General features: G+C 45.5%; 2 protein-coding genes across 2 annotated transcripts; one reads left to right on the forward strand and one right to left on the reverse strand.

The window, feature by feature from the left end:
- Positions 1-26,614: 26,614 nt before the first annotated feature.
- On the forward strand, positions 26,615-31,611 carry LOC124682915 (U3 small nucleolar ribonucleoprotein protein IMP4-like). The gene is made up of 8 exons (XM_047217519.1): positions 26,615-26,904; positions 26,987-27,096; positions 27,191-27,241; positions 27,395-27,538; positions 27,636-27,725; positions 30,669-30,775; positions 30,986-31,070; positions 31,167-31,611. Exons 1-8 carry the CDS (start codon positions 26,709-26,711, stop codon positions 31,263-31,265), a joined length of 882 nt encoding a protein of 293 aa, XP_047073475.1. The 5' UTR covers positions 26,615-26,708; the 3' UTR covers positions 31,266-31,611.
- Positions 31,612-41,003: 9,392 nt separating this feature from the next.
- LOC124654091 (DNA-directed RNA polymerase II subunit RPB1-like) lies at positions 41,004-48,755 on the reverse strand. Its single transcript, XM_047193123.1, has 12 exons — positions 48,675-48,755; positions 47,397-47,639; positions 46,491-46,781; positions 46,240-46,398; positions 45,967-46,128; positions 45,667-45,887; positions 45,442-45,583; positions 45,014-45,349; positions 44,628-44,914; positions 44,233-44,491; positions 41,582-44,147; positions 41,004-41,539 (listed from the first exon to the last, which is right to left on the reverse strand). Exons 2-12 carry the CDS (start codon positions 47,631-47,633, stop codon positions 41,004-41,006), a joined length of 5,196 nt encoding a protein of 1,731 aa, XP_047049079.1. The 5' UTR covers positions 47,634-47,639; positions 48,675-48,755.
- Between the last annotated feature and the right edge of the window lie 23,334 nt (positions 48,756-72,089).

Raw genomic sequence — 72,089 nt, forward strand, 5'->3', positions numbered from 1 at the left:
CAGTAGCTTTATGCAATGTCCAGAAGTGTTAAGAATGATTGTGTCACCTCTGAACATGTGAATTTTTATTATGCACTAACCCTCTAATGAGTTGTTTCGAGTTTGGTGTGGAGGAAGTTTTCAAGGATCAAGAGAGGAGTATGATGCAATATGATCAAGGAGAGTGAAAGCTCTAAGCTTGGGGATGCCCCGGTGGTTCACCCCTGCATATTCTAAGAAGACTCAAGCGTCTAATCTTGGGGATGCCCAAGGCATCCCCTTCTTCATCGACAACATTATCGGGTTCCTCCCCTGAAACTATATTTTTATTCCGTCACATCTTATGTACTTTGCTTGGAGCGTCGGTTTGTTTTTGTTTTTTGTTTTGTTTGAATAAAATGGATCCTAGCATTCACTTTATGGGAGAGAGACACGCTCCGCTGTAGCATATGGACAAGTATGTCCTTAGGCTCTACTCATAGTATTCATGGCGAAGTTTCTTCTTCGTTAAATTGTTATATGGTTGGAATTGGAAAATGCTACATGTAGTAACTCTAAAATGTCTTGGATAATTTGATACTTGGCAATTGTTGTGCTCATGTTTAAGCTCTTGCATCATATACTTTGCACCCATTAATGAAGAAATACTTAGAGCTTGCTAATTTGGTTTGCATATTTGGTTTCTCTAGAGTCTAGATAATATCTAGTATTGAGTTTTGAACAACAAGGAAGACGGTATGGAGTCTTATAATGTTTACAATATGTATTTTATGTGAGTTTTGCTGTACCGTTCATCCTTGTGTTTGTTTCAAATAACCTTGCTAGCCTAAACCTTGTATCGAGAGGGAATACTTCTCATGCATCCAAAATACTTGAGCCAACCACTATGCCAATTGTGTCCACCATACCTACCTACTACATGGTATTTTTCCGCCATTCCAAAGTAAATTGCTTGAGTGCTACCTTTAAAATTCCATCATTCACCTTTGCAATATATAGCTCATGGGACAAATAGCTTAAAAACTATTGTGGTATTGAATATGTACTTATGCACTTTATCTCTTATTAAGTTGCTTGTTGTGCGATAACCATGTTTACGGGGACGCCATCAACTATTCTTTGTTGAATATCATGTGAGTTGCTATGCATGTCCGTCTTGTCCGAAGTAAGAGAGATCTACCACCTTTATGGTTGGAGCATGCATATTGTTAGAGAAGAGCATTGGGCCGCTAACTAAAGCCATGATTCATGGTGGAAGTTTCGATCTTGGACATATATCCTCAATCTCATATGAGAATAATAATTGTTGCCACATGCTTATGCATTTAAGAGGAGTCCATTATATGTTGTCCATGTTGTCCCGGTATGGATGTCTAAGTTGAGAATAATCAAAAGCGAGAAATCCAAAATGCGAGCTTTCTCCTTAGACCTTTGTACAGGCGGCATGGAGGTACCCCATTGTGACACTTGGTTAAAACATGTGCATTGCAAAGATCCGGTAGTCCAAGCTAATTAGGACAAGGTGCGGGCACTATTAGTATACTATGCATGGGACTTGCAACTTGTAAGATATAACTTTCATAACTCATATGCTTTATTACTACCGTTGACAAAATTGTTTCATGTTTTCAAAATAAAAGCTCTAGCACAAATATAGCAATCGATGCTTTCCTCTTTGAAAGACCATTCTTTTACTTTTATGTTGAGTCAGTTCACCTATCTCTCTCCACCTCAAGAAGCAAACACTTGTGTGAACTGTGCATTGATTCCTACATACTTGCATATTGCACTTGTTATATTACTCTATGTTGACAATTATCCATGAGATATACATGTTACAAGTTGAAAGCAACCGCTGAAACTTAATCTTCCTTTGTGTTGCTTCAATACCCTTACTTTGATTTATTGCTTTATGAGTTAACTCTTATGCAAGACTTATTGATGCTTGTCTTGAAGTACTATTCATGAAAAGTCTTTGCTTTATGATTCACTTGTTTACTCATGTCATTACCATTGTTTTGATCGCTGCATTCACTACATATGTTTACAAATAGTATGATCAAGGTTATGATGGCATATCACTTCAGAAATTATCTTTGTTATCGTTTTACCTGCTCGGGACGAGCGAGAACTAAGCTTGGGGATGCTTGATACGTCTCCGACGTATCGATAATTTCTTATGTTCTATGCCATATTATTGATGATACCTACATGTTTTATGCACACTTTATGTCATATTCGTGCATTTTCCGGAACTAACCTATTAACAAGATGCTTGAAGTGCCGATTCTGTGTTTCTCGCTGTTTTTGGTTTCGAAATCCTAGTAACGAAATATTCTCGGAATTGGACGAAACGAAGACCCGGGGGCCTACTTCGCCACGAACCTTCCGGAAGACCAAAGAGCATACGAAGTGGGGCCACGAGGTGGCCAAACCACAAGGCGGCGCGGCCAAGGGGGCCCGCGCCGCCTGTTGTGTGGGCCCCTCGTCGGCCCCCGACTCGCCCTTCCGCCTACTTAAGGCCTCCGTCGCGAAACCCACGAGGCGAAAAACCACGATACGGAAAACCTTACGAGACGCCGCCGCCGATCCCATCTCGGGGATTCTGGAGATCTCCTCCGGCACCCTACCGGAGAGGGGATTCATCTCCCGGAGGACTCTACACCGCCATGGTCGCCTCCGGAGTGATGAGTGAGTAGTTCACCCCTGGACTATGGGTCCATAGCGGTAGCTAGATGGTTGTCTTCTCCTCATTGTGCTTCATTGTTGGATCTTGTGAGCTGCCTAACATGATCAAGATCATCTATCTGTAATACTCTATGTTGTGTTTGTCGGGATCCGATGGATAGAGAATACCATGTTATGTTAATTATCAAGTTATTGCATATGTGTTGTTTATGATCTTGCATGCTCTCCGTTACTAGTAGAGGCTCGGCCAAGTTTTTGCTCTTAACTCCAAGAGGGAGTATTTATGCTCGATAGTGGGTTCATGCCCGCATTGACACCTGGGACGATGATGAGAAAGTTCTAAGGTTGTGCTGTGTCTGTTGCCACTAGGGATAAACCATTGGCGCTATGTCCGAGCATGTAGTTGTCGATTACATTACGCACCATACTTAATGCAATTGTCCGTTGCTTTGCAACTTAATACTGGAAGGGGTTCGGACGATAACCCGAAGGTGGACTTTTTAGGCATAGATGCGGTTGGATGGCGGTCTATGTACTTTGTCGTAATGCCCAATTAAATCTCACTATACTTATCATGCCATGTATGTGCATTGTTATGCCCTCTCTATTTGTCAATTGCCCGACTGTAATTTGTTCACCCAACATGCTTTTATCTTATGGGAGAGACACCTCTAGTGAACTCGTGGACCCCGGTCCATTCTTTTAATACTGAAATACAAATCTGTCTGCAATACTTGTTTTTACTTGTTTTCTCTGCAAACAATCATCTTCCACACAATTCGGTTAATCCTTTGTTACGACAAGCCGGTGAGATTGACAACCTCACTGTTTCGTTGGGGCAAAGTACTTTGGTTGTGTTGTGCGGGTTCCACGTTGGCGCCGGAATCCCTGGTGTTGCGCCGCACTACATCCCGCCGCCATCAACCTTCAACGTGCTTCTTGGCTCCTCCTGGTTCGATAAACCTTGGTTTCTTTCTGAGGGAAAACTTGCTGCTGTGCGCATCATACCTTCCTCTTGGGGTTGCCCAACGAACATGTGAAATACACGCCATCAAGCTACCAATGGAGTTGAAGAAGGAAATAAGCCAAGCACAGATTCAACTTTGGGAGAAAGAAGCTCACGAGGGACTATCAGCACTACAAGTTGCGGAAGAGTTGAACATGAACTTGAAAAATGAGATCATAATGGGTCAGTTGGAAGATCCATTCATCATGGACGAAATAAGAAGGATTAATGCATGAATACCATCAGAGTTTAACCTAGGCGAGTCTGGATCCCTATGGTTTCAAAAGAGGATTTGTGTTCCGGACATCGCTAGAATCAAGGAGGTAAACCTAAAAGAAGCTAATGAAACACCATATTCAATTCATACTAGAAGTACGAAGATGTACATGGACTTAAAAGAGTTGTTTTGGTGGAATAACATGAAGCGGGAAATTGCTCAGTATGTGGCGGAATGTCATACTTGTTAGAGAGTAAAAGTTGAACATCAAAGTCCCGTAGGACCACTACAACCTTTACCAATTCCGCAGTGGAAGTGGGAAGAGATAGGTATGGATTTCATTACCGGACTACCCAGACTATGTGACGGAGAAACAACAGATTATTGATGTGATTAGGGATAGACTCAAGATAGCTCAAAGCCGACAGAAAAGCTACGCTGATCAGAAGAGAAGGACATGGGAACCAAAATTCGGAGACATGGTATACTTAAAGATTAGTCCGATGAAAGGTCTTCAGAGATTCAGAGTAAAGGGGAAACTCAGCCCAAGATACATCGGACCTTTCAAGATATTGAGTCAAAACCGAGGGTTAGCTTTTGAACTGGAATTACCAGGGAAGTTAGCCCAAGTACACAATGCATTTCATGTGACACAACTTCAGAGATGTTTAAAGACACCAGATGAACCAGTATCACATGAAGACCTAGATCTTCAACCAGATTTGACTTACATTGAGAAGCCAGCCAAGATTCTGGAAGAGAACTGGAAGAAACTTCGAAATAGAGCAATCAAGTACTGCAAAATATAGTGGAAACACCATCCCGAGAGGAAGCCAACTCGGAGAATGAGGAGGATTTAAGGAAGGCCTATCCGGAGCTATTCAGGTATTACCAACCACAACTTCGGGACGAAGTTTTCTTTAAGGGGGAAAGGTTGTAATATCCCACGATTCGAGACGATTGCGGGGCAGATTTTAGAAAGTGATGTGCATTGCATCGTAAAATCTGGGGAAATTTCGCGCTTTATTGCAAACTACATCTTAAGGGGGGACAAGTTTCTCTCTCGACACCAGATAGGGTTAGGGTTTCGAGAGTGCGATAAACTTGGACCTTATCTTTTCTTAACTTAGGTTTTCGAGAAGAGAGGGGAACATTTCACATCTTAACTTAAGTTGCATGATTGAATTGAAACAAGTGAGTTTGAAATTCAAATTCAAACCTCATTAAGTCAAATTATAATTCAAATAAAGAATAATTTATAAAATAATATTATATAGTTAGAAATTATGAATATAAAAGAATACAAGTATATAAGAAAATCTCATTAGGGAAATTTGAGCTTTATTGATCATCACACACAAATTTACATTGTCTTTACAATATTCATATGATATTACAACATACATTTCTGAAACTGGATAAATGGAAAAGGAAAGGAAAAAATTACGAATAATAGAGACTAGCTGAACTACACTACTTTATCTTCAAGAACTTCTTGATCAACATGAGATTGAGACATTCTTGATCAACATTGATCCCTGCATTCACAAACACAAAACAGAAATCACCATTAGCCACTTGGCAAGTTAGTCAAGAAAATGTGAATTGGAAGGATAACACCAAGCCAGCCGAGCTGATCCACTCACACACACAAGTTCCAACATGGAACAAACAGGCAGCTCACAAGGCTGTGTGCATGCACACCAGCACACACAGTCAGGGAGTCACCATTTAGCACCAGGCCTTGCCTGTCGACCAAGGAGGCAAGGGAAAAGTTCATATAAAACCTTTTCAGCAGCAAAACCCTAGCTGCTCATCGACAACATCTCCACAAGAGTAAGAACAACAAGAACACAAAGAACACGAAGAACACCACAGTAGCCAAAGCTACCAGAAACAGTTCCACCAAGAACTGCTTGCCGTTGAGCAAGGATTGATGGAGTAAACCATCACCAACAAACCAGGAGGAGCAGGGCAAGCATAAGCAATCATCCATAAGCAAAACCCCTACACCAACACCATTTTTAGGAGCTGGAGTGAGGTATAACCAAGAAATCCATGAGCAAGCATCTGTTTTGCTCATAAATAAGCATGTGCATCACACACACACAAGCCAGGGGTTGGGATTACCCAGTTCATATCATTATATGGTGTAAACCACTTGATGCTGGCAAAATAGAGATCTAGCCAAAAGAAATAAATCCTAGTGAAGTATTAGTCAAGCCAAGTGTATCACCACTACAACCAACTAAAGTATTTGATACGTCTCCGACGTATCGATAATTTCTTATGTTCTATGCCATATTATTGATGATACCTACATGTTTTATGCACACTTTATGTCATATTCGTGCATTTTCTGGAACTAACCTATTAACAAGATGCCGAAGTGCCGATTCTTGTTTTCTGCTGTTTTTGGTTTCGAAATCCTAGTAACAAAATATTCTCGGAATTGGACGAAACGAAGACCCGGGGGCCTATTTCGCCACGAACCTTCCGGAAGACCGAAGAGCATACGAAGTGGGGCCACGAGGTGGCCGGACCACATGGCGGCGCGGCCAAGGGGGCCCGCGCCGCCCGTGGTGTGGGCCCCTCGTCGGGCCCCGACTTGCCCTTCCGCCTACTTAAAGCCTCCGTCGCGAAACCCCTGATGCGAAAAACCACGATACGGAAAACCTTAGTGAGACGCCGCCGCCGCCGATCCCATCTCGGGGGATTCTGGAGATCTCCTCCGGCACCCTGCCGGAGAGGGGATTCATCTCCCGGAGGACTCTACACCGCCATGGTCGCCTCCGGAGTGATGAGTGAGTAGTTCACCCCTGGACTATGGGTCCATAGCAGTAGCTAGATGGTTGTCTTCTCCTCATTGTGCTTCATTGTTGGATCTTGTGAGCTGCCTAACATGATCAAGATCATCTATCCGTAATACTCTATGTTGTGTTTGTCGGGATCCGATGGATAGAGAATACCATGTCATGTTAATTATCAAGTTATTACATATGTGTTGTTTATGATCTTGCATGCTCTCCGTTACTAGTAGAGGCTCGGCCAAGTTTTTGCTTTTAACTCCAAGAGGGAGTATTTATGCTCGATAGTGGGTTCATGCCCGCATTGACACTCGGGACAGTGGATGAAAGTTCTAAGGTTGTGCTGTGTCTTGTTGCCACTAGGGATAAAACATTGGCGCTATGTCCGAGGATGTAGTTGTTGATTACATTACGCACCATACTTAATGCAATTGTCCGTTGCTTTGCAACTTAATACTCGGAAGGGGTTCGGACGATAACTCGAAGGTGGACTTTTTAGGCATAGATGCGGTTGGATGGCGGTCTATGTACTTTGTCGTAATGCCCAATTAAATCTCACTATACTTATCATGTCATGTATGTGCATTGTTATGCCCTCTCTATTTGTCAATTGCCCGACCGTAATTTGTTCACCCAACATGCTTTTATCTTATGGGAGAGACACCTCTAGTGAACTGTGGACCCCGGTCCATTCTTTTAATACTCGAAATACAAATCTGCTTGCAATACTTGTTTTACTTGTTTTATCCGCAAACAATCATCTTCCACACAATACGGTTAATCCTTTGTTACAGCAAGCCGGTGAGATTGACAACCTCACTGTTTCGTTGGGGCAAAGTACTTTGGTTGTGTTGTGCCGGTTCCACGTTGGCGCCGGAATCTCTGGTGTTGCGCCGCACTACATCCCGCCGTCATCAACCTTCAACGTGCTTCTTGACTCCTACTGGTTCGATTAAACCTTGGTTTCTTACTGAGGGAAACTTGCCGCTGTGCGCATCACACCTTCCTCTTGGGGTTCCCAACGGACGTGTCAACTACACGCATCAGTATTAAGCAAGGATTTGATTCACAGCCAGCTAGCCCAACTCACCTAGCACCTAATGGTTTAGTTAACCATCAGACAGAGAGACAAATGGTTGTCTATTTAATTTTTAGACATCAAAGGCTACTGGAAATCCAAAGGAGGATCAACCAGTAAGTATTCACAAAGCCACAGCAAGCTATAGAAAGGGGAGCTACTCTAGAACAACAAAGAGCTACTGCTAGAGTGACCTCAACCACAAAAACAATAAGCCAAGTATGTATATCATTACCCAGAAGGGTTCAAAGTGAGATAGGGTCCCCAACAAATGGTTGGCATCCCTCTAGCTCAAGCAAATCAATTAAAAGAATCATTACTGCATAACAGTTCATCTCATTTATCCATGGAATCAAACCAAAATGTACAGATAAATGAGTTACACAAGCCACCAGTGACATAGACACTTTCAAATGATCCAGAGGGTCAATGCAAGGAGCAGTAGATGCTTTATCAAGCAAAAGCATGCACCAGCACCAGATATGGAGCCACACATGCACAGAGATAAGCAACAGTCAGGCATAGACATTAGGTTAGCAAGCAACCAACAAGCATTTGATGATCACATGATCATCAGAGCTTGCTGGAGCATGTTAGGGCATGCTAGAGTCAAGCCTAGCATCAATACATCAAACAGTTACTGAAATAGCCATAGATAATTAAAAATTGCATCACAGAAATTGTGTAAACAATTTTATAATTGTATCCAGAAGCACATCATCAAGGAATTGATGCATATAGACAATAGCTAAGCCAAGTAGAGCCCTACCATGAGCCAGAGCTCAATAAATATTACACACATACATCACTGACCCTTGCTAAAGCAAGGATTACTCACAGTAATCAAGCCAGGGGCAAGAATTATGACTACACATGATCATCCCGTAACAGCAGCAGCAGCTGGAGCAACACGGCAAGCCATGAGCATCACAGCATGCTCATGAGCAAGTGTGGGAGTGCCACAACAGAAGCAATCGCATGAGCATAAGCATAGGAATAGCAGCACAAGCAGAGCAGCAGCACATGCATGACCACAGAAGCAAGAACATAGCAAGCTAGGGCACGCAGTAGTAGCTAGCACATACAGCAGCAGCAGCACAGGGCCATGGATGCCAAGGCATCCAGGGGAAGGAGAGGAGGTTGAACAGGCAAGAGAGAGAAGGGAGAAGCACATAAATGGGGAGGCAGATGGCCGACACGGCCATGGCAGCCACGGCGGCAAACGCCGAGCACACGGCGGCGCCAGGCTAGGCCAAGCCAAGCCACGGCAACCACCACGGCACCCCAACGTAGCACCTCATGCCCAGAAGAACACCGGGAAGGGTCCACGACATCTCCGACGTGCAGCGGCGGTGGAAGCCAAAACCCTAGGCACACGGGAGGGTCTAGGACGAGCGGACGAGGATGAATCCGCCAGATCGCCGCGAACCATCGGGTTCGCCGTCGAAAGGCGAGGCAGATGCGACCAATCTGGTCGCCGGGATGGCCGGAGACGGACGGATTTAATCGGCGACGGCGCGAGCGACCTTGGCGTCGCGAGAGAGAGGAGAGGTTAGGGTTAGGACGAGGCGAGGACGACGAGCGCGAGCGACCAACCGACCCAACGGGCTGGTCCAACCTAACCAGCTCGGGCAGCTGCCAGGTGGGCCCGAGGGGTATTTTGGGTATTTCCCAAATGTTTAAAAAACAGAAAATTTGCATTAATACAAAAATTGAATATAGCTCTAAAAAATAAAGAAAAATATGCAAACCACTTAAATTTTATTCTCTATCCTAATAAAATATGAGATAGAACTTTTGAGAAAAAATGTGAACCATTATTTAATTCAAAGAAAAAAAGGAATTAATAAAATATCACTAAAAATAAGACCATATTTTTAATCATAAAATAAGTCCATAAATTATAGAGGACTTAAACAAAAATTGGTAACATTCGAAGTTAATATTTTCACTCTTAAGGAGTATTCATAAATTTTTCCTATTCGCCACCTCCGACATTAAATAACAAAGCATCGGGAAGGGGGAACCAAATCCTAAAAGTTGAAAGCATGCATATTTGAATCTTTAACCATTGCCCTTATCGAACAATGACGCTACTTTTCAGAAACAGAGGACTAGGGTTAGTCCAAACAATCCAACTGCATTACATCGCAGTCGCCATGCAAGTTCATCGCTTGCTCATGTTACTTTGAGTATTTTTACCAAATTACTTGCAAAGTATTATGCTTATCACTCTTGCATAAAAAGCAAATATGCTAATTCCATAACTATGAATATGACTATGTGGTGGGCAATGGGACCATGGCATGAGTATGGTGGAGGTTCCATTGCAAGGGTTTGTATCCATCTAGGATTAACAACCAATGTAGTCCAGTGATTTTTGTGTCGTAAGACTCGTGTTAACCATAAGATCTGGAGTGGGACAGAGTAGTCAATTGTACTTCTTCCTCTCGTATATCAACGGATGCACTTACCTTAGCAGTTGTGTCTTGCGATAGCAACTTGAGGGTGGGGATCCCATTCTAATTCCCCACGGTAATGTGGTCTATGAGGGGTTGCAACGACCGGCAAAAGTATCAGGTCGAGAACCTGATAGTTGTCGAGGTCGGAAGGTATCCAAAGGGGTACGCTGACCGGTGAGGACCCAAGGTCAGAATTGCAACAAAGGGTGGGTGTACGAGGTCGCAAAGGAATACAATTTGACTAGGACCTTATATAAGGCCTCACACCACGGAAGTGTGGACGGGTGATGACCCACAAGTATAGGGGATCGCAACAGTCTTCACGGGAAGTAAAACCCAATTTATTGATTCGACACAAGGGGAGACAAAGAATACTTGTAAGCCTTAACAGCGGAGTTGTCAATTCAGCTGCACTGGAAACGGACTTGCTCGCAAGAGTTTATCGGTAGTAACGGCTTTATAGCGATAGCGAGTGGTGAAATAACGACGAGCAGTGTAACAAAGACAAGCAGTAGTGATTATAGTAAACAGCAGGATTAAAATACCGTAGGCACGGGGATGGATGAACGGGCGTTGCATGGATGAGAGAAACTCATGTAACAATCAAGGTAGGGCATTTGCGAGATAATAATAAAACGGTATCCAAGTACTAATCAATCAATAGGCATGTGTTCCATATTTAGTCGTACGTGCTCGCAATGAGAAACTTGCACGAGCATCTTTTGTCCTACCAGATCGGTGGCAGCCAGGGCCTCTAGGGAATCTACTAGAAATTAAGGTACTCCTTTTAATAGAGCACCGGAGCAAAGCATTAACACTCCGTGAACACATGTGATCCTCATATCATTGCCTTCCCCTTCGGTTGTCCCAATTTCTGTCACTTTGGGGCCTCGGGTTCCGGACAACAATACGTGTATACAACTTGCAGGTAAGATCATAAAGCAATGAATATCATCATGAATTGATAACATGTTCAGATCTGAGATCATGGCACTCGGGCCCTAGTGACAAGCATTAAGCATAACAAGTTGCAACAATATCATAAAAGTACCAATTACGGACACTAGGCACTATGCCCTAACAATCTTATGCTATTACATGACCAATCTCATCCAATCCCTACCATCCCCTTCAGCCTACAGCGGGGAATTACTCACACATGGATGGGGGAAACATGGCTGGTCGATGGAGAGGCGTCGGTGGTGATGATGGCGATGATCTCCTCCAATTCCCCGTCCCGGCGGAGTGCCAGAACGGAGTTTCTGGTCCCGAGACGGAGTTTCGCGACGGTGGCGGCGTACTGGATGTCTTCTCGTGATTTCTTCTAACCCCTGTGCGTTTTTAGGTCGAAGGCGTTAAGTAGTCCAGAGGAGGGCGTCGGAGGCCGGCCGAGGGGGCCACACAGTTGGGCGGCGCGCCCCCCTCCTGGGCCGCGCCGGCCTAGTGTGTGGGGGCCTCGGGCCTCCACCTAGCTTGCCCTTCTGGCTCCGTCAATCTTCTGGAAAAATAAGACCTTTGTCATAAATTCCGAGGATTTTCCTGAAAGTTGGATTTCTGCACAAAAACGAGACACCAGAGCAGTTCTGCTGAAAACGTCGTTAGTCCGTGTTAGTTGTATCCAAAATACACAAATTAGAGGTAAAACAATAGCAAAAGTGTTCGGGAAATTAGATACGTTTTGGACGTATCAACGGGAAAGCTTCCCGGTTGGCACCAAGGTTAAGATCTCTTATGGGTAAAGCAACACACCTCTGCAGAGTATAATGAATCGTGACCAGTCACTCCTTGTTGCGGGATTTGGAACTGCGAACGCTGCTAGAACGGAACTCCATGAAGTTCTAGTAAACCGGTGAAAGCTGACGGACATAGTTCTTCTGAATAAAAGCAACCTTTTGAAGAAATGATTATGAAAACCTGCATTGGTATTAGACTTTCTGGTCTAATGTCGTAGCTAGTGCATTAAACACCTCTTTCCTATAATGAACTTGTTGAGTATGCTCGTACTCATACCTCTTATAATCTCCTGCTTAGATTGTCTGAATCACCTTGAGGAGGCCGACGAAGGACCAGACGGAGCAGATGGGATCTGCTACGAAGAACTAGACCTCTCTAGAGGAATAGAGGGGGTCGACTACCTGATTGTCTACGGAACCGGGGAGGTTCCAGAAGGAGAACAAGTTTAAGCACCAGTAGTACTTGTAGTAGTCGAGCAACACGAACGTTATAGTAATTAGCTGCACGAATTGAATAATGTTTAATCTGCTAAGACCTATATTGTATAAGTTGAGTAAGGTTCACCTAGAACCTAGGAGTAAACCTCTATGGTCCTAGGGGGAGCTCATGTATGATGTAATTATGTGGCTTGTAGTATTATGTGAATGAGTTAAAGACCAGCTATGTTTCTATTGTACTACTCCGAGGGATGTAATATTTGCGGATTGGTACTTCGCACATATTATGTCAACGACTGGCATACTACAACATGCAGTGGTATGCAGGGTCACCATAGTTGGTATCAGAGCAAAAGCTTTGACCTTAGGTTGGAACCTAGTTAATGGGACAGACCTGTAGGAGTCAAAAAGGAGTAGTAAAGGATTTTCTAAAAATATGATGACTATTCACTTGAGAATAACACATTCGTATCTTTTAGTGCGATAATTCTTTATTATAACTATTATGATGCATTATTACTAATATTCTACTCATTCTTATCTACAACCAACTATGATCAGTTCACGTTCCGGACGCAATGTTAAGGTGAAGGAATCCACGCTGAACGACTATGACGGAGGACTTGCAGATATACTCCATGCTATGTTACTCTAATTTGGGTGTGATCCCCAGATCCGGGTAATGAAGTACATGTACTATGACGGTACTGTACTAGCAAAGTGTAGAGTAGGACTCCAGTTACCCGAAGCCTTAGGGATGAGTGCAGTTACGCCTGCTGGAGAGGCGAGAACATTCAGGACAACCTATCACATAGCCATAATGAAAGTTATCACTAATATTCGCGAGCACAAGACTAAGGAACTTATTGGCTCCAAATTTGCACACATTCCACATATGGAGGAGCACGATGATCCTACTCTGAACCATTTTAAGTTAGCCAAGAGAAAGCCAGCAAAAGTCGCAAAATACATGGACAACTGTAGAAACCTTTTGACTTTGTTCTTTCAGTTGAACCGACACTTGTCGGGAGCAATTGATACAATGTTAGATGACTTCAGTGAGCCTAAGGAGGAGTCAAAGGGTAAGGAGTTGATGGAGAGTGAGGTACATACACCAGTTTACTCAACTGGTGATTACATAGACATAGATGCTCCTGAACCAAAACCCACACCACAAACACCTAGGTACTTCCCTAGTAGCTCACAAGGAGGATATGAGGGAGGAGAGGAATCCGGGAACCACCAACGTTCGGAGACCCCTATTGAGAATTCCACTGGATGGCGTTTTGGGTCATTCATGGGCACCTATGGAGATCCAGTGAGATGTGATCCGGAGATAGATCAAGACGTTGTAGATCAGTACCAAAACTATCATTATGGTACGGGAGATTACGAGGAGTACCCTATAGTGATCGAATCAAACTCCGAAGGAGGGAATGCGAATAATGGAGCCACGGGGGAGTATACCCCAGGGAAGGACTATGCATCGCTAAATAATCATTTCTGATGACAAATTTCTCCCTGGGATCATCCTCAGACTCGGATTACCAGCCTACTGGGAAGCCATATGTTCCATACACTATCAGGAGGACGACACGTTCGACCGGATAGGTGACTGGAAGGTAACAGGAGTGAAACTACGAGTAGTGACCACCAAAGGAGGCGAGGCTGCAATACTATTGTACCATATGTATTGTAGTGTGTACTAGTTTTATAAGTTGTAATTTACATGCAATAAGTGAGTTTGCATACTCACACTACTTATGGGTATTGTAATAAACCGCTTATGTATGTTTATACATGGTATATGTTTTGTATGATTTGGATTTGCTTCTTGATTTCCATTGCGTGACTAGTTCTGTGCACAGAGTTGAGCTCATAAAACTTGCGCATGGAGTAACTATGAGTACCACTTTGTGTTACAGAGCTAGGGGGTGATGTCGGGACTGACGGGAGAGGAGAGCGAAGCGCAACGCCTCGACCGCGAGGCCAAGCAGAAGGAGGAGGTAGATGAAGCCGCAAGAAATCAGTTTCCACCACCACCACCTCCGATGACGCAACAGAACTTTCTCCAGTACATGCAAATGCTCGAGGAAAAGCAACGTGCAACCATGGAGCAGCAGAACAAATTTTTCCAAGAGTTGTTGCAGCAGCACAGGGTTGAAAGACCAGAGAACCAAGGAGTTACTCTGTCAGACTTCCAGAATACCAAGCCTATATCCTTTGCCTATGCACCAGAGCCAATGGACGTTGAGGATTGGCTGATGGACACTGAGCGCAAGCTCAAGACCGTTGGATGCACAGACCAAGAAAAATTGAGATACGCAACACACCTGTTGTGTGCACCCGCCGCATCGTGGTGGGATAACATCATAGCAGCACACCCAGCTGAGAAGGTATTCACCTGGGAGGAGTTCAAGCATAAGTTCAGGGAATCCAATGTTCCTGAAAGTATAATGGAGTTGAAGTGCAGAGAGTTTGAGAGTCTCGAACAGAAAGACAAAGCAATCCTAACCTATGTTAGAGAGTTCTTAGGGATATCCAGATACGCCGTTGAGGAACTAAATACCGAGGATAAGAGAAAGAACAGATTTATGAGAGGATTGAATCCTAATTTCATAGTGTAGCTCAGGATGTTGAGAGCAACGGATGTCCAGGAGTTGGTTGATGCCGCAATCACCCTGGAGGATGACTTTAAACATGTACAAGAGGAGAAGCACAAGAAGGCCAAGTTTTAGCCAAAGAAGTTTGTTAGCAACAAACCCAATACCAGTTTGAGTTTCAAGCCCAGATACAACCCCAATAACAATAGGAGGACCCCAGCATCCCAGTATATGGCAAACATTATCTGCCGTACCTATGGATTCAAAGGACATTACTCAATGGACTGCCGGAAGCCAAAGGTGATTTGCTTTGGTTGTCGCCAGGAAGGGCATATGCTGAAATATTGCCCTAACAAGAACAATGGAGGAGGAAAGTCAGGAGGAGGAGGGAGTCGGAATGGAAATTCTGGAGGAAACTGGAAGAACAAGAAGCCCTTCGGAAAGCTGAACTGTACCAGCCTGGAGGAGGTGATAAACTCAGAGAAGGCGGTTATAGGTACGCTTCAGATACTCACTCATCCTGGCAAAGTACTTTTTGATACTGGTGCAACCACATCGTTTATTTCTCAGCAATTCATCATCAAACATGGGATTAATTGCACTAAGTTAGAAACACCCATTACCATACTATATGCTGGGGGAACGATATTAGTTACCCACGTTAAGCAAGAGCAGGTCATCATGATCCGTAAATGTGCGTTTGACGCAGACCTGTTTGTTCTACCTATGAAGGACATAGATGTCATTCTTGGTATGAACTGGTTAGAGGAGAATGGAGCCTTGATAGATTGTGCAAACAAGACAGTGTCTCTGAAAAGTCCAGATGGAGGAAGGATGATTTATCAAGGATATAAGCATACCCAGATCGAGGTTGAGCTACAACTTAACAACATGAAGGAGGTGAAACTTGAGGATATACCCATAGTTAATGAACTCCAAGATGGTTTCACGAAGGAGTTGCCGGGAATGCCACTAGACAGAGAAATAGAGTTTACAATAGATTTAATCCGAGGAATAGCCCCAATTGCCAAAGCACCATACAAGATGGGACCAAAGGAGCTTAAGGAACTCAAAGAGCAATTGGATGACTTGGAACAGAAAGGATTCATGCAGGAAAGTATATCACCTTGGGGATCACCGGTCATATTTGTGGACAAAAGAGATGGAGGCCGTAGAATGTGTGGAGATTATGGAAATCTTAACAATGTTACTATCGAGAACAAGTATCCATTACGCAGGATCCAAGATTTGTTTGATCAAGTCAGAGGAGCAGGAGTCTTCTCTAAAATAGATCTGAGATCGGGTTATTATCAGATAAAGATCAAGAAGGAAGATGTTCCGAAAACTGCCTTTGTTTCAAGGTATGGGCATCATGAGTACTTAGTAGTACATTTTGGGTTGACAAATGCCCCAGCAATATTCATGAACCTTATGAACAAGATATTCATGCCCTATCTTGACAAGTTCGTCATCGTGTTCATCGATGGTATCTTGATATATTCCAAGGATAAGGCTGAACATGCTTAACATCTCAGGATAGTGTTACAAACACTAAGACAACATCAGCTCTATGCCAAATTCAGCAAGTGCGAATTTTGGCCTGATCAAGTAGAATTTCTTGGACATGTGATTAACAAGGATGGAATCGCAGTAAGCCCGAGCAAAGTAGCAGCAGTTTTGGTGTGGGAAGCACCTAAGAATGTCAAGGAAATAAGAGGATTCTTAGGAGTGGCAGGATACTACCGGAGATTCATTGAAGGATTCTCCATTTGTGTGGTCAGATGAGTGTGAGCAGAGTTTTCAGACTCTAAAAGAGAAATTGACAACAACACCGGTGTTAGTAGTTCCAGAAACTGGTAAGGATTACACAGTGTATTGTGACGCATCTAATCATGGATTAGGATGTGTACTCATGCAAGATCGGAAAGTGATATCTTATGGATCAAGGCAACTGAGACCTCATGAAGTCAACTATCCTACACATGATTTAGAGTTAGCAGCAGTTGTATTTGCACTGAAGAGTTGGAGGCATTTTCTTTATGGAGCCAAGTGTGAGCTCTACACAGATCACAAGAGTCTCAAATACTTCTTCACTCATAAGGAACTGAACATGAGACAGAAAAGATGGCTCGAACTGATCAAAGATTATGACTTGACCATCAACTATACACCAGGGAAGGCTAATGTTGTAGCCGATGCCTTAAGTCGGAAGAGTACCAGAGGAGTTGATCAAGAGCTACCAATGGAGTTGAAGAAGGAAATAAACCAAGAATAGATACAAATTTGGGAGAAAGAAGCTCACGAGGGACTATCAGCACTACAAGTTGCGGAAGAGTTGAACATGAACTTGAAAAATGAGATCATAATGGGTCAGCTGGAAGATCCATTCATCATGGAAGAAATAAGAAGGATTAATGCATGAAGACCATCCGAGTTTAACCTAGGCGAGTTTGGATCCCTATGGTTTCAAAAGAGGATTTGTGTTCCGGACATCGCTAGAATCAAGGAGGTAAACCAGAAAGAAGCTCATGAAACACCATATTCAATTCATCCTGGAAGTACGAAGATGTACATGGACTTAAAAGAGTTGTTTTGGTGGAATAACATGAAGAGGGAAATTGCTCAGTATGTGGCGTAATGTCATACTTGTCAGAGAGTAAAAGCTGAACATCAAAGTCCCGCAGGACCACTACAACCTTTACCAATTCCGGAGTGGAAGTGGGAAGAGATAGGTATGGATTTCATTACCGGACTATCCATGACGGATAAAAAGAAGGATATGATATGGGTAATCGTGGACCGGTTGACCAAAAGTGCGCATTTTCTAGCCGTGAATCAGAAGGATACATATGAAAAGCTTATAGATCTCTATATCAAAGAGATTGTGAGCAAACATGGTGTTCCAAAGAAGATAGTGTCAGATCGAGGATCTGTGTTCACATCTGCTTTCTGGAAACAACTACATGAAGCTTTAGGATCCAAGTTGGACTACAACACTGCTTATCATCCTCAAACGTGACGACATATCGAGAGAACAAACCAGATACTAGAGGACATGCTTAGGGCTTGTGCCTTAGATTTTGGAGGATTGTGGGAAGAACACTTGCCTTTAGCTGAGTTTTCATACAATAATAGCTATCAAAGCAGCATCAAGATGACACCATTTGAAGCTTTGTACGGAAGGAAGTGTAGATCACCTATATGTTGGTATGAGGCAGGATCAAGCAAAGAGTTTAACCCAGACTATGTGACGGAGAAACGGCAGATTATTGATGTGATTAGGGATAGACTCAAGATAGCTCAAAGCCGACAGAAAAGCTACGCTTATCAGAAGAGAAGGACATGGGAACCAAAATTCGGAGACATGGTATACTTAAAGATTAGTCCGATGAAAGGTCTTCAGAGATTCTGAGTAAAGGGGAAACTCAGCCCAAGATACATCGGACCTTTCAAGATATTGAGTAAAAACCGAGGGTTAGCTTTTGAACTGGAATTACCAGGGAAGTTAGCCCAAGTACACAATGTATTTCATGTGTCACAACTTCGGAGATGTTTAAAGACACCAGATGAACCAGTATCACATGAAGACCTAGATCTTCAGCCAGATTTGACTTACATTGAGAAGCCAACCAAGATTATGGAAGAGAACTGGAAGCAACTTCGAAACAGAGCAATCAAGTACTGCAAAATACAGTGGAAACACCATCCCGAGAGGGAAGCCACCTGGGAGAAAGAGGAGGATTTAAGGAAGGCCTATCCGGAGATATTCAGGTATTACCAACCACAACTTCGGGACGAAGTTTTCTTTAAGGGAGAAAGACTGTAATATCCCAGGATTCGAGACGATTGCGGGGTCGATTTTAGAAAGGGATGTTCATTGCATCGTAAAATCTGGGGAAATTTCGCGCTTTATTGCAAACTATATCTTAAGGGGGGACAAGTTTCTCTCTCGACACCAGATAGGGTTAGGGTTTCGACAGTGCGATAAACCTAGACCTTATCTTTTCTTAACTTAGGTTTTCGAGAAGAGAGGGGAACATTTCACATCTTAACTTAAGTTGCATGATTGAATTTAAACAAGTGAGTTTGAAATTCAAATTCAAACCTCATTAAATAAAATTATAATTCAAATAAGGAATAATTTATAAAATAATATTATATAATTAGAAAATTATGAATATAAAAGAATACAAGTATATAAGTGATAACCCACAAGTATAGGGGATCGCAACAGTCTTCGGGGGAAGTAAAACCCAATTTATTGATTCGACACAAGGGGAGCCAAAGAATATTTGTAAGCCTTAACAGCGGAGTTGTCAATTCAGCCGCACTGAAACAGACTTGCTCGCAAGAGTTTATCGATAGTAACGCTTTATAGCGAGTAGCAGTAGTGAAATATCGACAGCAGCAGTAACAAAGACAAGCAATAGTGATTATAGTAAACAGCAGGATTAAAATACCGTAGGCACAGGGATGGATGAACGGCGTTGCATGGATGAGAGAAACTCATGTAACAATCAAGGTAGGGCATTTGCGGATAGTAATAAAACGGTATCCAAGTACTAATCAATCAATAGGCATGTGTTCCATATTTAGTCGTACGTGCTCGCAATGAGAAACTTGCACAACATCTTTTGTCCTACCAGCCTAGTGGCAGCCGGCCTCTAGGGAATCTATTGGAAATTAAGGTTCTCCTTTTAATAGAGCACCGGAGCAAAGCATTAACACTCCGTGAACACATGTGATCCTCATATCACCGCCTTCCCTCCGGTTGTCCCAATTTCCGTCACTTTGGGGCCTCGGGTTCCGGATAGCAATATGTGTATACAACTTGCGAGTAAGATCATAAAACAATGCATATCATCATGAAACAATAACATGTTCGGATCCGAGATCATGGCACTCGGCCCTAGTGACAAGCATTAAGCATAACAAGTTGCAACAATATCATAAAAGTACCAATTACGGACACTAGGCACTATGCCCTAACAATCTTATGCTATTACATGACCAATCTCATCCAATCCCTACCATCCCCTTCAGCCTACTGCAGGGGAATTACTCACACATGGATGGGGGAAACATGGCTGGTCGATGGAGAGGCGTCGGTGGTGATGATGGCGATGATCTCCTCCAATTCCCCGTCCCGGCGGAGTGCCAGAACGGAGTTTCTGGTCCCGAGACGGAGTTTCGCGATGGCGGCGGTGTTCTGGATGTCTTCTGGCGATTTCGTCTAATCCCCCGTGCGTTTTTAGGTCGAAGGCGTTAAGTAGTCGAAAAGGGGGCGTCGGAGGCTGGCCGAGGGGGCCTCACCATAGGGCGGCGCGCCCTCCTCCTAGGCCGTGGGCCCCCCTGGCCTGCCCTTCTGGCTCCGTGAATCTTCTGGAAAAATAAGCCCTTGGGCATTAATTCCGGGGATTTTCCTGAAAGTTGGATTTCTGCACAAAAACGAGACACCAGAGCAATTCTGCTGAAAACAACGTTAGTCCGTGTTAGTTGTATCCAAAATACACAAATTAGAGGCAAAACAATAGCAAAAGTGTTCGGGAAAGTAGATACGTTTTGGACGTATCAATAAGAAAAGCTCATTAGGGAAATTTGAGCTTTATTGATCATCACACACAAATTTACATTGTCTTTACAATATTCATATGAATATTACAACATACATTTCTGAAATTGGATAAATGGAAAAGGAAAGGAAAAATTACAAATAATAGAGACTAGCTGAACTACACTACTTTATCTTCAAGAACTTCTTGATCAACATGAGACTGAGACATTCTTGATCAACATTGATCCCTGCATTCACAAACACAAAACAGAAATCACCATTAGGCCAAGTGGCAAAGCCACTTGGCAAGTTAGTCAAGAAAATGTGAATTGGAAGGATAACACCAAGCCAGCCGAGCTGATCCACTCACACACACAAGTTCCAACATGGAACACACATGCAGCTCACAAAGCTATGTGCATGCACAATAGCACACAGTCAGGGAGTCACCATTTAGCACCAGGCCTTGCTGTCGACCAAGGAGGCAAGGGAAAGGTTCATATAAAAACTTTTCAGCAGCCAAACCCTAAATGCTCATCGATAGCATCTCCACAAGGGTAAGAACAGCAAGAACACAAAGAACAGGAAGAACACCACAATAGCCAAAGCTACCAGAAACAGTTCCACCAAGAACTGCTTGCTGTTGAGCAAGGATTGATGCAGTAAACCATCACCAGCAAACCAAGATGAGCAGGGCAAGCATAAGCAATCATCCAAAAGCAAAACCCTTACACCAACACCATTTCTAGGAGCTGGAGTGAGGTATAACCAAGAATTCCATGAGCAAGCATCTGTTTTGCTCATAAATAAGCATGTGCATCACACACACACAAGCCAGGGGATGGGATTACCCAGTTTATATCATCATATGGTGTAAACCACTTGATGCTGGAAAAATAGAGATCTAGCCAAAAGAAATAAATCCTAGTGAAGTATTAGTCAGGCCAAGTGTATCACCACTACAGCCAACTAAAGTATTAAGCAAGGATTTGATTCACAGCCAGCTAGCCCAACTCACCCAGCACCTAATGGTTTAGTTAACCATCAGACAGATAGACAAATGGTTGTATATTTAATTTTTCAACATCAAAGGCTACTAGAAATCCAAAATAGGATCAACCAGTAAGTTTTCACCAAGCCACAGAAAGGGGAGCTACTCTAGAAGGGTTCAAATTAAGCCAAGTAAGTATATCATTACCCAGAAGGGTTCAAATTGAGCTAGGGTCCCCAACAAATGGTTGGCATCCCTCTAGCTCAAGCAAATCAATTAAAAGAATCATTACTGCATAACAGTTCATCTCATTTATCCATGGAATCAAACCAAAATGTACAGATAAATAAATTACACAAGCAACCAGTGACATAGACACTTGCAAATATCTAGAGGATCACTTCAAGCAGCAGTAGATGCTTTATCAAGCAAAAGCATGCACCAGCACCAGATATGGAGGCACACATGCACAGAGATAAGAAACAGTAGGTTAGCAATCAACCAACAAGCAGCTGATGATCACATGATCATCAGAGCTTGCTAGAGCATGCTAGGGCATGCTAGAGTCAAGCCTAGCATCGATACATCAAACAGTTACTGAAATAACCATAGATAATTAACAATTGCATCACAAAAATTGTGTAAACAATTTTATAATTGTATCCAGAAGCACATCATCAAGGAATTGATGCATATAGACAATAGCTAAGCCAAGCAGAGCCCTACCATGAGCCAGAGCTCAATAAATATTACACACAAACAACACTGGCCCTTGCTAAAGCAAGGATTACTCACAATAATCAAGCTAGGGGCAAGAATTATGACTACACATGATCATCCAGTAACAACAGCAGTAGCTGGAGCAACATGGCAAGCCATGAGCATCACATCATGCTCGTGAGCAAGTGTAGGAGTGCCACAACAGAAGCAATCACATGAGCATGAGCATAGGAATAGAAGCACAAGCAGGGCAACATCACATGCATGACCACAGAAGCAACAACATAGCAAGCTAGGGCACGTACCAGCAGCCAGCACATACAACAGCAACAACACAGGGCCATGGATGCCAAGGCATCCAGGGGAAGGAGAGGAGGTTGAACAAGCAAGAGAGAGAAGGGAGAAGCACATACCTGGGGAGGCAGATGGCCGACACGGCCATGGCGGCCACGACGGCACACGCCGAGCACACGGCCGTGCCAGGCTAGGCCAAGCCAAGGCGACCACCACGGCACCCCAGCGCAGCACCTCACGCCCAGAAGAACACCAGGAGGGGTCCACGGCATCTCCGACGTGCAACAACGGCGGAAGCCGAAACCCTAGGCACACGGGAGGGTCGAGGACGAGCGGACGAGGACGAATCCGCCAGATCGCCGTGGACCATCGGGTTCGCCGTCGAAAGGCGAGGCAGATGCGACCAATCTGGTCGCCGGGGATGGCCGGAGACGGCCGGATTTAATCGGCGACGGCGCGGGCGACCTCGGCGTCGCGCGAGAGAGGAGAGGTTAGGGTTATGACGAGGCGAGGACGACGAGCGTGTTTGGGTCGGTTGGACCGAGCCCAACGGGCTGGTCCAACCTAACCAGCTCGGGCGACTGACAGGTGGGCCCGAGGGGTATTTTGGGTATTTCCCAAATGTTTAAAAAACAGAAGCTTTGCATTAATAGAAAAATGAATATAGCTCTAAAAAAATAAAGAAAATATGGAAACCACTTAAAATTTTATTCCTATCCTAATAAAATATGAGATAGAACCGTTGAGACAAAAAATGTGAACCATTATTTAATTCAAAGAAAAAGGATAATAAAAGATCACTAAAATAAGACCATATTTTTAATGATAAAATAAGTCCATAAATTATAAAGGACTTAAACAAAACTTGGAAACATTCCAAGTTAATATTTTCACTCTTAAGGAGTATTCGTAAATTGTTCTTATTCGCCACCTCCGACATTAAATAACAAAGCATCGGGAAGGGGGGAACCAAACCCTAAAAGTCGAAAGCATGCATATTTGAATCTTTAACCATTGCCCTTATCGGACAATGATGCTACTTTTCAGAAACAGAGGACCATGGTCAGTCCAAACAATCCAACTGCATTACATCGCAGTCACCAGGCAAGTTCATCGCTTGCTCATGTTACTTTGAGTATTTTTACCAAATTACTTGCAAAGTACTATGCTTATCACTCTTGCATAAATAACAAAGATGCTAATTTCATAACTATGAATATGACTATGTGGTGGGCAATGGAAGCATGGTATGAGTATGGTGGAGGTTCCATTGCAAGGGTTTGTATCCATCTAGGATTAACAACCAATGTCGTCCAGTGATTCTTGTGCTGTAAGACTCGTGTTAACCATAAGATCTGGAGTGGGACGAAGTAGTCAATTGTACTTCTTCCTCTCGTACATCAACGGATGCACTTACCGTAGCAGTTGTGTCTTGCGAGAGCAACTTGAGCGTGGGGATCCCATTCTAATTCCCCACGGTAATGTGGTCTATGAGGGGTTGCAACGACCGGCGAAGGTATCAGGTCGAGAACCTGATAGTTGTCGAGGTCGAAAGTTATCCAAAGGGGTACGCTGATCGGCGAGGACCCAAGGTCGGAATTGCAACAAAGGGTGGGTGTGCGAGGTCGGGAAGGAATACAATTTAACTAGGACCTTATACCGGGCCTCACACCACGGAAGTGTGGACGGGAAAGCTGCCCGGTTGGCACCAAGGTTAAGATCTCTTATGGGTAAAGCAACACACCTCTGCAGAGTATAATGAATCGTGACCAGTCACTCCTTGTTCCAGGATCTGGAACTGCAAACGCTGCCGGAAAGGAACTTCATGAAGTTCTAGTAAACCGGTGAAGGCTGACGGACATAGTTCTTCTGAATAAAAGCAACCTTTTGAAGAAATGATTATGAAAACCTGCATTGATATTCGACTTTCTGGTCTAATGCCATAGCTAGTACATTAAACACCTCTTTCCTATAATGAACTTGTTGAGTACGCTCGTACTCATACCTCTTATAATCTCCTGCTTAGATTGTCTGAATCACCTTGAGGAGGCCGATGAAGGACCAGCCGGAGCAGATGGGATATGCTACGAAGAACCAGATCTCTCTGGAGGAATAGAGGGGGTCGACTACCTGATTGTCTACGGAACCGGGGAGGTTCCAGAAGGAGAACAAGTTTAAGCACCAGTAGTACTTGTAGTAGTCGAGCAGCACAAACACTATAGTAATTAGCTGCTCGAATGGAATAATGTTTAATCTGCTAAGACCTATATTGTATAAGTTGAGTAAGGTTCACCTAGAACCTAGGAGTAAACCTCTATGGACCCAGGAGGAGCTCCAATATGATGTAATTATATGGCTTGTAATATTATGTGAATGAGTTAAAGACCAGCTATGTTTCTGTTGTACTACTCTGAGGGTTGTAATATTTGCGGATTGGTACTTCGCACATATGATGTCAACGACTGGCATACTACAACATGCAGTGGTATGCAGGGTCACCACAGATGCATCGTCAGAAGTGGGCTTAGGTGGTCAAGTATTAACTCTTCTCTGTCTCCGACTTCCTCTTGCTGATCCGGAGCATTGTTGTCTCCGGCAACCTCTTGCTGATCCGGAGTATCGCTGTTTCCGACAGCCTCAACCTGCATGGGTCCGGCTCCCTCCTGAGGAGGGGGGTTCCTGCGGTATGTGCGAGGAAGTGTACAAAGTGGCACCTTTGTTTCTCTAACACCTGGGAGACCGAGGCGGATCTGCATTGGTCTTCCACCGTTATTTCCTGCTCAGGGGGGATCGGGTGGGTTTTAAAATTTCCAGATTTAAGGCGAAATCTTCTTTAGGAAGTTCCAGCATCTCAGATCGGATCTTCGCGACTGCGTCCTGCTCGGTGGCGGTCGCGTCAGCGTGACTTACCAGGGCGTTTCCATCGAAATCGACGGTCTCGCCAATGAAGATGTGAATGCCACCGATTGGGATGATGGAGAGCTTGACGGGGTCAGTCTTAGCCGGAATCCAGCACTCGTCATGGGGGACGATCGGAAAGTTCCCGACGTAAAGGACACGCCCCACAGCGATGGAGTTGTCAAAACTTCCCATGGCGAAACCTCCCGGTTCCGACCTCCAGACGCCGCTGGCCCACGGTGGGCGCCAACTGTCATTGCCTATTCGACAGTACCTCAGAGGAGGGATCCTCACGAGTGGGAGAAGAAGTAGGGGCCATCGGCGGAGAGTCCTCGGGATGGTGGTACGCAATTTGCCCAGCTTCGGAACACCTGCACGTTGATAGGGCCTAATGTTGCTTGTCAGAAATTATCTGGGCGCTTTCGCGTTGTTACAATGAGTTGTGGTTGTGCCTCTAGGGCTCTCGGGATCCGGCTTATAAAGGCGTCATGATCTAGGGTTTACACGGAGAGTCCTAGCCGGAATACAAGTCGTCTAACTACGGAATATTATATTGCCGTGCACGTTAAGGATCCGCCTTCCCTTATATGCCGTACTGGATCCGGCTACCCCTGATGGGCCAGGCCGGGTCCGACTTCCAGAGTTGGTCGGTGGATCCGGCTCCTCGTTCCTGGGCTGGACTTCATCCATCTTGATCTACAGTAGCTGGGCTTTCCAATGGGCCATACGCCACCATCACCATCGTGGGTCACCCGAACTTATCAAATCTAGACACTATCGATGGCACATCCATGAAGTATACCCACAACAGCCACATCTGGTGGAAGAAGGGGAACACGTGGAAGAACGGGGAGCGTCCATCTAAGCTCGATCAGACGGCGCGGACCACAACCGATCGCTGCACGCGATCGGTCGGCCGAACTAAAGCCTAGAAAAAAGATGGCAACGATGGACCGGCCCAACACCTAACCTAGGGTGTGCGCCTAGAAAAAAGGTCTAACCGGTCACGGCCTAGGTTTACGCTCGCGATCCGTGGCACCTGCCCGTTCGGGCAGGCCCATACAGGCCCACACGAGTTGCTATTAAAACAAGCCATTCTCCCACAACTCAGCTCCGTGTCCCTAACCTCGCGCCGCGCCGCCAAAGCTCCGAAGCCGCTATCTAGGGTTTATCGCAATCCACCCGCGGATCAAGCGCCTAGCTAGGGTTCTGCGTGCTCCGGTCGAGAGACGGCGGCGAGATGCTGCGGCGGAACACGCGGCTGCGCAAGGAGTACCTCTACCGGAAGAGCCTCGAGGGGAAGGAGCGGCAGCACTACGAGAAGAAGCGCCTAGTCCGGCAGGCGCTCGATGAGGGCAAGCCCATCCCCACCGAGCTCCGCAACGAGGAGCTCGCCCTCCGCCGCGAGATCGACCTCGATGACCAGGACCGGGCAGGTTCAGTCTCACCCCTCGCCGCGTTCACCCATTTCCTTTTTTGTTTTGTTGCGCTTCTCATGTATGGTTTTGTCGGTTGCAGTTCCGAGCAGCATCATAGATGACGAGTACGCCGGTTCCACGCTCCGCGAGCCCAAGATCCTCTTGACCACGTCGCGCAACCCGAGCGCGCCCCTTACTCAATTTGTAAAGGTATGTGTTTATGCCGTTAATTCCAACATGTTTCGGCTATTTAAAAAATTCTGCATTACATGGGCTTGACTTGCTGATACTGTTCATTTGCCAGGAGCTGAAAGTCGTGTTTCCGAACTCGCAGAGGATGAACCGTGGTGGTCAGGTATAGTACAAATAGTACAAAAATCATTCCATGTTTATGTGTACTTTCGTTCCCAATATCAGATTCATATCACATAAGATTTGGATGACTAAACAAGTGAGCAAAACATCCGGTTCTGCACTTCTTGCTGATCCTTTTTTTTTCTCCCTGCAGGTGATATCAGAAATCGTTGAGTCCTGCCGATCACACGAGATCACTGATCTTATTTTGGTGCATGAACATCGTGGTCAGCCCGATGGTTTGATTGTCTGCCATCTCCCGTTAGGTCCAACTGCATATTTTGGGTTACTCAACGTGGTAAGTGTGCATGCCTGTTTAATTTATGACGACCTGAGGCGTTGTACCGCACGGGGCGCAATGTTTGGTGTTAAGTTCTGGTTCCTTTTTCGGGCAGGTAACACGGCATGATATCAAAGATAGGAAGGCGATGGGCAAAATGTCGGAAGCTTACCCTCATTTGATACTGGACAACTTCACAACCAAGGTATCAAATACTAGCCTCTTTTGAGCCACTTTTTTTTTTTTCTATCTAACGCATCTGTGAAAGTTCATCAGTTCATCTCATGCAAACAGAAAACAGTTAGCATGATTTATTTATGTTTATTCTAATTGTTCCACCATATGTACCTGGAAAGTAATCTTGTCTTAGCATCCATGCTAAATACTCCCTCCGGTCCAATTAAATTGACGCTGACCATGTAGAGGGAGCAGCTTACGTACTATACATACCTGCGTCGATTAAAAACGACCAGAGGTAGTAGTTAGGATGAACATATTGCAGCACTTGTTTGTTTTTGTTTGTTTGATTTCTCCCAACCTACCATGTAACAGTAACCATTCATACATTCATATGGGCTCAACGCTTGAACTTGAGGCTGCTGTGATGGTTCAAGGATTGCCCTTCCATTCTATCAAGAAAAGTTGAAAAGTATCCGCGATAACAACTTGTTACACATATATTGTTGTTTATGATGAATTGCTGATGATTTCATGATTGCTCATCAAATTCTGAGCATCTCCGGTTCCACTGACTCTTGTGCTGCTGTTTCTGTTGGAGTATTTGGTATTATTGTCTTCTCCGTGGTATGCTTTTCTTCATTGGCTCTTTTTTTTAATCTTCGTAGTAGTTTGCTTCTTCATTGGCTGCAATGATGGTTTTCTCGTTAACCTGAGACCTTCTATGAGGACAATATATCCATTCAAAACTATGTAACTGAGCAGCTTTGATATCAGTTGTGCTTGTTGAAAACTTGCACACTACAATTAGTAGTTTGTTTACTTGTCTTTGCTTAGAAAATGTTTGTTGGTTTGCTTGCTGCAATGGACTTTAATCTGGGACCTAGTATTAGGATAATGTATCCCAGTTTTTCTGTTGAGACACTCCCCATTACGAATACTCGTTTGCTGCAATGATGGTCACCTCGTTAACCTGAGACCTACTACGAGGATAATATCTATCCATTCAAAACTACATACCTGATAACTCTGGTTATTGTGGTAGGATGTAACAGGGTGTGAGTGTACCAGTTTTTCTATTAATATTTTTTTCTCAATTTTTTGGTCCGTTCATCACAGCATGTGTGTACCTTTGCTACAGAGTTCTTTCTGTTTGATATTTAAGTTTGTTCTGAAATCTGGAGGCTGCAGTGATGTTTGTCTCGTTAACCTGAGAAGTGCTTACTAATATGAAGACGAACTCAAACCATTCAAAACTATCAAACTGAGCGCCTTATCTTCTACTCTTGCTTGGGAAAAGAAAACCTTGTTGTTCTGTTCCTTTTTCTGTTTCTGGTTTAAGCATGTTACGGACTTTGGAGGCTGTGCTGATGGTTTTCTCATTAACCCGAGAAGTGCTTACTAGTGTGAAGGCAAACTTGAACCATTCAAAAGTATTAAACTGAACATGTCCACTGCTACTCTTACGTAGGGAAAAAAACCATTCTTGTTTTTATTTTTCTTAACAAAACATGGGAGGTTGCAGTGATGTTTTTCTCGTTAACCTGAGAAGTGTTCACTAATATGAAGACAAACTCAAACCATTCAAAACTATTAAACTGAGCGCCTCCACTTCTATTCTTGCTTAGAATAAAAATCCTCTTCTGTTCAGTTCCTTTTCTGTTTCCGCTTTCAGTTTTTGATGAAATATTGAGGCTGCGGTAATGTGTTCTTCTCGTTAACCTGAGAAGTGCTTACTAATATGAAGACAAACTCAAACCATTCAAAACTATGAAACTGAGCACCTCATCTCCTGCTCTTGCTTGCAAACAGAAAACCTTTTTGTTCTGTTCATTCTCTGTTTCTTGTTTAAGTCTTATGAAATTTGGAGGCTGTGGTGCTGTTTTTCTCGTTAACTTGAGAAGTGCTTACTAACGTGAAGAGAAACTCAAACCATTCAAAGCTTTTAAACTGAGTGCTTCCATGGCTACTCTTGCTTAGGAAAAAATCATTCTTGTTGTGTTCCTGTCTGCTTCTGCTTTAAGTTTCTTACTAAATTGGAGGCTGCGGTGATGTTTTTCTCGTTAACCTGAGAAGTGCTTACTGGCATGAAGACAAACTCAAACCATTCAAAACTATTAAACTGAGCACCTCCATATTATTCCTCAGAAAGAAAAATCTTTTTTTTTGTTCAATTCCTTCTCTGTTTCTGATTTCAGTTTTTGATGAAATTTTGAGGCTGCAGTGATGTTTTTCTCGTTAACCTGAAAAGTGCATACTAATATGGAGACAAACTGAAACCATTCAAAACTATCAAACTGAGCGCCTCATCTTTTACTCTTGTTTAGAAAAGGAAATCTTTTTTGTTCTGTTCCTTTTCTGTTTCTGGTTTAAGAATGTTACAAATTTTGGAGGCTGTGTTGATGCTCTTCTCGTTAACCTAAGAAGTGCTTCCACTACATTATACTGAGTGCTTCCACTACATTACTCTTGCTTAGGAAAGATACTTCTGTTCCTTTTCTGTTTCTGCATGATTCTTTTTTCTTATGAAATTTGGAGGTTGCCCTGATGTTTTTCTCGTTGACCTTGAGAAGTGCGTAGATACGATATTTGGAGGTTTCTGTCACATTTTCTCGTTATCCTGGGATGTGCTTATTAATCTGAAAGCAAACTCACACCATTCAATATCTATTAAACTGAGCTCATCCACTAATAATCTTGCGTACTTGGCTTGTGGACTATATTTAGTTAATCCGAGAAGTTACTCTTTGGTATCTGTTTTGACACTTTTAGTTTTGTCAAGATTATTTCAACTTGGCCTCTGGCATTATTGGATATTGTATCAGTCTGTCTTACTATTCTATATTCAATTAGATAAGAGTTAACTGGAATAGCTTGCTTTTTAACACATAGATTTGTTTGTTATCTTTCAATTTGTGCCTTTTTTCGGCAATCCAAGTTGTCTGTGTTTGACTAGTTTCGATAATTGCAGCCTGGTGAAAGGACGGCTAACATATTGAAGCATCTCTTTCCTGTGCCAAAGCCAGACTCAAAGCGTCTAATCACTTTTGCCAATAGGGACGACTACATCTCTTTCAGGTTAACATCATACTCTGTCGTCATCCTTGTTGGTATTTCGGTGATGTCACTAGTTGCTTCAGTGGGTGCATGGCTTGAACATACAAAGCTGAGTCTCTGTAGTCAAGAAATATCGACTTTCCGTGTATCTGAATTTTCCTTCAATGAAACATGCCAATGACGCTATGATCTGACACTCATGGTTCTTTTATGATCTTTTGGTCATGGCAGGCATCATATCTTTGAGAAACAAGGTGGCCCCAAATCCATCGACCTGAAGGAGGTTGGCCCCCGCTTCGAGTTGCGACTCTACCAGGTGAAGAAATGCCTCCACCCCTGCCATCATTGTAGTATTAGGATCATTTTATATGTCTCATGCTAACTATCTACATCTTGCTGTTTGTCGGAACAGATCAAACGAGGAACTGTGGACCAAAGTGAAGCACAAAATGAGTTTGTGCTACGGCCATACATCAATACTGCTAAGAAGCAGAAAACTCTTGGGGTCTGAATTGATTTTGGCATGCACAGCAATTTTGAGTTATGTTTTGCATATGCCCACCGTGCTTTTGATGCAATCACAAAATCTTCCTTTTAAGAGGGTGCTGAGTTGTGGTGTTACTCCGAGAGAATGTAGAGCATTTGCCCTTTTGGTATTTTATGGTCCAGCAGAACAGGTTGTATTCTTTGATTTTCTCTATGGAATGCGTAGTAGGCTGCCCCAGTATTCCAGCGTTTCAACGATAGGGCATCTTGTATCTATGTGAACTTTAGTTATAAAAAATGTACGTTCGCTGGAACTTGTACAAAAAGTTGGTTCGTTGTTTCGACTGCTTCAAATATTTGCCCTTTATCTACTTGTGGGCAACCAAAACCTTTGTCAACCAGACTGAACAAGCTGACATGAGATTTTTTTTATCATTTTAACAGTATAGCAATTATTTTGTTCTGATAAATGAATGATGTCAGCTTTATGCTGAAACCTTTTCTGAATCCTCTTGCGATGGAGGCAGCGGCGACCTCCCTCTCTCCAATCTCCTCTGGCAGGGCGGTAGGAGGGGGATCTTGTTCCTCCATTTTGTCGGTAGGGTTAGGGCTTGTCTACTATGGTGTGTTGTTGGGTGGTGGGAACGGCGCCTGAGCAAATAAATGAGACTTTGGCATCGTGTTCTTGTCGATCTTTAAAATCAGCAGCGTGGTCTTGTTTCTACTTCTTTAGATCTGTCAAGATATGTTTCTTGATGTGTTGTTGGTGTTTGTCGCGGTGCTGAGCGTCGGGACCGTTGCTTGCAATAGGTCTTTTCATCGACTCACAAAACCTTGTTGGCAATGATGTTTTTTTGGATTGGTAATGGTGGAGGCTCGGCGTATCTTCCAGCGCATGTTTAGGCGGCGTTGGAGTTTGACAGCGGCCGCTAACTTCAGCGAGTGCAGAAAACCCTAGGAATAATTTAATTTTATATTTTTCTGTCCTTTAGATTTTTTTCTGCAAAGTTTTCGGGACAAATATTTTCTCTTGGTGTGTCCGTTAGTTTCCACGTTTGTTTACTTAATTTTCTATTAATAAAGAAAAAAGTCCATTTTTTGTCCTTCAACTTTCACACAAGTTCACTTTTGATCCCAAATGTTTCATTTGGTCCAAAAGAGACCCTAAAATTTACCAACTTGTTCAAACGAGGTCTGGTTCTGCTAATTTTTTTTTGAAAAAAGATACGAAACATAACCAAGCAGTACGAAAACCACGGTGAAAATACCCAACCTTTCGCCAAAGTAGATCGTACCGAGCCAGTTTCAGCCAAAATAAATCCCCAATCCTCTGGCTTGAGTAGGTCGCCGCAATTTATCTATATGCTCGATATCGGCATCCGTCGCTCGTCTGATATCCCGATTGTGCACTGCGATGTCCGCCACTACATCAAGCTGGATGTAATGACACCCACAACAATCTTCTAACTACTTTTGCGGTTGAACATGGAGAGGTGGTTCCTACCGGTCAACCTCTCCCTCCCTTTCTGCCCTCACATACACCAGTGGGTGCGTCCAGCCGGGCGATATGCAGAGGTTGATGAGTTGCGGCGCTACTAGGGCCGCTGCTGCCCTTTACGTGAGAATCGCTGGAGCGACGGAAAGACGAGGCTGCCAGGGCTGGTTATTTACCATCCTCTTTTTCTTGCTCGCGGTCGTGAGTGGGATTCAAGATTCTAGTCTAAGACTACTTCTTATTGAGGTATGTTCGGATCTGATTTTATTTTTTTGAACCTTGGTTATCATCTACCGAAGAAAATCATAAAAACAAGACATGTGAACGGGTTGGCAAAGTTTAGGGTCCAGTTTGTACCAAATAAAACATTTAGGACGAAAAGTGAACTCTGCACAAAGTTGAAGGATGAAAAATGGACTTTTTTCATTAATAAAATACGTGGTTGCTTAAAAAAAAAACTTTTCCAAAGCGCAGAGTACAACACTTAAATCTGATTGGATTATTTTATGGTTGTTTGTACTGTACGCCCATGAGTTTCAGCCTCTGCCTCTTTGTACCGAAGAAGCCCCTCTAGGGATAAGGCCCAGAAAGGCCCCGCCTAGTAGAAAATAGGCTGACCGGTTGTTCGATGGACTTTCGTGTTATGTTTAGTGAGGTTTTTAATAGGGTAGTGCTGAGCCAACGGCCGATGACGTCTCATCCCCCCAACCAGCTCTCCTCGCTCTACAGTAATTGGTAGCGCTCCTTCCTCGACCGGGCCGATCCGAAGCCTCTCCGCCGGAGTAGCCGGCCGGAGACGGTGGAGGTGGTGCGCCGGAGTAGTCTAGGTGTAGTCTAGGTCTTCTTCCCTCCTTGTTCCTTTGTTTACCCCTGTGGATCTTGGCGTGATGCCAGTAGGGAGATGGGGGCTCGATCTGTTCGGCCAGATCGAGCTCAGGCTAGGGTTCCTCTTCTCTGGTTGGTTCTTCCAGTGGCTGGAGGTGCTGGCGAGGAGGAGGATCACCATCTTCGTCAATAAAGCCGGTGGTCCTGCTGGGGCCGTGCTGAGAAGGAGGAGCTCCTTTCCTTCTCTGCCTCTGTCCTGCCGTGGTGGCGATGGGAGGTGTGGGGATGAGGCGTTTCTTGTTCTCCGGCGGTTCCTTTTACGGTGGCGACGACGATTCATCATCGACTCGAGCTACACAGCCAGGGGCAGCTCTGCCTATGCTTTCTTTGGCCGGAATGGCGGCCATCAATCGACAACCTCCGGGAAGGAGGCTCTTCTTCATCCTCGCGGCTAGAGCTCGGCATCTTGTCACCATCTAGTGGTGCGTCCCCGGTGGTGGCCAGGTGTCCGGCGGCGATGGATCTACGCCGGAAAGGGGTGTTCGGGCATCTGCGCCCAATTCCTCGGCGGCGACGCCTTGAGGACGCCGGCGTCTGGTGGCAGAGGCTCCCAGGAACTTGATCGCTTTTCTATTTTTAGTCCTAAAGTGTTTTTTGCACTATGTCAGACCTTATCTTCAAATTTAGGTTTCTTCTGTGCAAGTGATGTAAAGGGACCGGCCTGCAAATATGTAACCTGCCACGTTTATTGAATGAATGTTCCTGGACCCTTCGAGGTCTATCTCTTGTTCAAAAAAAAAAAAAGGGTAGTGCTGAGCGTCCTTTGCAGCATCGTATCCGCCTAGCAGCATCGTTGCCGTGCCCTGGTAGCATGAACCCCATCTCCTCCAAGCACCTCGTCTCAGGTTGGTAGCACCGCGTCGGGCGGAAGAGATCTTGGGACGTGCAACTGGGGTTGAAAAAATAGGCGCACACCAAAAGCTTTTTTAGAGAAAGTTTTAGAGGACACGACTAAAGATGCTCCAAAGAAATGAAACAAATTTGGTAACTATGGACGCCGTTTGGTTACCTGGGTTGAATTCCTGCATCACTGGCGCAGTGAGATGAGAGCCTCATCTCGTTTCGAACGGGCCACAGTGCAATTTTGGGCTGTTGTTTGATAGGTTGTGCAGAATTTTTTGGCAGCAGAAACGAATGGTCCAGTCTGTTTGGTTTCATACGACTCTAGTAATAGCCCCACCACTTATCCACATGGTGACCTTAGCTCTCACCTCCTCACCTATCACAAAGCCTCACGCCGCCGGTCACAAGCTTCGACACGTCGGCGATCACGAAGGCAGACACCACCATGACACCGTCGATCACGTCGGTCAAAACCGTCACCACGTCACGGTCACGAAGACGAAGAGCACCATGACACCGTCGGTCACGCCGGTCAGAAGCATGGGCAAGTCGCCGACCACGAAGATGAAGACCACCATAGCACCGTCGTTCACGCCGGTCACAAGCATCATCATGTCGTCGACCACGAAGATGAACACCACCAGGACACCGCCGGTCACAAGCATGGGCACATCACCGACCACGAAGACGAACACCACCATGACACCATCGACGACGCCGGTCACAAGCATCACCATGTCGCCGACCACGAAGACGAACACCACCAGGACACTGCCGGTCACGCCGGTCACAAGTATGGGCACATCGCCGACCACGAGCACGAACATCACCATGACACCGTCGGTCAAAGCACATCACCGACCACAAAGACGAACACCACCATGACTCCACCACCTTGGATTATCACCTCTCACTTCTCACCTATCATCACCACATCGCCGTCCATGAAGATGGCGAGCCAGAAGTTGAGCAAAAGTACTCTAAACCTTAGTCACACATACATACAAAATTACATACTTGTGAGTCATCTATCAACGTATGTACACAAAAACAAAAACCTGTCAACATGAAAGTCATGCAGAATGGTGAGGTGAACCTACTCTTGAAACGAAATCTCAAACGGTTGAGCGTGTGCGATGAATTTGACAAAATTCGCTTAAAACTTCATACACAAAATTGATGATTTACCACCGATGAAACTCGAAACAGATTGTGGAAATCGGTATCATCCACGCATCTTTTTCGTGTACATCTTATTTCGATTTGGACTATGTTTGTGTTGATTTGAGAGAGGGTGTGTGGAGTAGTGTCAGGAAGAGTGAGCCTAAGCAACACCTCGGCAACGGTTGCATCGCTGGAGCTGGAGCCAAAGTGGCGCGAGAACGGGTCTGTCCCTGGAGAAACTGCCATTTCGGACGTTCTTTCAGAGCCTCGACGCTGATTTAAGAATCGGTTCCTGCAAGAACACGGCTCGACCCAGGCAAACAGGCCGAAAATTGCTGGCCCGATGCGAGCCAAGAGCCAGCCTATCAAACGCACCCTATACGTTTGGTCCGCTTCCGCTCAGTCTTCATGCATGCTTTTGGAGGCTTACTGATATCACATGCTTTCCTTTTTATTTAATTGTGCGCAAGTGGTACTTTGTATTCTTGGTTTCAAAATTACAAAATGAACTTTGATATTTTCTTACTCGCAAAAAAAAAACTTTGATATTTTCTTTATTGATGTGATCAAACCCCTACAAAAAATTATCTCTCCAAAAACTTTGATATTATCCTTCCTATAAAGTTTGTCTAAGATTTGTTAAGATGTATCCAGACACTAAATAACATTTAGATACATTTAAATATTTACAAATCTCAGACAACTTTTATGAGATAGAGGAAGTATAAATTACCAGAAAATCTTCAATGAGTCGGGATCACGTTTGTTGTACCCGAGCCCAATCTCAGGTTTAACACCTACGTGTTTTATAAAGATGTAATATTCTTTCAGCAAAAGATGATGTTCGCACCGATAGCGATGCACATGTGGCGACTTTATCGATCTCGAGACCCAACCCGCTGGCTCAGTCTTACGAAGGTGCTCATACGTGTATATTGTGCGTGTATGCATTTATAGAAGTGAGTTTATGTTTTGTACTGTTTCTAAAAAAAAAAAAACGCAGTATCATGTCATGAACAAAAGTCTAGTATCCCTCGTCGTTTATCGTCGTATGGAGCGTTCTGAAAGTTCCCTCGGAACAAAACATCTGTAGAAATTTGCACGTTTCGTTCGAGAGTGCTCCAGTAACATGTTTGGAATTTGATCGCGGGGAAGTGTAGCTTATACGTATAGAAGGTACCATCCATGGGGACACTCATAACTCAATCAAAAAAGCGTTCAAGATATACTGCTAATTTCAGCGGAAGTGATATATGCTCTCCGGCCTAAGGCTTGTGCCAATGCACCACTTCACTCTAGCCTGCCACGTCAGCTTTTTCCCTCACTCTCACCCCACTCTCACCCCACTCTCATCCCACGGTGCCAATGCACAGACTATAGTGCCAGCTTTACTTCTCTTTCCTCCACGTCAGCTTTTCTCTCTCCTCGATATCAGCATTTCATTTTCAGATTACAACAATATAAATAATGCAAGGAAATTATTTTATTGAACTAAAATTGTTACCGATTACATCATAAAAAAAATTACATAAAAATTTGAAAAGATTACATAAAAATTTGAAAAAATTACATAATCTAGGAATAGCCCACACATGCTCAATCAAATCATGCTGGAGCTGTGTATACATCAGTGACTCCCTCATTTCGGTGTCCATCTGAATCCTGGCTGCTAGGCTTGGTGGTGCATGGTGGTGTATTGCAAGGCCGACATTTGAAGCAACTGTCTCATAGATGTTGTCCAAATTTGTACCACGCTCATCGTCGATGATCATGTTGTGCAGAATGACACATGCACGCATGATCAATCCAAGAGTACGCCTCGAGTAGGAGCGTCCCGGAACTGCTAGAATGTTGAACCTAGCCTTCAACACTCCAAAGGTACACTCGACATCTTTGCGATGCGCTGATTGAGCAGCAGTGAACACTCGATGCTTTTCACTTTGTGGAAGAGTAACACCTTTCATGAACACCGGCCAGGAGGGGTAGATGCCATCGGCAAGGTAGTAACCATAGTGGTACTCGTGTCCATTCACCGTCAATGATGCCTTCACAGAATCTATCTAGACAATCTGATGAAGTTTGTCTAGCTAACTTAAGCCACTCATCTATCGTATCTACAGCGGCTCCATAAGCTAACAGACGCAAAGCCGCAGTACACTTTTGTAGGGAGAAAAACCAGCACGGTTGAGAGCATCAACTCTTTGGGTGAAATACGGAGAGTATTCACCCAATCTATCCACAATGCGCAGAAAAAGGGATCGCCTCATCTGATACCTTCGCCGAAAGTAGCTCGGAGGATAGTTGCAGTCGTCGGCGAAGTAGTCCTCGAAGAGCCGATCGTGGGCACCCAGACGATCACGCCTGATGAACTCGCGGCGGCGTCGACGTCTTGGCACCACCTCCTCGTTGAGCATCTCCTCCTCATACTCCTCCTGGAACTGCTCGATCATATCACCCTCCATTCCGTCGCTCGAACTGCTGCTAGACGAAGACATGGCGTTGAGAGGAGTAAAAATGAAGAGTGGAGCTGATGAAGTGAGGTGTGGAATGAGTGAAACCATATGTGGGGTATTTATAGGGGGTTTTGGCATTTTTTCAGGATTTTTTGAACCCCAACGGCTAGCTGAGGTGGACGAATCAGATCACGCCACCTCAGCTAGCCGTTACACACTACCGCCCGCCTCTCGCCCGCTCTCGCCCGCCTCTCGCCCGCATCTCGCCCGCCTATCGCCCGCCTACCGCCCGCTCTCACCCGCCCTCTCGCCCCGCCCCGCCAACGCTACCGCCTCGCTACCGCCCCTCTCTCGCCTCCCTCTCGCCCCCAACGCAGGCGTTAGCCGGGCGGGAGCGGGCGCTACCGCCGGGCGCCCGCGCCGTCGCCTGCCGCTGGCCTCTCGCCCCACTCCCGCCTCTCTCTCGCCCCGACGCCGCCGCTACCGCCCTCACTCACGCCTGCGTTGGCAAGGCTGGTGCCAACGCGGGCGCTAGGGGGGGGGCGCTACCGCCCGAGGCGGGGTGAGAGGGAGGCGAGAGGCGGGCGAGACGGTAGCGCGGGGCGGTGGTTCCACCGCCCGGCGGTAGCGCCCGCTACCGCCCGGCTACCGCCCGCGCTGGGGGCGAGAGGGGGGCGAGAGGGAGGCGGCAGCGTTGGCAGGTCGGGGCGATAGGCGGGGCGAGAGGGAGGGGGTAACGGCTAGCTGAGGTGGCGCGATCTGATTCGTCCACGTCAGCTAGCCGTTGGGGTAGCCGTTGCTGGCTCAAAAATTCAAAAAAAGCCAAAAACCCCAAAATTTCATCCCCACCCCCTATAAATACCCCCATATGGTTTCACTCATTCCACACCTCACTTCATCTCCTCCACTCTCCATTTCCACTCCTCTCAACGCCATGTCTTCGTCTAGCAGCAGTTCGAGCGACGGAATGGAGGGTGATATGATCTGTGCATTCCAGGCGGAGTATGAGGAGGCGATGCTCAACGAGGAGGCGGAGCCAAGACGGCCGCGATGCCGCCGAGAGTTCATCAGGCGTGATCGTCTGGGTGCCCACGATCGGCTCTACGAGGACTACTTCGCCGACGACTGCAATTATCCTCCGAGCTTCTTTCGGCAAAGGTATCGGATACGCATTGTGGATAGATTGGGTGAATACTCTCCGTATTTCGCCCAAAGAGTTGATGCTCTCAACCGTGCTGGTTTTTCTGCCCTACAAAAGTGTACTGCGGCTTTGCGTTTGTTAGCTTACGGAGCCGCTGCAGATACGATAGATGAGTGGCTTAAGTTAGCTAGACAAACTTCATCGATTGTCTAGATAGATTCCGTGAAGGCATCATTGACCGTTACGGGAACAGTTTTGCCGTCGACCAAGCTGTCGAGGATACTCGGCGTCGTTAGCGAAAGCCGAGGAGCGTGGCTTTCCGGGTATGTTAGGGAGCATTGATTGCATGCATTGGCAGTGGAGGAACTGCCCAGTGGCGCATGCCGGTCAATTCACAAGGGGAGACATCAAACACCCTACCATAATCTTAGAAGCCGTTGCGTCGTATGATCGTTGAATCTGGCATGCCTTTTTTGGAGTGACCGGGTCCAACAACGACATCAATGTACTCAACCAGTCGCCGTTGTTCACTGATGTGCTTAGGGGAGAAGCACCCATAGTGAACTTCACGGTGTATGGACACGAGTACAACTATGGTTACTACCTTGCCGACGGCATCTACCCCTCCTGGCCGGTGTTCATGAAAGGTGTTACTCTTCCACAAAGTGAAAAGCATCGACCGTTCACTCGCTGCTCAATCAGCTTGGCGCAAAGATGTCGAGTGTGCCTTTGGAGTGCCGAAGGCTAGGTTCAACATTCTAGCAGTTCGGGACGCTCCTACTCGAGGCGTACTCTTGGGTTGATCATGCGAGCATGTGTCATTCTGCAAAACATGATCATCGACGATGAGCGTGATACAAATTTGGAGAACATCTATGAGACAGTTGATTCCAATGTCGGCCCTGCGATACACAACCATGCACCACCAAGCCTAGCAGCCAGGATTCAGATGGACAACGAAATGAGGGACTCACGGATGTATACACATCTCCAGCATGATTTGATTGAGCATGTGTGGGCTAATGCCTAGATTATGTAATTTTTTCAAATTTTTATGTAATTTTTTTTATAATGTAATCGGTAACAATTTTAGTTGAATAAAATAATTTGCTTGCATTATTTTGAATGTTGTAATCTGAAAAAGAAATGCTGAAGTCGAGGAGAGAGAAAAGCTGATGTGGAGGAGAGAGAAGTGAGAGCTGGCACTATAACCCGTGCACTAGCACCGTGGGGTGAGTGAGGAAAAAAGCGAAAAAAGCTGACGTGGCGGGTGATAGTGGGGTGATGCATTGGCACCAGCCTAATCTCCTGGCATCATTTGACAGAACATACAAAAGTGAGGCAGCACCGCACAGCTAGCACAATCCTCAGCAGCAGCGACAACATCGAGACAAAGCAAATCCCAGCTGTAGTAACACGAATTGTCACGTGGAATACAATGGTGCCTTTTGCTGTTTCATCACACTATAAGCAGACCACGACTTAAAAGTTCAGATGAGCGTGGCAATGAAACATCGTCAAAATGTGACCCGAATGTTTGCTTGGTATTTGCAATCGTTTTTAACTTTTTAAGGCTACACAGTTGCAAGGAAGTCCCACAACTCAAGATGCAGAGAGTATGCACACTTTTTTACCACAAGACTATACCAGAATTTCAGTGTTAACCAATAAACGTCCATGTACCACGACTATTTGATTCCTTCTCCAATCAGCCACGGAACGCACATCATCCGGAAGGTCTTCCCAGAGGAGACACCATATACGCCGAGCAAAGGGAAGAAACTAATTCTGCACATTGGGACTGTAGCCTGGTGAAGTCGGGCTATAACCAGGAGAGGTGGGGCTGTAGTCTGTGTCATGAGCCAGGGAGTAACCGGGTGACGTGGGAGAGTATCGGGGAGAAGTCGGGCTGTACTCTGTGTCATGAGCCAAGGAGTAATCGGGTGAAGTGGGGGAGTAATGGGGAGAAGTAGGGCTGTAAATCTGGGAAGCTGGGTTGCTGTCAGCAGAGTTAGGAGAGTAACTTGGCGAGCTTGGGGTATACTGGGGTGACATAGGAGAGTAACTAGGTGCAGTTGGACTGTACAGAGGGGAAGTCGGGCTATAGGATGCCACGGAGGGATCATGAGAACTGTACACCAATGAATATGGACTGTAAACAGGTGAAGAAGGGCTATATACAGGGGTGGTAGGGCTGTAATAAGGTGAAGCCGAATAGGGCATGGGCGACGTAGGCCTGTAAGGTGATGCGGAATCATAAACTGGAGAAGCAGGAGCATATCGAGGTGTCATGAAACCGTGCACCGGTGACATGGAACCATGGACCGAAGAGGCAGAATTGTATACCGGTGACATGGAACCATGGACCGAAGAGGCAGAATTGTATACCGGTGACACGGGATTGTAGACTGGCGATACATGATTGTACACCGGTGAGATGGGATTATAAGAATTGGGTGTAGAGTTGAAGGTGGAGTATGGTAGAGTTATTGGACTGTAACTTGGTGGGACTGGACGGTATTGATTTGTTGTTCTGAATGGCGAGGAAGTAAGTCCACTGATATAGGGTGAAAACCGAGTATCTCCAAATGGTGAAGATTCATATGGGCTTAGCAAACTCGGTGATGACAGATAAGGAGTTTCTTCAGAGAGCTGCGAATATGTGCCCTTCATGGCATCACCTAGACCATTAGTGTAGCTTGGGAGATCAGTGTCCATGGCCTGCTGCAACATCCCAGTGTTCAGATACAACTCACAGGCCCCTGTGCCAACCGGTGCCAGCTGACCCAGCATAATGTTCTCAGAGACACCTCCAACTGGATCAGTTTCGGCATATGCAGCAGCATCTAGTAAGATCATAGCAGTTTCCTCAAATGAGCATCTCATAAGGGGCCCTGTGTCATTCTTGTTGATGCCATGCCTGGTGATGGCCATCAAATAACCTTTGTGTGTCATTAAGTCGCAGAGAATTGCCAAATGACGATAGTTCACATAAGATCCATCAAAGGAGATGACTTCCCGCAACTCATGCAACAATGTTCGGCGAGCAGCCTCAATTCCAAGCACTTCTATTACTTCAATCAGATGGTTGCTAGTCGTTCTCGACGCATCAACATCTTCATTGCACAGTACTTGCAAGAGATTAACCCCTTCCGTGTCAAGCATCCACTCCACATCTGTTATGAACCCTTCCTTTCGATTGAACTTGGTGATCTTTCCAGACTTGATAAACACCTTGGATATCTCAGGTATGCCGCAGAGAGACATCTTTGCCAATATAAAGCTCTCTATCTGTTTGAGGAAGAGCTCATCCTGAGCAAAATCATCACCTTCTCTTGGAACTTCCTTTTCATGCTTAACCATGCGCACTCTAAGGATAAGCTTGTCGGCATTATCATCAGAGTAGATGCATGTTAGGTCAGTGCCGAACTCATATTTGATCTTATCCACAATGTTAATGATGCTCAACTTCTTGTCAATCATCATCTCACGATCCAGTTCAATTCGAAGCAACCAAGGGGACACTGTCTCCAGGTCAATGTCATCATCAGGCATTTCACAGAATGACTTGACAAGTTCAGCATCTTCTTCAATAACAGTATCTGTAGGATCAGGGTCATACCATAGCTCGGTAGCACGGGTCACACTCTGCAGAGAGGTGTATTCCAAAGCACACTGAACGTTCTTAGCCAGTTCTTTCTTCTTGTTCACCTCAGGTTTCAGGTAAACAGACAATGAAGGAGTTTTTATGCTCTTTGCAACATTAATGATTTCTATCAGCCTGGGAACACCTAGAGTGACATTCTTAGCACTGACACCGGCATAATGGAACGTGTTCAGTGTCATTTGGGTTGTAGGTTCACCAATGGATTGTGCAGCCACACAACCAACCATTTCACCTGGAGATACCAAGGACTGATGAAAACGGGTTTCTATTTCCCCAATAACCCACTGGAAAGCGTCCCTGGTAAGCCCATACTCTTTCAAGACTCTCTTGCTAGCTAGCGTGCTGCGAAGTAGGATATTGAACAGCAAGGTAGCATTCTTTTGAGCCTCGATGCTTATTGGATCGACACCATCAACAACTCGTAGTCTGGCTTGCAGCTTATCCACAGCTTCAACAATCTCCATTGGGTGCAAATCGAGGGAGGGCTTATTCACATCAATCTTAAATGTCTTCTGAGCATTCCATATGATCCTTTTTAAATTCACTGGCATCGGCCATGTATTTTCGCCATCTTTAGCAATCTCGCTCGCGAGCAGGTAGCGGTCAGCTTCTATTATTTGGACCTCGGAATCAAACACCTCCCTGATTTCAGGAATGTCTCTCAAGTCCGTAGCATGTTGCTGAAGCAAGTAACCTGGGTTCCAGTTGTCATCATGCAACTCATACTGGAAAGTGCTGTCAAACTCAGTCTTTTTCATCTTCAGAGACTCCAGTTTTTGTGACTCAATAGATACAGCATCCATCCCATCTTCACCATACAAGAACTGAATTATGTGGCCCAGTGAGTTCCTAACTGTACCGTCATATTTGACCATGACATCCTCCATAGCCTTGACAAGACGACGCTGAATATATCCAGTTTCAGATGTCTTAACTGCAGTGTCAATGAGACCTTCTCTACCACCCATAGCATGAAAGAAGAATTCCTGGGGTGTTAGACCAAGAATATATGAATTCTCCACAAAACCACGGCTTTCAGGTCCATAATCATCTTTTAGGAAGTGAGGCAGTGTTCGATTAGTGAAGCCAAATGGAATGCGCTTGCCCACAACATTCTGCTGACCAACACAAGCAGTCATTTGTGCAATATTAATGAAACTTCCCTTAGAGCCAGCAGCGACCATTGCCTTTAGATTATTGCTATCAGATAAGCTCCTCTGAGCACAACTCGCTGCATCATCACGGGCCTTGTTCAATACCTAGATCCAAAAGGTATTCAGCAAGGACAGGCTTGCAACTTGGAGAAAAGAACATATGCATGAAAAGAAGATACTTGATCTTTACCTGATTTACTCTATTTTCAAACGCTTCCAGCACAGTTTGCCCTGGCTCAGCCCCTAACTGTCGGTCACGTGAAAGTTGGATAAGGTCCTTCACCCCATTCTTTGCTTTTGAAATTATATCAGTAATTTTTTCCATTGTTGCCATGTCAACAATGCTGTCACCAATTCCAATACTAAAGCCATTCTGTAAAAGCCAATAGTTCACAAGCCATTGCGTATTACTTAAAAACTTGCTAGCAGCATCCGGTCCAATCTCCGCCCTTCAAAAAATATAAGATAAAAGACCTAGTAACTATAATTGATACGGTATGTGCTTATACTTCTCAAATAAAGTAGCGAGGTTACAAAGATAATATGTAACTTCGTTAGCCTCAACATGATATGGTATATGCTTACCATATGGCATGGACTAAACTTCCAGTTGAGGTTCCAAGAGTTCTTTTGCAGAGAGTACCAGATAGAAGATGTCCCTTCTCTATCCTAACAACAGTGTCCCCAGGAGTATTGAATCCAATCTCCACTTCTGAGTGCCAAGCTGAAAACCTTATAAGATTAATCTGCCTTGGAATGATCAAGCTGAAAACTTGCTTCCCAGTCCACATCAGCTTTGGTTTCAATATGGCAGGCGTAGGGATCTTCCCATCAAAGTCTTCCCACCACATCAAGATATTCATAAACACGTCCTGCGGCAGTAACATGGAAACATTGATAAAGTTGCAGATTCCAACTAAAGAGTTCATACTTAAGGGAACATTTCTATATGAATTCCTGTATTACTTTACCTTTTCAATGAATGTATCTCTTCTGGAAATTTTGAAACATCCAAGGAGTGTATCCTGGACAATCCCCATAACGGGCCGATTAGATTGTGGAGAAACAATGCATTTTGGAACCATCATCAGTTCCAGAACCTCTGCTCTGGTTTCAAATGACTGAGGAACATGCATGTTCATTTCATCACCGTCAAAATCTGCATTATATGGTGTAGTAACTGACAAGTTCAACCGGAAGGTTGAATAAGGCATAATTTTAACACGATGCCCCATGATGGACATTTTGTGGAGACTAGGTTGTCGATTAAAAACAACATAGTCTCCATCAGCCAAGTGCCTCTCAACCTGTACGCAAAACCAAGAAATAATTCAATCAGAACACATGCTTTAGACAGAAGTTAGAAAACAAACCATAACAATGAAGCAAAAACACATGCCTTGAAACCAACTTCTAAATGCTGGTCACTGCTTTTCCTCAGGTATCTGAGATCAAACCTCCTCCCGTCATCCCTTACTATGAACTTGGCTCCAGTCTTGCAAGGGGGAGGATAGGCCCCATACTCTACAAGTTGCTTGAGTCTACAGACAGAGATTCCTATTATAGTTGTACAGCGAGGCTTGGAATAGCAATATCAACAATGCAAAAGTAAATCAAAATCTACCTCTCGATATTATATGGAGTAACTGTCTCTGGGAATGTTAAGTTCAAAGCTATACTCCAGGGCACCCCCAGCTCATCTATGCTAATGTTCGGATCTGGTGTGATGACGGTCCGAGCTGAGAAGTCAACACGTTTACCCATCAGGTTCCCTCGAACACGACCTTCTTTAGATTTAAGTCGGCAGCATATAGACTTGATAGGCCGTCCGGAAAGCTGTGTAGACTGCATTTCAAGGCGGAAAAGGTATGCATGAGCATATGGTAAATACTGAAATATAGAAGTTCCCTTAAACTGTACTGACCTTTGGTTGACCCGAGAGTTCATTGTTGAAGTAAGTCGCAACCAGAAACTGCAAGATCTGCACAGACTCATTGATTATGTGGGCTGCACATCCATTTTGTATTTTCATTCTCAAATCTTTGTTCTGCCTAATAATCATCGCAAGCTGATGTGTCAGATCATCCTGTACCATGTGGGAAAATTATGTGGTATCTTACATCAGAACGTCGCTCTAGGTAATTTTTTGCAAAGAGATGTCCAAACATGTATCAGTGTGAACTATAAATACCCATACCTCACTCCTCATGGAATTGCTCATGACAACAGAAGGTCTAACTGATGGTGGAGGAATAGGAAGCACTTGCAGTATCATCCATTCAGGACGAGCATACCTTGGATTCAAGCCTAATAGAAGGCAATCGCCGTCACTTATAAGTTTGAGGATTTCCATAACCTGAAAGTAATAGCATGTCACATGCTAATATGATTTTTTCATAGAAGTTTCCATTAGGCAAAGCATCGAAGGTAGACAAAATGGAGAATAACCTTCTCTGGAGAAAGGCTCTGTCTCTGTTCCACAGCTTCAGGAAGTTGCTCAGTGCATCCCAAATTCCTCTTCGGAGCTTTATATTCAGCTTTAATGCCCATGCCTTCAACTCTGATGATTGGCTGTACATGACCACAGCCACTTTTTATCTTTGTACTATCTACATCCTTCTTATTCTGAGTCTCAGGACAATCATCCTCAAGACATTCAGTATGTCCTTTGCAAGCTTCAGACATATATTTTAACCTATTTTTCGAATTTCTAATTCTCAGAGCTTTCGTCACTATGCCCTGGAAAGATAATTGGTATGAACAAACCAGGAAGCAAAAAATGGAGTATAAGAACAAGTGTACGGCAACTTCAATAACAGTAGTATGAATCACTATAGATGTTATACATGCCAGAATAGCTTGCAACAATTCCTTAATAGCTATAACAACCCAAGTGTACGTGTTCTCATACACTCTTAGGTAAACAGTGCAGCTCCCTTAAACACCCCAAGGTATAACTGGTTGATGCCAGTTATCATTAAGCAGGCATATGTCCGGACCTCCTGGACTGGCCATGCACCTGTATCAATATAAGTACAGACCAGTGCCCCCCTTATATCGACATACAAAGATGCTACTACAGATAGACCTGGTTTGCCACTGTAAAGTATACGGAGCCATGCACTTGTATCAATATATGGACATGCCAATACCCCCTTATTTCTAGAATCCACATCAGAAAAATACAGTTATGTTTCGAGACATAATTCCTTGTGTTATTTGTCTCTGCAAGTGATGAAAAGCACTTAGGATGACAGTGTGGGCCGATTCAGCACTTGAGCCACTCAACATTCCAAACACTGGACACCCTGAACAGTTGTGAGTAGAGTTACAGTATGACATGATGGTGCGTACCTGGTTGGCAAGGAGCCTAGAGCAACTGATGCAGACGCATCGGAGCACTGCTAGCACAGTCCGCATGAAGCCAATGTGAAAGATGGGCTTGGCGAGCACAAGGTGGCCAAAGTGGCCAGGACAGTCAGCTGGACCTGCATCACATGTTGCGCATCGAGACTGTCTCTTGTGGTTAACAGTGGCGCCTAGTTTTGGATCTGACAGGCCATCTGTGGAGTCGATTTCCAGCACAGACATTACCTCCTGAACAGACATTGACAACTGATCAGGTAACCAATTTTTTGTCGACCAAGCACCAATTAAAAATGCATTATGATAGAGCTCCACAGAAATGCACATCTTACCATTTATTTATACTCCCTCCGTTCCTTTTTAATTGACTCGAATTTAGTACAAACTTGTACTAAATCGGAGTCAATTAAAAAAGAACGGAGGGAGTAGTAGAATTCGAAATACCAGGACGACGAATTACAGCATTTTCAGGAAATGTGGGGCATTTTGATAAATCACTGTTTTTATCATAACCCATGATATCACATACTTCGATCAGAAGGAACAACCGAGTCTAATCTATGTGGATTTTAAAATGGAACCCGGAAAACTGTAGCACTGAGAATTTCTTGGCCCTTCCATAAGTTATCAGACGCTTCAGTAAATTGAACCTTAAATGGAAACCTCACGCAGAACTACCAATTAATGCTACTGCATCATTAATTTCAATTTCAACCCAAGGACGAGACAAAAATTGCGCAACGGTGCACCCGAATATCAACATCAAACATAAGTGGAAGGGAACTCATAAATCCCTCGAAATTTAATCGTCTCAAGCCACAAAAGGTATCATTAAAGCGGGACCGTAAATCTGAGGTTAACTTGTAAGGTACTTAGGTATTTTTCCACCAATAATACTTCAATCCCATCTCGGCCCAAAGCTGCGATCAAATCCACAATGCCGCGCCCAAAATTTTCACCACCTTACGCAACTCGCAAGTGCAACGCGCAAATTCCCCCCCAAATCCGCTCGAAACTCGTCGCTCAACTTATCGTGCAGTTCCAAATCCAAATACGCGGCGGAAATTCGCTAAAACCTGAACTAAACCTTCATCCAAACTCGTCCCGACCCGAATCCCGCCGCCTAACTCGAATTCGAACAACCTAAACCGCCCAAACCTAGCCCAAGCCACCCGACTCGGCTCCTCCGGAAACCCCAACCCAAGCGCGCCACGGCCCCGCCGGTCCAAAACCTCAACCCGGGTAGTCGAGGAGGAGGGCGCGTACCAGCTCGTGGCGGCTGAGCACGCCGAACTGCACGGCGCGGACCTTGGCCACCTCCGCCGGCGAGTAGGGGAACCGCGTGTCCTCCATCGCCTCCGACGACCCGATGGCTGGTGCGTGTGCCTGGAGAGGAGAGGAGCGGAGTCGGGGAGGCGGTGGGAGCAAGGCTCTCTCCTCTAGTCTAGTCCTCCTCCGTCTCCGCCGTTTCCACCACCACGGGCGAATCTAACCGGGCCTCCTGCGGGGGGAATGTAAATTTATAGTAGAACCTGTTTTGCGGATCGTTTAGTCGGTTAATCACATCATTGGGCCGTAGGTCGGTGAAAGGATTTTGCGCCGACATCCCATGTTTTAGTCGGTTAACGTACAGCATTGCTGCAGACTTATGCGCGCAATGGGCGGGCCCATTAAAGGAAGGGTTTCCTTATTTATTTTTGCCGTTTTTGGTTTTTTCTGTTTGATTTTTCGTGGTTTTCTTGGGTTTCCATTTAGCCTTTTGATTTTTTGTGGTTTTTGAATTTTTGTTCTGATTTCATTTTTGTTCAGATCTGAATGTTGTTTAAATTCGAAAATTGTTCATCAATTAAAAGTATCCAAATACATTTAATTGTTGTTTATTTATGAAAATTGTTCATTTTCTAAAAACATAGAAAAGGAAATAGAAGTTGTACCTACCGCACGCTCGGAATGACTGCTTTTCATGGACAAACTAGCTATATTAACATTAAGGATCATGGTACATCATTACATGGCTCAATAGAGCAATAAAGATAGGTGCCTAGCTCCACACAATAAGAAGATGATCTAAACTCATGAACAAGATGTCGAAGATCACCATACATTGTTCGTCCATCCATCGACAACTCGGACTCGATATTGCTGCATCTGCAATCTTCGAGGGCCTCGATAAAGGTGATGTCTTATTGATGCCACGCGGGTGGCTGAGTTGTAGATATCGAATAATCTTCACCGAGCTCAAACTCAGGGTGTCCCCACTGTTGAATCTAAGGATCAACAACGGAGTTGTCATCCACCTTCGGTGGCACAGCCCGAAAAACATAGCTACTGCATCTTATCTTCAACATGATAATCATGTGGAAATGACATAGAAGTACAACTAAGACAATAGAGAATTCCGCTCATGAATTGCAAAATATTAGACCAGATAGATATGAAGATCAACCAAGGATCACTGGAAACATCTTTAGTAATATCAATTTGAAGTCGTTGATTGTTGCTATCTTGGAGCTTATTGCGTGTGAATATAACTGTCTAGCAAATCTGCATCAATGATATTAACTTGACTCCACGAGTTCAAACTAACAAGGTTGTTCCAGTTTTGATATCCGCAGCGATGAGAAGCAAAAAAAAAAAAACACATGCTAGAGACTTGCAGCCATTACTAACATTGAGATATTGGGTATGCTCCAGCTTCATGGTACCTATTGTGCTTACATATATTTTCCTTTGTTGTGTGTGAACATACTCATGCATCCATCAAGGATATAACAATCAGATCAACTTGGTTCCCACCAGTTCACACATTCCAGATTGTCCCAATCCATGCAAATCTCAACAACAACAGTACTCCAATGATCTAATTCAAATATTTCTAAAAAATTATGCCCATACCCATCTTTGGAGATGAAGGAATCCAGCATCATATCCATCCCGTGGCCAGAAGCAGGAACTCCATTGCTTGAATCACATAAAACATCTAGAGTAGGGTAGAAAAACATGGAGCAAGGCCAGTACCAGCACCTTGCCACTCCATCATGTGTAGGTGTAGCCTTCAACACCACCCCCAATTCGAGGAGTTTGCGCAATTTGATTACATTACAGGATCGCTACGCTTCAGCAGCGCATGGATACGCATATTCTAAAAATCCATCAACCACGCATCAGAGTTGGACTCACAATAGAGAAATACATTTAGGATAAAGCCAACATAAGCAGTTGGTTGAAGAAATTGACTAATGGATGAGTCGGTTCATGCTGCTGGATCCAAACGTTGGTGGTGAAGACCCGAGCAGATATGCTAGCAACACCCACAACAGCATGGCATGCAAGCGATCCCTCTGCCACATCTGACACGAACAATGGCGATCATGCCGACCATGGCTGGCCTCCACGACACCTAAATCATAGAGCATGTAATGACCCTACGTACGCCAACCAAGCACGGGGTGGAGCACATGATGAGGACATCCCTACCGCACTACCACCTTGAAAGAACATCTCTCACATTATGTTTTGTGTGTTTGATGTCAATATAGGTGATACACTAATGTTTGATTAAGTGGTACAGGGATTACATAGATAATTATTCATGTGTGTTGGATTTGATCGTCTGTCAAAAGTCATCGAGAAAAAGATTGGCCAGGCCGGATAATCCGGGCCGGATATTGTTGAAATATCCGGCCCCTGATTTTGGCTAAGTCTCACGAGGAATTGTTGCGCAGTATGGGGGCCGGACATTTGCCCGGATAATGTCCCGGTATTGTACCAGGGCCGGATTATCCGGGCCGGATATTTTGGAAATATCCGGCCCCCCCGTTTTTGGCTAAGGACTGGAAGAAAAGCTTCTCTGATATAGGGCCGGACTTTTGGCCGGATTTTGTCACGGTTTTGTTCCGAAGGCCGGATTATCCGGGGGGGGATTATCCGGCCCTTACTTAGGCCGGATTATCCGGCCCCCCCGGAAGCAGCAACGGCTCAATTTTGAGAGGGGGTATAAATACCTCCCTTCTTCTACCTTGGTTGCTTGCTCAATCATTACACAAGAAATCTGCCAAGCCACCTCCATTAGAGCCACCTCAAGAAAGTCAAGATTTGCAAGATCTCCTTCCTCCCCCAACCAAAGCTCTTGATCTTTGGAGATTCGAAGGAGAAGACACCGATCTACATCCTCACCGAAGCGTTCTTCATTTCCCCCTCTCTTGTTTGAGGGATCTCATGCTAGTGTTCCTATTTGGTTCCCTAGTTGATTTGTTGTTGATGTGTTGTTGTTGATTGTTGTATTGTTACGGATTTGGGAGCCTCCAATTTGGTTGTGGATGTGTGCCCCAAGAACTTTGTAAAGGCCCGGTTTCCGCCTCGAGGAAATCCCTTAGTGGAAGTGGGCTAGGCCTTCGTGGCGTTGCTCACGGGAGATCCGAGTGAAGCCTTCGTGGTCTGTTGGTTTGGCTTGCGTAGCAACCACACTCCTCCAAACGTAGACGTACCTTCTTGCAAAGGAAGGGAACTACGGGAATCATCTCCGTGTCATCGCGTGCTCCACTCTCGGTTACCTCTATCCCACTCTATCTACTATTGCGTAGCTATACCTTGCTTAGTTGATATCCTTGTCATATAGGTAAATTCACTTAGTTGCATATCTAGAGAATTTACCTTTCGTGTCAAGCCTAAATTGAAAAAGAACTAAAAATTGGTTAGCACCTATTCACCCCCCCCTCTAGCTGCGGCATACGATCCTTTCAATTGGTATCAGAGCCTCGGCTCTTATTTCGGGCTTAACCGCCTAAGAGTATGCCGGACGAGGAGCCCTCGGTAGGGGCCGCCAAGTCGGTCTCCGTGGAAGACTTCAATTCATTGAAGTCCTCCATGGAAGCCCAAATGGAAAGCATGAAAAAGATGATTGCCGAGCTTTTGGCTCCGGCCCTTCCCAAGGCTCCTAGTGTAGAGGTAAAAGACACGGGTGCGTTAGATGATGGAGAGGCTTCGGACTTACCCTCATCTACCAAACCCGTGGAAGGTGATAACTTAAACACTATCAAATCTACCAGTGCATCTCCTAGGGGAACTAGTGGAGGTGAAAGCTACAATCGAGTAGCTCCACCTTTCCTATCTCCCGATATACCTGGTTCCCCATCCCCATTTAAACATTCGGGCGACCCACCTAAGTTTTCCGTTGATAATTTCGATACTTGGCAATTTGAGTTCCGCTCTCATGTTTGTAGTGCCTCAAATGAACTATGGAGAATCATCTTGGAGGGCTTCAAGCCATACAACCCCGACAAGTTGACTAGAAGAGAAGCAATTGATAGTCAACTCAACAACACCGCCCTCCACATGATTCAAACTAGTGTGGGGACACCGGAATTGCATCGTGTCCGGAACTACACCACCGCCAAGGAAGCTTGGGACGGCTTGGCCGCTAGTTGCATTGGAAGTGAGAGCACAAGGAGGAACAAGTATAATGCTCTTAAGAATAAAGCCGAAGGATTCATGAGGCTACCGGATGAAGATCATGAACTCATGTATGGAAGACTTGTCACGGTTGCCGATGCCTTCCGGCTTATTGGTGCCACCCACATCAATGACTCTTGGATCAAGGAGAAGTACATTGAATGCATGATGCCATTTGCACCCATTGATGTCAAGACTCTTGTGGGAAGGGAATGCTATTCCTCTCTCACCTCTCAACAAGTCTTGCACGAGATGCAAGCTCTCAAGGTGCTTGAGGAAACCTCTCATGATTCTCGCAATCGTGCTCTTGGGATGGCAAAAGGTGCCAACCTTGCCTTGGTGGTCAACTCCGGTGAAGAAGTGATTCCTCAAGAATCTTATAGGGCATCGTGGAGTATGTCCTATCCGGAAGATTTGCAATGCCACTATCATGATCACATGGCCTTCCATGCAAAATCCTTTTGGGTTGATCCCTCCAAGGCCAAGGAAGACAACATCAAGAGGAACAACAAAAGTGGTTTCACTAGCTTTGGTCCTAAGACAAGATCTTGCTACAATTGTGATGACAAGCGCCACTTCATTGCCGAATGCCCCTATGAAAATAGAGAGATTCATAATGGGAGGCTCATTCCCAAGGACAAGAGCAAGGACACAAAGGGCAAGTATTCAAAAGCCCCCAACAAGAAGTTCTACAACAACAAGACCAAGAAGGGCAAGAGGCCCTCAAGAGTTGTGCTAGTAACAAGGGAAGAATATTCATCCGATGAAGTTGAAAGTTCTAGTGGTGATGAAGATGAAGAAAGCTCAAAGGAATTGGCCGCCATCGTCACCACCAACATACCCTCTTCATCTCTCTTTGAATCTCCCAATGAGAACCCTCCTATCAAGAATGCACATTGCTTCATGGCAAGGTCCTCCTTGGACACATCTATCGTGCTATCAACTCAAGAAGAGTATACCTCCGGAGATGATGATGTTGATGATGAAGAAGATGCATCCTCCAATGGATTGGTCGCTCTTGCCTCCCTCTCCACTAACTCTTCATCACCAAGTGAATCCCCCAATGAGGTCATCCTTGTGGAGGAAGAAAGTTGCCTCATGGCTAAATCCTCCGAGGTATCATCTCCTAACCCCTCTATTCCTAACATATCTAGTGAACTAGGGGTTGATGATGCTAGTCTAAAAGTGAAACAAGAAATGCTAGATTTTGATGATTTCATTCTCAACCTACAAGGTAACACCAAAAAGCATGTTTCAAACCTCATGATTCGATGCTTGAGAAAAAGGGTCAAATAGAGAGAGAAGACTCTCTCGAAATCCATGCTCTTAAAAATGCTCTTGAGGAATGTCAAGAAACCATAGCTTCTCTTGAAGAGAGGTTAGAAAATATTGAAGAGCCTCAAGATAAAATTAACAAGCTCACTAAAGCTAGAGATCTTGCTAGGGCTAAGAATAAAGTGTTTACAAAGGAAAAGGCCCAATTTGGGGTTGATCATGAGAAACTTGTGAAGGATCTAGATGAACTAGACAAAGCTCACAAAGCTTTGAAGAGTGAATACACTCTCCTATCCAAGTCGTTTGAGCAACTTCAAATTAGGCTTGCTACATATGATGTGCCTAGTTCCTCTACTCCTCTATGTGATCATGCAAATATTGTTGAGGAAAATGCTAGGTTGAAGGATGAACTTGCTAAGGCCTCCTCTCCCCAAAGTAACCTTTCTTTGGATGATCTTTTGAGTAAGCAAAGATAAAACAATGGGAAGGAGGGCCTTGGTTTTAATGCCAAGGCAAAGAAGGCAAACAAGCAAAAGGCCAAGCCCGCACAAGAAAAGAAGAAAGACGTCACTAATGGTGAAGCCTCCAAGGGCAAAACCATGAATGATGATGATGCGGGAATTGCTAACCCTCACTATGTTTTATTTAAAGATTATTATGGTGATGTTTATGCTAAATATGTTGGCCCATATGATGGTTATGTTGCTTGGTCTATTTGGGTCCCAAGGACCCTTGTTGCTAACAAAAGAGGACCCATTGCGAAATGGGTACCTAAATCCAAGAATTGATCTCATGTAGGACTATGCCACGGAGGTTCAAAATGGGTACTTGATAGTGGATGTACAAGTCATATGACCGGCGGCAAGAACCTCGTCAAGGAGTTGAGGCCTAACATTAATGATATCACCGTCTCCTTTGGCGATAATTCTACATCCGAGGTATTGGGTTTTGGCAAGGTTGTGGTTGCACACAACATTACTCTTGTGGATGTCATGCTTGTCAAAACCCTTGGTTACAATTTGCTTTCCGTTTCCGCCCTTGGCAAGATGGGTTTCGCCGTCTTTATTGATAATGATATTGTGGTCCTCTTGTGGAGCAAGACTCTAAAAGTCGCATTCGTTGGGTATCGCGAACACAACTTGTATGTGGTGGACTTTTCGGGGACCACCACGACAAGTGCGATGTGCCTATTCGGAAAGGCGGACGTGGGTTGGTTGTGGCATCGCCGCCTAGCCCATGTCAACATGAGAACTTTGCAAAGTCTTCACAAGGGGAACCATATTGTGGGACTAATGGAAAATGTGTCTTTTGCCAAAGATCGTGTTTGTAGGGCTTGTGTTGAAGGCAAAATGCATGACTCTCCGCATCCAAGCAAGACCATTATCTCTTCCAAGAGGATCTTGGAGCTCCTTCATGTGGATCTCTTTGGTCCCGTTACTCATGCAAGTCTTGGTGCGAAGAAACATTGCTTGGTGATTGTCGATGACTACTCAAGATACACTTGGGTCTACTTTCTCAAGACGAAAGATGAGACTCAAAAAATATTCATTGACTTTGCTACCGAAGTGCAACGCCAACACAACCTCCTCATTATGGCAATAAGAAGTGACAACGGCTCCGAGTTCAAGAACTACACACTCAATGATTTTCTTAGTGATGAGGGGATTCGTCATCAATATTCCGCTGCTTACACCCCTCAACAAAATGGTGTTGCGGAGAGGAAGAACCGGACTCTTATGGATATGGCAATGTCTATGATGGCGGAGTATAAATCCCGCTATAACTTTTGGGCCGAAGCCATCTCCACCGCTTGTCACTCCTCCAACCGGCTCTATCTCCGCAAGGGCTTGAACAAGACTCCATATGAAATACTCACCGGGAACAAGCCTAATATCTCATACTTCAAGGTGTTCGGGTGTAAGTGTTTCTACAAAATCAAAGGAGTTCGTTTATCTAAATTTGCTCCTAAAGCTTTGGAGGGTATATTTGTTGGTTACGGTGCCGAATCTCACACTTATAGAATCTTTGATGTATCCTCCGGGATTATCATTGAATCTTGTAGTGTGAAGTTCGAAGAAAATGATGGCTCCCAAGTGGGGCAAGTTGATGTATGTGCAGGTGATGAAATACCTCAAGATGCCATAGTAAGAATGGGTGTGGGATTTTTCCGCCCCATTGAGGGACACGATGTGGCGTCTCGGGAAGAACTATGCTCTACCACGGTGGAGCCCTCATCTTCTCAACATCAACAAACCTTACCTAGTGAAGCAAATGATGCACCAACCCAAGAACAAGAACAAGACTCTCCCTCTTATGTGCAAGATCAAGGACAAGATCAAGGTCAAGATCAACCAATCACTCATAATGGCTCCAATGTGGATCCAATCAACTCTTGCCCTTCTCCGAACATTGTTCAAGATCAAGCACATGAGATTGAGCAACCCCAAGAAATTGAGGAAGCTCAAGTTCAAGGTCAAGACGGGGACCCAAATGATCAAGTTGATCAAGTGACACCTCCAAGGCCTAGAAAGACCAAGGAGGAGATCGAGGCCCGTCGTCTAGCAAGAAGAGAAAGGAACCTCGAGCTTCGTGGACACACTCATGACAAGGTTCTTGGTGATGTAAGGGAAAAGGTTTCCACAAGAAGGCAATTGGCGAACTTTAGCCATCATCATGCTTATATCTCCTTAGTGGAACCCAAGAAAGTATTTGAAGCCCTTGAAGATTCGGATTGGTTGGAAGCTATGCATGAAGAACTCAACAACTTCAAGCGCAATAAAGTGTGGACTTTAGTAAAGAAGCCTAAGGAGTGCCGCAATGTTATAGGCACTAAATGGATTTTCAAGAACAAGCAAGATGAGTTTGGAAATGTTGTGAGGAACAAGGCAAGATTGGTGGCTCAAGGGTTCTCTCAAGTTGAGGGTATTGACTTTGGAGAAACCTATGCTCCCATGGCTCGCCTTGAGTCCATCCGTATCCTTCTTGCTTATGCTTCGCATCATAACTTTAAGTTACAACAAATGGATGTGAAAAGTGCTTTTCTTAATGGTCCTTTGCATGAAGAGGTTTATGTTAAGCAACCCCGGGGTTCGAGGATCTCAACTTTCCTAACCATGTCTACAAGCTTGATAAAGCACTTTATGGTCTCAAACAAGCTCCTAGAGCTTGGTACGAGCACCTTAAGGAATTGTTGGTAGACCGTGGGTTTGATGTTGGGCTAATCGACCCCACTCTTTTTACTAAGAGGGTCAATGGGGAGCTTTTCGTTTGCCAATTATATGTTGATGATATTATATTTGGATCTACTAACAAAGCTTTCAATGATGAATTCTCAAAGCTTATGACCGATAGGTTTGAGATGTCTATGATGGGAGAGATGAAGTTCTTCCTTGGTTTTGAGATCAAGCAATTGAGGGAAGGAACCTTCATCAACCAAGCAAAATATCTCCAAGACATGCTCAAGCGGTTCAAGATGACCGAGATGAAGGGTGTAGCCACTCCTATGGTTACCAAATGTCATCTTGCACTAGATCCCAATGGTAAAGAGGTGGATCAAAAGGTATATCGCTCCATGATTGGATCCTTGCTTTACCTTTGTGCATCTAGACCGGACATAGTGTTGAGTGTTGGTGTGTGTGCAAGGTATCAAGCTTCTCCTAAAGAGAGCCACATGATGGCTCTCAAAAGAATCTTTCGATATTTGGTTGATACCCCAAGATATGGTATTTGGTACCCCAAAGGCTCAAGTTTTATTCTCAATGGTTATACCGATGCGGATTGGGCGGGTGACAAGGATGATAGGAAATCAACTTCCGGGGCTTGCCAATTCCTTGGTAGGTCCTTGGTGTGTTGGTCTTCTAAAAAGCAAAATTGTATATCTCTCTCCACCGCCGAAGCCGAATATGTTGCCGCCTGACATGGGCATACCCTTCGGGTAACCATTATTAGTATACCTAGCTCGGCCCAATATGGAGAAAGACCTAATATGGAGAAGGCCCAACAAGGCAACCCGAAGAAGTAGTCGACTAGGACTCTTGTAAAACCCTAGGCTGGTTGCATATATAAAGCTAGCCAGGGCACCCAAAATAAGAGGAGAACAGATAGACAGAATATAGACAACATAGCTCCGCTACGGCGGCACCCTGTAAACACATCTATGATCATATACTGGATTGCTAGCAGCACGTAGGGATCCTCCACCGAGGGGACCCGAAGCTGGGTACGTCGTGTGCCTAATCTCGTCCCCGGAATCTCCATCGTCGCTCTTCCCGAAAACCCTAGTCTACAATACGTAGGCATTGCCGAGGTGATCCCTCGTCAATTGGCGCCGTCTGTGGGAATCGCGGCGACTGGATTTCGTTATCCGGGCGGGATCCTTCATCATCAACAACATCTAGATCACATCTGGATAGAAGATTGTGGAATTCGTCATCAGCCACCGGTCAGAAATTTTTTTTTTTCGTACAACATGTGTGGTGCGTGAAGGGCAAAGCTATTTTCGTCGGGATTCGTAACAAGCGCGTACTGCAAAGCTATTTCCGTCGGGTATCCTGCTGATGGACAAGAAGACCATATCAATCAAGTCAAAGTAACGTGATGCGCACGAAGCGTGATGCGCTCAAATTCACCTAATTGGAATCGAAGACAAAACCTGGTATGGGACAAGACAATCACATCCACTCACGGCGTCATGTAAACTAAAGAGACAGAAAAGAAGTTCATTCATGGATTGAATCAAGTTCCGGCCAAGCACGTATCAAGAAGCAAGATCCGTCAGTATGCTAGTACCATCTGGCTCCCGTACGAATACATCAAATCTCCAATGAAGACAACAAGTGGGCAGTGTACTGCATGGTAGCGCAGACAACTCCCATCGGGAGATCATCCGTGTTCACCAGTGATCATCCGATCATCCGATACAAAAAAAATCAGGTGCTATATTTCCAGTTACGCAAAATTTATTTCGCCAAATATTTTTCGGCTGGTATACTTTTATTTGCGCGTATTGTTTTGCGTCATAAGATAATCGCAGATCGGAACAAGTTTTTGACTACTTCGCCGCGCATAGTCGCCTATCGTGGACTTAACACATTAAGGTGTTCATCCATCGCGGATCCGCCAGATCGAGTGCATCTTCTTCATCGACTCTGTCGGCTACATCTACTACTTTCGGCTAGGCGCCGCGTAACTACCGACTGCGTCCGAGGCATCCACATCGGTTTCACCGTACCCGATAAAATGCTAAGTTTTCCTCTTCCTCCAAGATTCAATTATTTATTTATTTTTGCCACACCCGAATACTCGGGGGCTGCAACATTGCATCATTACAGTAAATTCACCCAACACTCGGAGGCTGCACCATTACTTCGTTACCACAAATATACTCGGTTACTTGGTGAATTTCTTTTATTCGGCATAGTGGATATATCTTCTCCGGCTCAATGGAATTATTTTTTCCGGCTCAGTGGAATTATTTTCTTCGGCTCAGTGGAATTATTTTCTTCGGTTTACTGGATTTATTATTTCGGGTCAGTGAATTTATTCGGATTCATCTATACGGATATTACTGGTTTACTCTTATACAATATTACCCGATGCGTTTCCGGGTCAATGGACTCATCTTCTATGGGTATTGCTGGAACTATTTTCTTCGGATCAGTGGATTCATCTTCTTCGGCTTATTGAATTCTTTTTCATCGGATTCATCTTATAAGATTCATCTATATGAATAGTACTGGCTTATTCTTATACAACATTACCTAAGGCGTTTCGGGTCACTGGATTTATCATCGAGGATTATTACTGGACTTATTTTCTTCGGCGGATTCATCTTCTATATTATTGGATTCTTCGGTTCAATGGATTAATCTCCTATGATTGTTACTGGAACTATTTTCTTCGGATCAATGGATTCATCCCCTCAGATATCAGCAAATTCATCTTCTATGGTTATTACTGGATTTATTTTCTTCGGATCAATGGATTCATCCCCTCAGATATCAGCAAATTCATCTTCTATGGTTATTACTGGATTTATTTTCTTCGAGGCAATGGATTCATCCTCTAAGATATCGGTGGATTCATCTTTAATATATGCTCTATATTTAATGGCAATATGGATTCATCTCAAATACTTCATCTTGGATTCATCTTCACGGACTCATATTATATTATTGACAATGGCTTCATCCTAAATGGCTTCATCTTATATGACGCCGCGACTCCGTCAACTTCTTCCGACATCACGGCTAACACTCGGGGGCTCGACAATGACTTTGCCCTGGGTTATAACCGCGGTACCGTGTCTAAGCAACAATCATGACATCACCTCAGCAACGCTCGGGGGCTTGGCTATTTCTTCATCAACAATTTTGCGACATCCACTTTTGCTATTTGGTGGTTTCTACTTTGGCTAGATTTCTTATCTACACTCGAAGACTTCATCATGCATCAACTTCGTCATGTCCAAAAAGCTAAGTGTTCTTTTATTTTGCACAAAGTTGATTATCATTTACTTTCACCGCACCCGACACTTGGGGGCTGCACGGCATATATTCACTTTACATATCATCAAATCCGAGCATCTAACACCGCATGCGAAAAAGAGAGTCAAGGAAAAGATAGAAAAAGTTTGTTTATTTGTGCAGGAGATAGCAAATTTCAAAGTATAAAAAAGAGCACCCGACGAAATTTTCTTCAAGAGAGAACCCGACAAAATATTCTTCAGGGAGGAACCCGACGAAATCAAAAGAGCACCCGACGAAATCTTCTTCGGGGAGGAACCCGATTAAATTGTGAGAGAACCCGACGAAATTTTCTTCAAAAGAGAACCCGATGAATTTATTCAAGGAGGTGCCGAAAAATTATCTTCAAGGAGGTGCCGAAGAATTATCCTCAAGAAGGTGCTGAAGAATTATACTCAAGGAGGTGCCGAAGAATTGTCCTCAAGGAGGACCCGAAGAAATTTTCCTGAGGGAGGAACTCGACGAAATTATCATCAAGGAGAAACCAAAAAAAAAAAAAAAAAAAAAAAGGAGTAGAAAAAAAAGGGAGAAAAAAAAAGAGGATGGACAAATCTTCGGGTCCATTGACTCGTCATTTGTTCCGAGCAAGAGCATCGGCGATGTGCCTGACGACAATATAGAAGCACCAATATATTCGGTTGTCTCATCAAGCCCGAGAGAAAAATATAGAAGAACCCGCAAAATGGGTCATTGCATCAGCCGAACAAGGCACTCGACAATATATTCTCGAACGCCAAAGTTGCGATCAATTTCTGAATGCCGCAAATTTGCGAAGGTAAGACCCCGGATCCGTTCTCGCTGGGCGTGGCATCGCCGAAGACTGCGCTCGCTACTTTTATCCGTATCAACGGATACGAAGAAAAATCCTAACGGACGCGTTAGGTACCCGATAAATATGACTCGGGACTCGACGGAATGGTAAGACCTTAAGCGGCACCTGTCGAAGTTTACACCAATATCCCGAGATCATGTCCAGGGACGTGATCTTGAAGTAGGTTTTTGCGGATTGCCACTAGAGCAGTTAACTAGTACCTGATCCGTCAGATGAACTAGCCCCAACTACCATTATCCCTGTACAATATAGAGATCAATGTCAAATAAAAGTAGCAATGGCCTGGATTCGATAAAAAGAGGGGCTGCGCCAAGTTCTTTATCGAGTAGTACAACTTGAGCCTATGCCTAGGTGCAAGCGCCTGCCCATAGGCTCGGGGGCTACTCTTATCGAGAGCATTGTTCACTCTCCCGACAAGATACAAGAGAAAAAATTATGGGGTCGATTACAAGCAAGTTGAGCCTACACCCAAGTGCAAACACTTGGCTGTAGCCTCGGGGGCTACTCCCATCGGGAGCGCTGGTCGCGCACCCGATAGAAAAATAACTTCGACAGCATCTATGACAATGAAGCTTTGTAGACTCAACTCGATTCTACGACTCGAGTGGAGCCTACTCCCATCGGGAGCACATGGATTTCATCAAGTCTTCCAGAAATATAGTTAAGTTCTTCATCGAGTAGTACAACTTGAGTCTATGCCTAAGTGCAAGCACTTGCCCATAGACTCGGGGGCTACTCCCATCGGGAGCGCTGCCGCGCACCCGATAATTTCAAGAATCGTCGACATCATCTACGGTACACATGATCTACTACATGGACCTCGCCTTGTATTTCTTCGACTCCGGAGATGGTTATGCTTGGAGTTTCTACGCAAGTCTTCGACTTCCCTATAAACTCGGGGGCTACTGACATGGGCATACCCTTCGGGTAACCATTATTAGTATACCTAGCTCGGCCCAATATGGAGAAAGACCTAATATGGAGAAGGCCCAACAAGGCAACCCGAAGAAGTAGTCGACTAGGACTCTTGTAAAACCCTAGGCTGGTTGCATATATAAAGCTAGCCGGGGCACCCAAAATAAGAGGAGAACAGATAGACAGAATATAGACAACATAGCTCCGCTACGGCGGCACCACCGTAAACACATCTATGATCATATACTGGATTGCTAGCAGCACGTAGGGATCCTCCACCGAGGGGACCCGAAGCTGGGTACGTCGTGTGCCTAATCTCGTCCCCGGAATCTCCATCGTCGCTCTTCCCGAAAACCCTAGTCTACAATACGTAGGCATTGCCGAGGTGATCCCTCGTCACCGCCGCAAGTGGATGCACCCAATTGTTATGGATGAGGCAAACTTTAAAGGAATACGGTGTCATTTGTGACAAAGTGCCTCTATTATGTGACAATGAAAGTGCCATCAAGGTTGCCTATAATCCGGTGCAACATTCAAGAACGAAGCATATTGAGATCCGGAATCATTTCATTAGGGATCATGTTGCCCGGGGTGATATTGAGCTTATCTATGTTCCTACCAAAGATCAACTTGCCGATATATTCACGAAGCCTCTTGATGAAGCAAGGTTCTCTTATTTTAGGAATGAGCTAAATATCATTGATTCAAGGAGTATAGCTTGACCATCTTGCAAACACACTTTCGTCTCAAAACTTTATTTGGTTTAGATGTGGGCATGGAAATAGGGGGAGTGCGGTTTAAATCATTGAGCTATCCCTCCCCCCATAATGCCAACATTAAGAAATCATTCTCTTTATATCATATGTTGATATGTGAGCTTCAATGATGAGTAGTGGCTTGGACCCAAGATATATCTTCGCGGTGCCATGCCACAACACTCATATATGGTGGCCTAGGCCACCACACTCTTCTTTGTGAAGAGTTGGAGTTATTTGGATCTTATCGCCTCTTATTTGACAACTCCATGTTCTTATGGGAAATCACTCTAGTTTGGCCTTATTTGCTCATATCTTGCAAACTTGAGTGACCATGTACCATCAACAGTTTGTATCTTCTAAAACCTAAGCCTACTCTCCCCTATAAGCCATTTCCATCTTGCTCATTTGTCATGTTTGGTAAAAACTTGGAGTTTGAGGTGGTTCGGTTGGATGATCTAGGTGGCTCCATCTTATTGGTAAATTTGCACCTTATATGTGACGTGATACATTATTGCATCACATATGGGTCCTGCAAATAACCAACGAAAGATGGGCCGGATTCCCGGTGTTTCTGGAATTTTCCAGCACCCCGGATAATCCGGCCCCAGGAGACACCGGATAATCCGGCCCGACCGGATTATCCGCCCTAAGCTAGGGCCGGATTATCCGGCCTGGGCAGATCTTGAAAGGGCTGAGGTCGAGGCCATGGGGGGAAACGGTTCACACCTCCTCCCCCACGCGCCTCTCTCTCTCTTTCTCCTCTCAAGATCGCCGGATCTCCTCCTCCCTCGCCGGAGACGCTCCGTCCGCCCCCTCTCGGAGTTCTTGGGTGGATCGGGTGCATCTCCTCCCTAGCTACCTTCTCCTCCAAGCGGTTTCCACAATGGATGTGGGTATGATTCACAATCTCTAACCCTAGATGTTGTGTTTTATATGTGCTATTTTCTTGGTGGAATTGGTGTCTAGTTGTTCCAAATCGTTTGTAGTGTACTCCTCTTGCATGCTATGAGGCCGATCTAGTCTTAGACAAGCTTTTGATTGGAAAACTGCATATCTCGCAGGGCCGGATTATCCGCCCCCGAGCCGGCCGGATTATCCGGCCAGGCCGGATTATCCGCCCCCGGGGACACCGGATTATCCGGCCTGGAGCTTCATCGCCGCTGCAGTTCTTGCTTCAATCTATCATGTCTAGATTTGTACCGACTTATAGCATGCTTCTCGAGTATATTACCGTATCTTACATGACTTATGAGCATTACCTTTCCTTTGCTACCCGCCTTTGCTTCTCACAGGTGGTGCTTCTCGGGGTGGTCGGAGACGCTCAAGGCATAATCGATCTAGTGACGAGTTTGCAACCAATGCACCTCGCAAGTCCGTCACTTCAAGGCGGAAGAACAAGGAAGTGAGGGAGAACTACAAGGCCATGGACCCAGTCTCTTATTCCGCTATTCGCATGAAGAACTGGTATGAAGATGTCCCAAGGGATGAAGAGATTGAGGGCAGGAGATACTGGTGCATTGAGCAGGAATTCATCTACAAGGACATCTATGAGCCCATGAAGAATCTGAGACCCATGCAAGCTATCGATGTGGACATTCTGGCTGAAAACAATCACTTTGAAGATGCCATCTGGGTAGCTGGAAGGTTGGGTTTGCATGATATAATGAAGATTCAATGTGACTATAGCCCAGATTTGGTGAAGCAATTCTTTGCCACTTTGGCAATCAAGAAAGATGAGGAACACACTATGGAATGGATGTCTGGCTCCACTCACCTGCAGGTGCCACTCTACGCCAATTTGCTGGTTTTCTTGGAGTTCTCGTTGAGGGGGTCGTCGTCTTCATGGACCACAACAGGCAGATAAGAATGCTCTTGTACATCTCTATACCTCAGCAGGGAAAATTGGTTATACTAAGGGGCTGCTTCCCATATACAATCAGCTGCTTCGGTTCTTTCGGGCAACCATTTGCCCAAGTGGTGGTAATAATGATGCTCTCCGGGGAGTCCTTGTGAACCTTATGCACCTCGGCTATAAGTGTGCTCGTGATGGGAATGAGGAACGGAACTTCACTCTTGATATCATGGATTTTATCTTCCATGAGATCCATGATGCCATGGTCTCCCGGACCTCCATACCCTATGCTCCCTACATCCAGCTTCTCATCAACAACACTGTGGCTGTGGTTGGTGAAGATTTGAGTGGGTACCCGTTGGTGACGCACCATGTCAAGAAGGCCTACAAGGTTAAGCCAGTCTCTTCGACTGTTCCTGCTCCTGACTCCTTCATGGGTGATGCTCGTTCTAGTGGTTATGCTCCTGCTCGTCATCGTGATGTCCCGGCTATGAGGAAGCAAGTGACCCGGCTTAGTTGGTTCCAACGCCATATCCTTTGCATGAACATTGAGATCCATAAGGAGAACTATGCAGCTAGCCGAGAGCGTTCTGAGATTAAGCATACTCAGGCGGTTATTCTTCACAAGCTTAGTGGTGATCAAGGACCCCCGCCTCAGCCTCCAGCTCACCAGGGTTACAGTGGTTGGCACTCAGCACAGGTTCCATGGAGTGATCTTGATGATTGCCTTCAAAGGTCCAACACCTCTCGCCGCTCTCCGGATGCACCTGACACTGATGAGGAAGAAGAGGAAGTGGCATACGAGTCCGATGATGATGATGCCTCCGAGTGATTCTCATGGGACGTGTAGCATCGCGCTTGTCCCCTTTTTGGCGTCTCGATGCCAAAGGGGGAGAAGTGTTCTATTAGGATTCTCGGGGATTTGCATGGTTTGGGCACAAGCATATGCATTTATCATTCTTATATTGCTTGTGTTCCCTCTTTAGTTGAACTATTTGGTTTGTTTGTGTGCCGTTCAAAACTATGTGCTATGTGGTATGAGACATTGTTATGGTTTTCGGATTTCTATTTGTTGAGATCAAGGATATTACATTGTGTGTGATGCTATATCTCCGCATTATATATCTACACATGGGTATGATTTCTTGCTTTCTATCTCAACTTCATATGTGTCAATGTCTTTTGTTAGAGCTCATGTTGGATATCTCTTGTGTTGAGGCACCATACTCCTATGTGTTGTGTATTTGTATTCAAATGCAAATTACTTATATGCACATATGTAGGGGAGTGCCTCTATGTCTTGCCATCATGCTTGTCTCTATTGTGATTCCTTGGCAAATCCGTATATTGTCATCAAACACCAAAAAGGGGGAGATTGAAAGAACATCTCTCACATTATGTTTTGTGTGTTTGATGTTAATATAGGTGATACACTAATGTTTGATTAAGTGGTACAGGGATTACATAGATAATTATTCATGTGTGTTGGATTTGATCGTCTGTCAAAAGTCATCAGAAAAAGATTGGCCAGGCCGGATAATCCGGGCCGGATATTGTTGAAATATCCGGCCCCCTGATTTTGGCTAAGTCTCACGAGGAATTGTTGCGTAGTATGGGGGCTGGACATTTGCCCGGATAATGTCCCGGTATTGTACCAGGGCCGGATTATCCGGGCCGGATATTTTGGAAATATCCGCCCCCCCCGTTTTTGGCTAAGGACTGGAAGAAAAGCTTCTCAGACATAGGGCCGGACTTTTGGCTGGATTTTGTCACGGTTTTGTTCCGAAGGCCGGATTATCCGGGGGGGGGGGGGATTATCCGGCCCTTACTTAGGCCGGATTATCCGGCCCCCCCGGAAGCAGCAACGGCTCAATTTTGAGAGGGGGTATAAATACCCCCTTCTTCTACCTTGGTTGCTTGCTCAATCATTACACAAGAAATCTGCCAAGCCACCTCCATTAGAGCCACCTCAAGAAAGTCAAGATTTGCAAGATCTCCTTCCTCCCCCAACCAAAGCTCTTGATCTTTGGAGATTCGAAGGAGAAGACACCGATCTACATCCTCACCGAAGCGTTCTTCATTTCCCTCTCTCTTGTTTGAGGGATCTCATGCTAGTGTTCCTATTTGGTTCCCTAGTTGATTTGTTGTTGATGTGTTGTTGTTGATTGTTGTATTGTTACAGATTTGGGAGCCTCCAATTTGGTTGTGGATGTGTGCCCCAAGAACTTTGTAAAGGCCCGGTTTCCGCCTCGAGGAAATCCCTTAGTGGAAGTGGGCTAGGCCTTCGTGGCGTTGCTCACGGGAGATCCGAGTGAAGCCTTTGTGGCTGTTGGTTTGGCTTGCGTAGCAACCACACTCCTCCAAACGTAGACGTACCTTCTTGCAAAGGAAGGGAACTACGGGAATCATCTCCGTGTCATCGCGTGCTCCACTCTCGGTTACCTCTATCCCACTCTATCTACTATTGCGTAGCTATACCTTGCTTAGTTGATATCCTTGTCATACAGGTAAATTCACTTAGTTGCATATCTAGAGAATTTACCTTTCGTGTCAAGCCTAAATTGAAAAAGAACTAAAAATTGGTTAGCACCTATTCACCCCCCCCCCTCTAGGTGCGGCATACGATCCTTTCACACCTCCGTCATTACCAAATGAAGATGAACCTGCTGTGAAGCTCAAGTCCAATGAAGTTAGGATTGGACCTATTACAAGGGCTCGTGCGAAGCTACTTAAACAACAGGTGAACTTTGTTGTGGGTATACTTTATGGGTATATCAACGGCGAGGCCTAGATCCGGCAAGCCCGGGTGGCCCATAGTTGGTGATGAGGCATGTGGCCCATCGGGCGGCCCAATTGCTGTAGATCCTGAAGGATGAAGTCCAGCCCAGGAACAGGAAGCCGGATCTTAACCGACCTACGAAGGAGGCCGGATCCGTGACGGCCCATGAAGTAACCGGATCCAGCACGTTCTTGGAGGAAGGCGGATCCTTGACGTACACGACAAGGCATAGTTCCGTAGTTAGGCAAACTTGTATTCCGGCTAGGACTCTCCATGTAAACCCTAGATCCGTGCGCCTTTATAAGCCGGATCCCGGGAGCCCTAGAGGCACAACCACAACTCATTGTAACAACGCGAAAGCGCCCAGATAATTCCAGACAAGCAGCGGTAGGCCCTGTCATCGTGCAGGTGTTCCGAAGCTGGGTAAATCGCGTACCACCGTCCCGTGTGCACTCCGCCCTATTGCCCCTACTTCTTCTCCCCCTCGTGAGGATCCCTCCTCCGAGGTACCGTCGAATAGGCAACGACAGTTGGCGCCCACCGTGGGGCCAGCGGCGTCTGGAGGCCGGAACCGGGAGGGTTCCGCCATGGGAAGCTTCGACGACACCATCGCTGTGGGGCGCGTCCTTTACGCCGGAAATCTACCGATCGTCCCTCCGGATGAATGCTGGATTCTGGCTAAGACAGACCCCGTCAAGCTCTCCATTGTCCCAGTTGGCGGCATACACATCTTCATCGGGGAAACCGTCGATTCAGACGGAAACCCACTGGTAAGTAGCGCTGACGCGACCGCCGCCGAGCGGGACGCAGTCGCAAAGATCCGATCTGAGACGCAGGAACTTCCCAAGGAACATTCCGCCTCAGATCTGAAAAAATCAAAGCCCACCCAATCCGCCCCTGAGCAGGAAGTAAAGGTGGAAGACCAATGCAGATCCGCCTGGGTCTCCCAGGTGTTAGAGAAGCAAAGGTGTCACTTCGTGCACTTCTTGGCCCATACCGCCGGAACCGCCCCTCGTGAAGCCGGAGCTGGTCCCGAGCAGGTCGAGGCACCGGAAAACAACGCTGCTCCGGATCAGCAAGAGACTGTCGGAGAAAGCGGAAATCCGGTTGAAGAGTCGATAACCTAAGCCCAATTTCCGGGGATACCCCCTCCATGGATACTGAAGAGTTCGATCGCAAGGTGAAGGAATACGGATACGGTGATCAGCCCGAAGTTGAATCCGCCCAACCTAAACAGGTCCTTGCAACCTTGGCGGCGCTGGACCAACGTGAATCAGAGGATGACAACACCTATTCCGATCCACAGCCATCCCGTGCAGGATCTCCGCTATCACGAGAGCGTCCGCACAAGGAAGTGCTGTCCCCTGAAGAGCTGGTTGAACAAGCAGGGATGGAGGCAATCGCACGCTCGGCCGTTCTCAACAAACCCATAACCCCTGACGATGACGCAAATCCGGAGGCTCTAGAGGCCACAAGACAGGAGATGCTGGCAACAGCCCAAAAGTTTGCTAGAACCGCAGTGGCAATGCTGGATGAAAGGAAAGAAGCCGCGCACTTCGTGGAAAATTTCCACCAGCGAGAGTTTGAGGTTGACGAACAACTGGTAAAAGTCAAGGAGCTGCAGCAGCACTGGAAAGACAAGGTCACCGAGCTTCAGCAGGAGGCCGATAAAATCAGGCGGGATGCTATACCTCCCCGCAAGATCACCTTCGCGACCCCCACTGAGCATCAGCCGCTCGCAACTCCAAAGGATAACATGAAGAAGGCTGCGGAGATCTTGAAGAAAAAGACCGAGGAGATTGACATCGAATACGTCCGTACGCTCGTTGCCTCAGCAATGAAGCAGCAGAGCAAGGCAGACACTTCGCGCAGATTGGAATCCAACCCGGAGCATTGCGTCTCTACTGCGCAGAAGGACGCCTACGACAATCGCCATCGCGATGACGAATCGCGAACTGGATCCTCGGAACGCAGAAGGAAAACCAGAGAACACCCAAATCCGATCCCCGTACCATCAAAGACACCTCCGTCAGATCCGAGAAAGGGAAAGGATGCGATGTACACTGGTAGGAACAAGTACCGGAATCCCTCTCCTCCACCCAACGGGCACCCGCGTCCTCCACTCCCTCGCCGCCGTAGTCCAGTCGGAAACACCAGGCCTCACGGTCCAGGTGGAATCAACATCCGCGACAATGTGCAGCCTCCGAGGCACAGAGAGCGTACGCCGGAACCCCGCCGGAGCCGGAACAACGATCGAGACCCGGAGCCTCGCAGAAGCCGGAACGACGAAGGCAACCAGCACCATGGTGAAGGCAGCCATCGAAGCCGGAGTCAACATCGCGAAGGACGGGGCAACTCGGAAGGCGGAAGCAAGAGGTCACATCGGCCCCCTCGCAGGTCTCCCTCACCACCACCCAGCGGTGGAGGCGGAGGAGGAGGCGGAGGCGGCGGCCGGAGATCTCGCTCTCGTTCTAAATCCCCCCGCCACGGCTCGCGTGATGCGCGGGAACGTCTCAACGAATACAGAACTGATTACATAGGCCCAAAGTGCTTCAGCAGGATGATTCGAGAGGAACCAACGCCAAGGATGAACCTCAAGCTACCCGGAAACCTGAAGACCTATGATGGCACCGAAAGGCCAGATACCTGGATTGAGGATTACTATAATGCAGTGACCTTTGCCGGAGGAACCCCTAATGTCGTCTGCCGCATGCTTCAGTTGTACCTTGTAGGTCCAGCCCGGATCTGGCTCAGCGACCTCGAGAAGAATTCTATCTTTTGCTGGTTCGACCTGAAGACCGCCTTCGAAAAGCACTTCAGGGGCACCTACAAAAGACCTGCCACAACAAGCGACTTACAGGCGTGTATCCAGAAGAAGGGTAAAACATCAAGGAACTTCCTCACCCGATGGTTGGCATGCAGAAACGAGTGCGAGAACGTCGACAACCGCACAGCAATGCACGCCTTCATCGGTGGCTTGCAGCGAGGAGGACTGCTGCGGCACAAGCTAACCTGCTTGGTCAATGCAAACAAGTTGACGTTGGATGACATGATCACCATCGCCAGCGATCATACTGCCACCGATGACGACGCAGGCGGAGATCTAGTAGCTACAGCAATTCCCGTGCATCAGCAAAAGAAGAACCGTGATAACGGTAACACCAGCGGCACTAAGCGGAAAAACCCACCTGATGACCAGAAGAGTGGCGGATCCGAGATGGTCACCATGGCTTTTCAGCGCGGAGGTCCAGGAGGCGGAAGAGGCTGCGGTCGCGGAGGCGGAGCCGGTAGGGGCCAGCAGCGAAGTGACGAGGTCACCGCAGCCGGAGCCAGCGCCCCCCAAACATACGAGGAGTACAGAGACATGCCCTGCCTGGCCCACCTGGATCCGGCTACGGGGAAGTCCACTCACACTAACCGCAACTGCAAGTGGGTCAATGATCTGAAAAACGACCCGGAAGCAGGATACAAGTGAGCCCGGAAACACCGCCCACGCGGCAAAGGCGGCAAGGGCAAGAACAAGGACAAAGAGGAGGACAGTTCCGAGGCGATGGACGAGGATGATAACTCGCCGGATCCCAAAGTAGGGTCCGCAGGTAAATCCAACCCCTTCGAGAAAAAGAGTGTGGGCGCGTACCACACCTTCCTCGGAACCCCAACAGATCCGCGCCACCAAGTCAGCTTTCCGGATCCTGAACGCCACAGTTCCGGTTGTGCCGCAGTATGTCAGGTGGTCGGAAGTCCCGGGCACATTTGATAGGCAGGATCACCCTACCATTGTGCCAAAAGAATACTACGCCTTGGTTGTAAGTCCCCGCATTGACGGGTATGACTTCTCCAAGTGCCTCATGGATGGCGGATGTGGGGACCCCGGACTAGCTGTCCGAAATTCCCTGTTATGTATACAGTTCACGATCCCATGATCAGTGCGCCGTGAACACATAACCGAACTGATATCAAATTACACCATCCATTACAAAGCGGAATAAGAAAATTACAACATGGTCACATGACCAATACTTACATAATAGCCTCGAAGGGCCTAACTAAACATCATAGTAGCATCATCACTTCAGCAGCGCAGTACCCAAGTCATCTGCCATAACCCTACGAGCAACTGACTGGGAAGACGTTCCTAGCTCGCATAGACGTCGTCAACTCCTTCTTCATCTGTCGAACTCCTTCAAGTCTGGCCAAGTAAATAGCCAGGGACAAAGCCGTGAGTACATTTGAATTGTACTCGCAAACCATCAAAAAGGTACTTTGCAAGAGTGCAGGATGATAAGTGCTAATCT

Source organism: Lolium rigidum, chromosome 1 (assembly GCF_022539505.1).
Source record: "Lolium rigidum isolate FL_2022 chromosome 1, APGP_CSIRO_Lrig_0.1, whole genome shotgun sequence".
Taxonomy (NCBI): domain Eukaryota; kingdom Viridiplantae; phylum Streptophyta; class Magnoliopsida; order Poales; family Poaceae; genus Lolium; species Lolium rigidum.

Coding starts and splice junctions, on each gene's coding strand:
- LOC124682915 (XM_047217519.1), top strand. CDS start 26,709: ATGCTGCGGCGGAACACGCGGCTGCGCAAGGAGTACCTCTACCGGAAG. Junction 27,726..30,668: donor TGGACAACTTCACAACCAAG/GTATCAAATACT, acceptor CGATAATTGCAG/CCTGGTGAAAGGACGGCTAA. Junction 30,776..30,985: donor GACGACTACATCTCTTTCAG/GTTAACATCATA, acceptor TGGTCATGGCAG/GCATCATATCTTTGAGAAAC.
- LOC124654091 (XM_047193123.1), bottom strand. CDS start 47,633: ATGTCTGTGCTGGAAATCGACTCCACAGATGGCCTGTCAGATCCAAAA. Junction 45,888..45,966: donor AACTCTCGGGTCAACCAAAG/GTCAGTACAGTT, acceptor CTTGAAATGCAG/TCTACACAGCTTTCCGGACG. Junction 44,915..45,013: donor GAGATACATTCATTGAAAAG/GTAAAGTAATAC, acceptor TTACTGCCGCAG/GACGTGTTTATGAATATCTT.